We start from the raw sequence: 72,089 nt of genomic DNA, 5'->3' as shown, positions 1-72,089 counted from the left end.
TTGACAAACCATTAGCATGGCTAACAAAAAAAAGAAGAGAGAAGACTCAAATAACAAAAATTAGAAATGAAAAAGGCGATATTACAACTGATTCATCTGAAATACAAGGAATCATTCGAGACTACTACAAACAACTATACGCCAAGAAATTTGAAAATCTGGAGGAAATGGATAAATTTCTGGACACACACAAGCTCCCAAAACTGAACCGTGAAGACGTAGAAAATTTGAACAGACCAATAACAATAAAGGAGATTGAAGCTGTTATCAGAAGGCTCCCAACAAAGAAAAGCCCAGGACCAGATGGATTCACAGCAGAATTTTACCAAACATTCAAAGAGGAATTGACACCGATTCTTTACAAACTATTCCAAAAGATTGAAACGGATGCAAATCTCCCAAACTCATTCTATGAAGCAAACATCATCCTGATACCAAAACCAGGTAAAGATATAACCAAAAAAGAAAACTACAGGCCGATATCCTTGATGAATATAGATGCAAAAATCCTCACTAAAATACTAGCAAACAGAATACAGCAACACATACGAAAAATTATTCATCACGATCAAGTGGGATTCATCCCAGGGATGCAAGGTTGGTTCAACATATGCAAATCAATAAATGTGATACACCATATTAATAAACTCAAACACAAGGACCATATGATCATCTCTATAGATGCTGAAAAAGCATTTGATAAAGTTCAGCACTCATTCATGACAAAGACCCTCTATAAGTTAGGTATAGAGGGAAAGTATCTCAACATAATTAAAGCCATATATGACAAACCCACTGCCAATATCATCCTGAATGGGGAAAAGCTGAAAGCTTTTCCTTTAAGAACAGGAACTAGACAAGGATGCCCACTCTCACCACTCCTATTCAACATAGTGTTGGAAGTACTAGCCAGAGCAATCAGAGAAGAGAAGGAAATAAAGGGCATCCAGATTGGAAAAGATGAAGTCAAACTGTCCCTGTTTGCAGATGACATGATCCTATATATCGAACAGCCTAAAACCTCTACAAAAAAACTGTTGGAATTGATAAATGATTTCAGCACAGTAGCAGGATACAAAATCAACACACAAAAATCAGTAGCATTTCTTTTCTCCAATAGTGAACATGCAGAACGAGAAATCAAGAAAGCCTGCCCATTTACAATAGCCACCAAAAAAATAAAATACTTAGGAATTGAGTTAACCAAGGAGGTGAAAAATCTCTATAATGAGAACTACAAACCACTGCTGAGAGAAATTAGAGAGGATACAAGAAGATGGAAAGATATCCCATGCTCTTGGATTGGAAGAATCAACATAGTGAAAATGTCCATACTACCCAAAGTGATATACAAATTCAATGCAATCCCCATCAAAATTCCAAAGACATTTTTCTCAGAAATGGAAAAAACTATCCAGACATTTATATGGAACAATAAAAGACCACGAATAGCCAAAGCAATGCTCAGCAAAAAAAATAAAGCTGGAGGCATAACACTACCTGACTTTAAGCTATACTACAAAGCTATAATAACCAAAACAGTATGGTACTGGCATAAAAACAGACACACTGACCAATGGAATAGAATAGAGAATCCAGAAATCAACCCACACACTTACTGCCATCTGATCTTTGACAAAGGCACCAAGCCTATTCACTGGGGAAGGGACTGCCTCTTCAGCAAGTGGTGCTGGGATAACTGGATATCGATATGCAGGAGAATGAAACTAGATCCATACCTCTCACCGTATACTAAAATCAACTCAAAATGGATGAAGGATTTAAATATACACCCTGAAACAATAAAACTTCTTAAAGAAAACATAGGAGAAACACTTCAGGAAATAGGACTGGGCACAGACTTCATGAATACGACGCCAAAAGCACGGGCAACCAAAGGAAAAATAAACAATTGGGATTATATCAAACTAAAAAGCTTCTGCACAGCAAAAGAAACAATTAAAAGAGTTAAAAGACAACCAACAGAGTGGGAGAAAATATTTGCAAAATATACATCTGACAAAGGATTAATATCCAGAATATATAAGGAACTCAAACAACTTTACAAGAAGAAAACAAGCAACCCAATTAAAAAATGGGCAAAAGAGCTAAGTAGGCATTTCTCTAAGGAAGATATACAAATGGCCAACAGACATATGAAAAAATGCTCAACATCACTCAGCATCCGGGAAATGCAAATCAAAACCACATTGAGATACCATCTAACCCCAGTTAGGATGGCTAAAATCCAAAAGACTATGAACGATAAATGCTGGCGAGGCTGCGGAGAAAAAGGAACTCTCATACATTGTTGGTGGGACTGCAAAATGGTGCAGCCTCTATGGAAAATGGTATGGAGGTTCCTTAAACAATTGCAAATAGATCTACCATACGACCCAGCCATCCCACTGTTGGGAATATACCCAGAGGAATGGAAATCATCAAGTCGAAGGTATACCTGTTCCCCAATGTTCATCGCAGCACTCTTTACAATAGCCAAGAGTTGGAACCAGCCCAAATGCCCATCATCAGATGAGTGGATATGGAAAATGTGGTACATCTACACAATGGAATACTACTCAGCTATAAAAACGAATGAAATACTGCCATTTGCAACAACATGGATGGACCTTGAGAGAATTATATTAAGTGAAACAAGTCAGGCACAGAAAGAGAAATACCACATGTTCTCACTTATTGGAGGGAGCTAAAAATTAATATATAAATTCACACACACACACACACACACACACACACACACACACACACAAACCGGGGGGGGGGGGAGAAGATATAACAACCACGATTATTTGAAGTTGATACAACAAGCAAACAGAAAGGACATTGTTGGGGGGGAGGGGGGGAGGGAGAAGGGAGGGAGGTTTTGGTGATGGGGAGCAATAATCAGCTACAATGTATATCGACAAAATAAAATTAAAAAAAAAAAAAAAAACAAAGAAGACCCTCAAAAAAAAAAATATATATATATATACATATTGAGCTTCTCTCAAAATTACTTGAAAGCTACATAGCCAGGTGAGATGGTGAATTTTATGTGACAACTTGACTGGGCCAGCGTAGCATCATATTTATTCAAACATTACTCTACATGTTTCTGTGAAGGTATTTTTTAGATGAGATGAACATTTACATCAGTGGACACTGAGTAAAGCAGATTATCCTCCACAGTGTGATTGGCCCTTTTCTAATCAGTTGAAGGCCTAATAGAAAAAGACACTCTTCATGCAGGAGGGATTCTGCCAGCAGCCTGGCCTTAGACTCAAACCACACACCAACTCTTCCATAGGTCTCCAGCCTGCTGATCTACCCTGAAGATTTTTGATCTGCCAAGCCTCCAAATCACATGCACCATTTCCTTAGCATTTAAAATACCTCTCTCTCTCCCTGTCTCTCTCTTTCTCTCTCCATATGTATAACCTCATATATATTCTGTTGGTTCTGTTTCTCTGGAGAACTAATAACCCAGGCTTAGAAGACCACTCATTTGCTAACAGTGCCAGAAATCATACTTCAGAACCAGTAGCGAGGACACTAATTCTGCTGCCACTTGCAGTTCTGATGTAGCTGTCATGGACACTGGGTGCTACCACCAGTGCTTCTGTCATCTACTCCAGAGACCATTTGACTGCAATTCCTGCCAATGCTTAAGAAAGTTCCTCCTGGGCTTCCCTTCTCTGTGTGATAGTCTGGGCAGGTGCATCTGATGGGCAGAGCCTGTCACATGCTCTCATTTTAGGTGACAGTCAGGCTCACAGGCAGGCATCTGGCGTACTGAATTCTATAGTGGAAGCTGGTCTCTTCCCAACAGAAGCCTAAAAGTAGGAAATCCCACCAATCTTAGAAGTGGGCTCAGATGCTGGGAAGCCAAAAGTTGAACAAATGTCTGCTAGAGTCGTTATCTGGCTGGCAACACGATCATGCACACCTTTCCCCAAAATTTACCCTCCTGGAAAAGTTAGGCTGTGTCCTGACATAGCGCAAGTATCCCTCACACAGCTGAAAGCCCCAAGCACCCATTCTCCACAAAGGGACACTTCAAAATCTCCTGTCACTCCTGAAGGTCCCAGTCAAGAGTCTCCCCTACTCTCATCCTGATCCTGGCTTTACATTCTACACTCTCTGACCAGAACCTTAAAGTCATCTGCCACCAACACGTCCCATGTTAGACAGAGCACAGGAAGGAAGAAAAGGAGATGAAAACTCGTGAATAGGTAAATATACACATGGCATAGTGAGGACAAAAATGTGGTAAGATAGACAAAAACAAGGAGAAAAACAAATAAAATAATGTCCAGTTGTAATGAGAGCCTTACCTACTCCGCTGCTGTCTTAGGGAGCGAACTTCTGCCTGTCCCCTTCCATTCAGTAATGTGGTGCTGCCTCTCCATCCCCATCCAGTGCCTGGTGCTGAGTGTGTGATGCCAACAACATCCTCTCTGCAGGGTCTTCCCTTGGAGCTTCCTCTAGAGTGGAGATGAGCATGGAGGGGCTTTCTTGGGGACAGCTGTGGGAGCGACACCTGTGGGAGAAAAGGGAAGAGAAGGAAGCAGCAGTGAACGGGGGAAGAGGTGGCATCAGTGTCTCTGCTCACCCACAGAGAGCTCTGGAATGAAGAAGGAACTTCAGACATGCTCGGCCGAGGCAGGGGAGCAGGCAGTTAAACCCCTGCATTGACGGGTCACTGGGTGGGGGCTTCCTGGGAAGAGGCTGTGACCTTGGATTGACCGAGGCAGCATTCAGACAAGCAGGGAAGCTGAGAGCCTTGTGGCAGCAACAGTCCCAGCAGCTGGGGAATGAGTCTTTCATTCCTGAGAAGGGATCGTGGTGGCACATCAGAGTCCACTATGTTACCATTTTCCAGGGAACGTGGGCAGCATCAATCGAGGGGTAATCTGCTCTTCTGGGGATAGATGCAGAAGGGGAGTAAAGGACTTGAGCTGAGTCTGAAACACGAATAGGTGATTTCCAGAAAAGGGAGATGAGAGCGGGGAAGATCGTGTGTGAGGCTATTCTAGGCAGAGGGGAGAGGCTGAGCCCATAAAATGGTCTCGCCTCTTTGGGAAGAAGCAGCCAGGCAGGTCTGGAATTAGGGTGGAAAGTGTAGAACAAGGACAGCAAAGGGCACCATATCACAGCAGCCTCATGGACAGGGGCTCATGTTCTGATTTGCCCAGAACAGTCCTGGTTTACATCTGTCATCCTGGTGTAATTTTAATAACTCCCTTTTTTTCTCAAATGTATACTTTTTGGAATGGTAAATTATATGGGCTCTCAACTCTTAGTCATATTGAGAAGTTTGGATTTTTTTGTTGGACCAATAGAAGTTACCTCAAGAATTATAGTGAGAGGAGTGAGATGAACTGATATTCATTTTATCCAAAGGTCATTGTGACTGTGGTGTGGAGGGTGAAATTGCAAAAGGAAACTCTATGATCGGGGAGGCTTTCCAGGAGTGTTACAAGAATTCAGCCAAAAAAAAAAAAAAAATTAAGCCCTAACCTAAGGCAAACATGGTCATGATGGTGACAGAGAAGGTTTGGGAGCGGTGCTGAGGAGGTGGCGTGTAGAGCACTTAGAGGTACAGGAATGGGAGGATCTACAGCGACGCTCACATTTTGTCCCTGAGGGACTGCATGGTGGCATTTATTGAGAGAAGGATGAAAGTAGGAGAAAAGCTGTGTGTGTGTGTGTGTGTGTGTGTGTGTGTGTGTGTTTGTGGCTCAGAGGCAGGGATGGCTCAGAGATGATCAGTCGCATTTGGACAAGTTGTGTTTGAAGCTCTGTAGGACATCAGGGGTGCTGTGGATTGATTGAACTGTGTCCCCAAAGTTTATATATCAGAACCATAATTCCCACTATAACTGTTAAGGGTGGGAAATCCTATTCTGATAATTGAAAGGTGGGGCCTTGAAGAAGTGATTAGATTGTAGGACCGTGCCCTAGTGAGTGGACTAACAGTGGTGGTCAGGGGTGTGGTTCTGAGGACTTTAAAAGAAGAGCACATAAGAGGCTAGTCAGCTCTCTCTGCTCTTTCATTTTCTGCCATGTGAGACCCCTGCATTGCTCTAAAGCCACCACCAAAGACCCCCCTCCAGATTACTTCACTGGACCTTGGACTTCCATGCTCCTGAAACTGTAAGCAATAAATTTCATTTTCTAGTAAATTACCCAGTTCTGAGTATTTTTTTATAACCAGCAGACATGAATTAATACATGGGGGTAGGGTCCAGAAGTCAGATGTTTTGGACCTGGGGCTCAGGAAAGGCTCTGGCTGCACATCGATTCAGAAGTCACCAGCACATTGGTTTATTAGGAGCTAGGAGAGTGGATGGGATTGTCTACAAAGAGAGCAGAGAGTGAGAAGGAAAAGATCCCAGAATAAAGCCCATAAGGACGAGAACATATAATGGAGTGAAGATAACAGGCCAGCAAATGTGATCTATAAACACGGGAGCCAGGACACAATTAGAGAACATGAAGAAAGCAGGGTCTCAGAAGCCAGGACCTGGGTTTCACAAAAACTGTATCAATAATGTATCACCATAGTAACAGTACATAATGTATCACCATAGCAACAGTACCTAGTGTATCAGCATAGTAACAGTGTATAAAAGTAGACAACTAAGCTCCTCAAACACAGGAACTTAGAAAAGCAATAACTTCGCTCTTTTCAGACTGTGGGTCACCTGGGCTTGGTCCCAGGCTGTGGGCTGGGTTCATGTCCACAGTTCTTGTGTTCTACTGGGTTCTCCAGCCTGGAGAGCACGTTCTCCTGGGGGAGCAGCAGAAGGCAGCAGGGAAACAAGCTGCACAAGCCCATTGGAAGCCAACTTTGGTAAAACTATATTCATGGTGCATAACTGCAGGAATCTTTGAGCAGCAGGATATAGATTATTTTAATTTTCTTCTTAATGATTTTTGGTGTTCCATAGTGTATGGATACTACCTTTTAGATGATAAAAATGATGTGTTTTAAATGGGGGGAATTTAGAAAACTCCTTCTAAAGTAAGAATGTCCAAATTAAAAATTAAGGCAATATTCTTTCATTTTTTTTTCTTTCAATTAAACTTGATTGTCATCTTTGGTCTAGAGCAGTGGCAGACACTGGAGACACGAAGAGAGTAGTAGATTTAGGTAGGGAGGGTCTCAGTGCATGGAAAGCCCTTGCAGAGAGGGGAGAATAAACAAACAAACAAACAAAACAGAGCTGTGAAAACAGAAGACGGAGTCAGGAGGCTTCCTGGAGGAGGAGTTAGCATTTGACTTGGTTCTTGAAGGTGTGGGATGGGAGTCGCTAGTCGGAGAAGAAAGCAGGGCCAGACAGTGGGTCTGGGCAGAGGCTAGAGCAGGTGCTGACCAGTTTCCCTCATACTAAAGACGTCACCCCAGCCAGGCCCGCCCCCTACGGTCAGGCCGCCAATCAGGGTGCTCCTGAGTGTTCCCACGCTTCCCTGTGGCTCCCTCTGGATGCACCAGGACACCTGTTACCAGCTTCGCCTGAGTTTCATTGGAAATGCTATTACTCACTGCAGACCTCATATTTCACTCTGTTGTTCTTTTGTCAAAGTCTCAAATCTCATTTTGTGACCAAGCCTTCACGACCTACTCCTGAGGACACATACAGGAGGACAAGGTAGAGCAGTGATTCTCCACCATGACTGCACTTCAGAATCACCCGAGATGGGAGGAGATGGTGGGGACTAATGAGGAATTGGTCAATGGACACAAAGAATGATTGTGTATTGTAATGATGAATAATATAACTGTAATGATCTAAACACCACACATTGTACACAATTATTGAAAAATCAGCATTATACCCCACATGTATGTATAATAATATAAATTTTAAAAAAAGAATCACCTGAGATTTTATTTCAAAGTTTCAGTGTTGGGTCCTGGACATCACCTAAACAGATTCTGATTTATGTGCTCAGTATAGGGGATCGGATATCAGTGGATTGTAGAAGCTTTCCAGGTGATTCCAATATTCAAGGACACGTGTTGCATGTATACTCCTAACAAATCACTTAAAAGAAAGAACTTGACTTGGGTGTAAAATAATTTAAAATTTATTCATTACCTTCAGTGGAACCGTGCTGCGCATCATCAGTCCTCAGGCATGGCAGACTTAAGCCCTGCCACACGGGGTGACAGCCACTGGCTGGTGATTAGGACACAGCAGCCCAGCTCAGTTGTCAAAGTGTTGTCAAAACCAATACTTGTAATGGAAGGAATTTCTGCCCGAAAGATCCACGATGGACAAAATATTGGAATCAAGCACATTCCTGCAACCCGGTGTGGTGTTTGGGTTGGAACCAGAACTGGAGGTCATTTTGCTTCACCAATTACCAAGTCCACCAAACAAGGAGTGTCTCTACATTCAGGTAGCTGCTCCACATCAGAGAATAGAGTTGACATTTGATGAACATTATTACATAGAACCTTCCTTTCAATGTCGGCTTGATCACTTGGAAGTTTGAGATGAGACATTTTGTTTCTCTCCTCTTATGGAATGTTATGGTGACATAAAAAGCCCTCCAGTAATTTGATCAACAGGGAGATTCATTTGGAATTTTTAGTTTTCATGAAGAACTTGAACTGGAGTTTTGAGCAAAAAACTCATTTACTCCAGATGAGGAATGTCATCTCTTCAGTGGCTGGGTATCTCACTCTGATTCTAGAATACTATGGTTAGAAGAGAGATAATTTGTCAAGTTAATTAAATGAAGACTTTAAAGACATAAGCAAGGCTAAGGGGAAATCCATGAATGAATAAATAAAAAGAATAAAAAATGGAAATAAAACTGTATCACTTGACTTTTGAAGCATATCATAGATCATTACACATTTTTTCTTAGATTTCTTGATGTTTTATTACATATACAGAAGGACAACAGCATCAAAATAAAAGTTTTTAAAAAAATAAAACACAACAAAAAAATGTAGTCACAAAAGAGGCCGCATTACTCAATAGATATAAGAGAGTTACAGGTGAATCAGTGTCCACTAACAAACAATGGTGACCGTTTGTGAGCCCCTCTCAAAGACATCAATGTATTTGTGTCCAGACCGTCTTTGATGAACCACTGCTGCATTATGCTCAATTGGTGAAAAGTAGATTTGCTTGGGAATGAGATTCAGTCTTGATTCTCTCATCAGACAGAAAATGTCTTCCTGCCAAACACTTTTCTTAGAGCCCCTTTCAAGTCCCTGTTCCTCAGGCTGTAGATGAAGGGGTTTAGCATGGGGGTCACCACTGTATACATCACAGTAGTCACGGGGTCTTCCTCAGCTGAGTGTGAGGAGGAAGGGTTGAAATACAGAGCAATGATGGTGCCATAGAAGAGGGAAACCACGGCCAGGTGGGAGCCACAGGTGGAGAAGGCTTTCCACCTTCCCCTTGTGGATGGGACCCTCAGGACAGCACAGGTGATGTGCACATAGGAAGCCAGGATGCAAACAAATGGGGTGATCATGATCAGAGCACCCTCAGAAAGAATCATGAGCTCATTGAGCTGTGTGTCTGAGCAGGAGAGTTTCAGGAGGGCATACACATCACAGAAGAAGTGGGGGATCACGTTGTCTGCACAGAAGGAGAGTCGAGCCATCAGCAGGGTGTGCAACAGACCATTCAGGTGGGAAATGACCCATGATCCAGTGACCAGCAGGAAACAGAGCTGACAGGTCATCTTTGCTCTGTAATGTAAGGGGCGGCATATGGCGACAAAGCGGTCATAGGCCATCACAGCCAGGAGGAAACTGTCCATGTCAGCAAACACAAACACAAAATACATCTGCGTGAGACACCCAGAGATGGAGATGCTCTGACTCCCGAGTATGTAATTGGCCAGCATCTTGGGGACGGTGGTTGAGGAGAAGCAGATGTCCACGAAGGACAGGTTGCTGAGGAAGAAGTACATGGGGGTGTGCAGGTGGGAGTCGGTGCTGATGGCCAGGATGATGAGCAGATTTCCCAGGACTGTGACCAGGTACATGCTCAGGAAGAGCATGAAGAGGAGCTGCTGCTGCTGGGGCTGCCTGGAGAGTCCCAGGAAGAGGAACTCAGAGACGCTCGACTGGTTTGTCCTTCTCATGCTCTGAGCCCAGGTGAATGGAGAGCAGCACATTCAGAAACCTAGACAGGGTTAAGCTTGCTCAGGCTGCAGGCAGGACCACATGTGCAAATCAATTTATAGAGTTGCTAAAACAGGATGTGGCTACCCCACCTGCACTTCCAATTTCCAGTGCTCAGTTCTATTGATTTCCTTGCTGGACTCATTCATTCTTATTTTCTATATTTAACATTGCACAACACGCAGATGTATACACAACCTACATGACTCTACCATGTGTGTCTCTGCTTACATTTCTCAGTCCCCACCCCACACCTCCACATCCAACTCCTTCATACCTTATAAGGAGAAAGGAGAGACAGTAGGTTATTACTAGAATCATCTCAGGTGGCCACTGGTACATTCAGGGCTCTTGCTATACCTTCCTGTATCTGGAAGATGTAGGAAAGGAGCTTCCTAAAAAAACTTCCCGTCTTAATAGACAAGTATCGATGTCTCCGTGACTGCACCTCACCTGGAGGAGGTTGGTGCTCCTGCTGTCAGGTGTTCTCACTCCTGCACAACTTCCCAGTGCTTCTCTTTATAGCAGGGATTGGACTGTCCCAGAAATATAGGCAGGCCCTGGGTGAGGGATCAGCTGGGGTTCACAGTTTACACATGTGTGGTTAGTTGGGGCAATCACAGAGACAGTGTTTACGGGAGCCTCCTTGACCATAGGGACCAGATTCCCTAAGAGCCTCATTAGAGTCAAAAAGAGAATAATTGTCTCACCCACTTTTTGTCCCTTTGGACCAAGCAGTGATGACATAGAGTAGTATCTAAGGTTTAGATGTAACTCTTGGGTCAAAAGATTAAAATGTTAGAAATGAAGCCACCTGGATGGAGATTAATTCTAAAAAAAATTCCCTGAAACTCAAAGCCTCATCACCTTGGTGATCTGGCCTTTGTCCATAGAGGCTGAAATTAAATTTTCAATCCTTTTTCTCCTCACTTCCTTTGTTCAGACCTGGGGCTATTCCTGCATTTTCTATAACTCTTGCTTTCTTATGTCTGGTTATGCTCAGAGAAGATTAGTGATGCCTCATCTTCTCCATTATAGATGGAGAATGTTAACAGCATATTACTGAGATGGGATCAACCTATGGACATGTTTTGGGTAAAGGGTACCTTGATTCAAAGGGACATTGTCTCTGGGAAAGCCCAGCATTCTGTGATTTACAAGCGCCAGTCCCTTAGTGTAAACACCTGTTGGTACACCTCTTCAACTGACATGGTTTACTCTTTTTTTGGAATTTAACTCCATAATCCACATAGGCACAGTATGGCTGGGCTGGAGGATTCACGTTTATACCACATCCCTTCCCCTTTACCATGGCTGCTTGGACCAGAGTGTTTGGAACTGGAATTGAGGATCCGCCAGTCCATGTCACCACATGGGTTGGCTGGAATGCATCAGTCCATCCATCATCTGCTGCCTTCCCAATTCATATCCCATGGACTGAGAGAGGAGCCAAAGAAACAAATACACAGAGAGGAGAAAATACTAGCTGGAGAAAACCCTAATGGTGCTCCATTCTGGGTTCATTTATTTCCTGGTGATGGGCTATATTATGGCATGTTTCACTCAGGGTTCTTAGTTGCAAATAACAGAAACCAATTACGGCTAATTTTACACAAAGGGGCTTCATTCAAACAACATTGAGTCCCTCAGTGAGTGGGTGGATAAACAATTTGTACATACACATAGAGGAATTTTATTGAGTCACAAAAAGGATTAAAGTCCTGATTCCTGCTACAACTTGGATAAATTTCAAAACCATTATGTTAAGTGAGAGAAGCCAGACACAAATGATCACATATTGTATGATTCTTTTTATATGAAGTACACATAACAGGTGAATCTGTAGAGATGGGCAGAATATTGGTAATTGCTAAAGACTGGAGAAGGCTGAAATGGGGGTGAATGCTACTGGGTATGGGGTTTCTTCTGGGGTGATGAAAATGTTCTGATATAGTCACAGTTGGTGATTGCACAACACTGTGAATGTACTAAATGTCACAGACTTGTTCACTTTAAAATGGTTCATTCTACATTATGTAAATTTCACTTCAATAAAATTAACAAAAAATAGGGCTGGCCAGTTTGCTCAGTTGACTTAATGTGATGTTGCTAAAACCAATATCCTGGGATCAATCCCTGCATCAACTGCTGCCAAAATATATATACATAGGGAGCATCTCTCCAAATCACTAGAAAGCTAGATAGCCAGGTGTGATAGGGAATTTTATATGCCAACTTGACAGGGTACAACTTATTTGGTCAAACATTACTCTATGGGTTTCTGCGAAGGTAGTTTTTAGATAAGATGAACATTTACATCAATGGACACTGGATAAAGCAGATTACCCTCCACAGCATGTGTAAGTCTTTTCTAATCAGTTGAAGGTCTTAAAAGAAAAAGACACTCCTCATGCAAGAGAGATTCTGCCAGCAAACTGGCTTTAGTCTCAAACCACAATATCAACTCTCCAGCCTGCTGGTCTACCCTGAAGATTTTTGGACTCACCAAGCCTCCAAAATCACATGTGCCAATTCCTTAAAATTTAAAATTACATGTGTGCTCTCTCTCTCTCTCTGTTTATATATATATAAGTTCATATATATTGCATTGTTTCTATTTCTCTGGAGAACTAATGAACCAGGCTTAGAAGACCACTCATCTGGTAACAGTACCAGAAATCAAGCCTTGGCACCAGTAGCCATGACACTAATGCTGCTGCCACTTGCAGTTCTGATGCAGCTGTCACAGACTCTGGTTGCTACCACCTGCGCTTCTGTTCCCTACTCCAGTGACCATCTCACTGCAATTGCCAAAAAAGAAACTTCCTCCTGGGTTCCCCTTCTCTGTGTCAAAGGTTGGGCAGGTGCAACTGATGCGCAGAGCCTGTCACTTGCCCTCATTCTAGCTGACAGGGAGACTCACCAGCAGGCATCTGGTGTACTGACTTCTATAAGTGGGAGGTGGTCTCTTCCAAAGAGAAGCCAAAAAGTAGTAAATTCCACAAACCTTAGAAGTGCGCTCAGATGCTGGGAAGCCAAAATGTTGAACAAATCTCCACTAGAGTCATCCTCTGGCTGGGAACATGAACATGCTCACATTTCCCCAAATTTTACCCTCCTGAAAAAGTCAGGCTGTGTCCTAATGTAGTGCAAGTATCCTTCACACAGCTGAAAGCCCCACTCACCTGTCCTCCACAGAGGGACACTTCAAAATCTCCTCAGCCACTCCTCCAGGTCCCAGTCGAGAGTCTGCCCTACTCTCATCCCAATCCTGGTTTTACATTCTACACTCTCTGACTAGAACCTTAAAGTCATCTGCCACCAACACGTCCCATGTTAGAGCAGAGGAAGGAAGAAAAGGAGATGAAAATTAGTGAATAGGTAAATATGCACATGGCATAGCAAGGACAAAACTGTGGCAAGATAGACAAAAAACAAGGAGAAAAACAAACAAAATAATCTCCAATTGTAATGAGAGCCTTACCTACTCCCCTGCTGTCTTAGGGAATGAACTTCTGCCTGTCCCCTTCCATTCAGTAACATGGTGCCTCTCTGTCCCCATCCAGTGCCTGGTGCTGAGTGTATGACACCAACAGCATCCTCTCTGCAGGGGGCTTCCCTTGTAGGGTCCTCTGGAGTGGAGATGAGCATGGAGGGGCTTTCTCGGGGACAGCTGTGGGAGCAACACCTGTGGGAGAAAGGGGAAGAGAAGGAAGCAGCAGTGAACGGGGGAAGAGGTGGCGTCAGTGTCTCCGCTCACCCACAGAGAGCTCTGGAATGAAGAAGGAACTTCAGACATGCTCGGCCGGGGCAGGGGAGCAGGCAGTTAAACCCCTGCATTGATGGGTCATTGGGTACAGGCTTCCTGGGTCAGGCATGTGACCTTGGAGTGACCGAGGCCATATTCAGACAAGCAGGGAAACTGAGAGCCTTGTGGCAGCAACAGTCCCAGAGCTGGGGAATGAGTCATTCCTGAGAAGAGATCGTGGTGGCACATCAGAGTCCACTATGTTACTGTTTTCCAGGGCATGGTGGCAGCATCAATTGAAAGGTAATCTGCTCCACTGGGGATAGATGCAGAAGGGTAATAATAGACTTGAGCTGAGTCTGAAACACGAATAGGTGATTTCCACAAAAGGGAGATGGGGGGGTCGTGTTTGAGGGTGTTCTAGGCAGAGGGGAGGGGCTGAGCCTACAAAATAGTCTGGACTCTTTGGGAAGAAGTAGCCAGGCAGGTCTGGATTTAGGGTGGAAAGTATAGAACAAGGACAGCAAAGGGCACCAGATCACAGCAGCCTCATGGACAGGGTGACCTCACGTTCTTTTTAGCCCAGAACAGTCCTGGTTTACATCTGTATTCCTGTTGTAATTTTAACAACTCCCTCTTTTACTCTCAAAAGTGTGCTTGTTGGAGTGGTAAAGTATATGGGCTCTCTACTCAGTCATATTGAGAAGTTTGGATATTTTTCCTGGACCAGTGGAAGTTGCCTTCAAAAATTATAGTGAGAGGAGTGAGATGAACTGATATTAATTTTACAGAAGTCATTGTGTCTGTGGTGTGGAAATTGAAATTGCTAAAGGAAACTCTATGATCAGGGAGACTTATTAGGAGTGTTGCGAGAATTTAGCCAAAAAAGATAAAAACTCTGAGCTAAGGCAAACACAGTCAGGATGGTGAGAGGGAAGATTTGGGAGCGGTGCTGAGGAGGTGGCGTGTAGAGCACTTAGTGGTGCAGGAATGGGAGGATCTACAGCGACGCTCACATTCTGTCCCTGAGGGACCGCATGGTGGCATTTACTGAGAGAAGGACGAAAGTAGGAGAGAAGTTGTGTGTGTGAGTGTGTGTGTGTGTTTCTGGCTCAGAGGCAGGGATGGTTCAGAGATGATCAGTCCCATTTGGACATGTTGTGTTTGAAGCCCTGTAGGACATCAGGGGTGCTGTGGATTGATTGAATTGTGTCCCCAAAGTTTATATATTAGAACCCCAATTCCCATTGTAAGTGTTGAGGTGGAAAATCCTATTCTGGTAATTGAAAGGTGGGGCCTTGAAGAGGTGATTAGATTGTACGACCGTGCCCTAGTGAACGGACTAACAATGGTGGTCGGGGACATGGTTCTGAGGACTTTCACTTGTCTCCATGCCTTGAGCCCTCCACTGAGTTGGCCCAACCTTCTCTTGGTCAGAGCCAGGTATGGGACTGGTCCATGGACAGGGGCATCTCAGGCCCCAGTTTGCCTTTATTCTGCCTGCTTAGGACCCAAGTGGCTGTCACCGTGGACACATGCCCTCTCTGCTCTGCTGTCTTCTGCCATGTGAGGCCCCTGCATTGCTGTAAAGCCACCACCAAAGACCCTCCCCATATTTTTTCCCTGGACTTCTTAACCTCTGAAACTGTAAGCAATAAATTTCATTTTCTTACAAATTACCCACTTCCACATATTTTGTTATAAGCAACAGAAATGAACTAATACATGGGGGAAGGGCCTAGTTGTCAAATGTTTTGTGTCTGAGGCTCATGAAAGGGTCTGGCTGCACATGGATTCAGAAGTCACCAACACATTGTCTTATTAGGAGTTATGAGAGTGGATGGGATATTCTACAAAGAGGGTGAACTCTGAGAAGGAAAAGATCCAAGAATAAACCCCATGAGGATGAGAACATATAAAGTTGTGAAGAAGACAGACCAGCAAATGTGATCTGTAAACATGGGAGGAAGGACAAAATTAGAGAACATGAAGAAAGCGAGTTCTCAGAAGCCAGAACCTTAGTTTCACAAACACTGTATCAATAGTGTATTACCATAATGACATTATCTAATGTATTGCCATAGTAACAGTACCTAATGTATCACCATAGTAACAGTATCTAATGTATCAGCATAGTAACAGTACCTATTCTATGACCATAGTAACAGTTTATCAAAGTACCGTATTAGTCTGTTTTGTGTTGCTGTAACAGAAATACCTGAGACTGGGTAATTTATAAAGAACAGAGTTTCATTTGGTTTATGATTCTGGGACAGCTGCATCAGGCACAAGCCTCAGGCTGCTTCTACTCATGGCAGAAAGCAGCAGGCAGCTGGTGGGTACAAGCAGATCACATAGTGAGAGGAAGCAAAAGAGAGAGAGAGAGAGAGAGAGGAGGTGCCAGGGTCTTTTTAAACAACCAGCTCTTGCAGGAACTAATAGAGTGAGAACTCACTACCCCTCCTCCCCCAGGGAGAGCATTAATCCATTTATGAGGGATCTGCCCCCACAACTCAAACAGCTTCCAGCACTGCCACATTGGGGATCAGATATCCACATGATTTTGGAGGGGACAACACATCCAAACTCTATCATTCCAACCCTGGCCCCCCAAAACTCATGTCACTCTCACATACAAAACACAATCATTTCATCCCAACAGTCCCAAAAGTCTTAGCTTGTTCCAGCACCAACTTTAAAGTCCAAAGTCCAAAGTCTCATCTGATACCAAAAGCAAAAGTCCTTCCAGCTGTGAACCTATAAAAATCAAAACCAAACTTATCTACTGCCAAGATACAATGGTGGAACAGACATTGGTTACATATTCCCATTCCAAAAGGGAGGAATAGGCCAGAAGAAAGGAGAAACAGGCCCCAAACAAGTCCAAAACCCAACAGGGCAGACATTATGTCTTAAAGCTCCAAGATAATCTTCTTTGATTCTAAGTCCTGCATCCTGGGCAGAATGGGGCATCTGGGCCCCCAATATCTCAGGCAGCCTCACTCCCACAGCTCTGCCAGTCACAGACCAGTGGGCAGCACTGGTGCATGTGGCTTTTCCAGGCCAGCGTTCCACTCTGGTAGCTCCATAGGTCTGGGGTCTCCATGGTGGTCCTGCTGCCTTGGCTCTTCTTTATATTTCTCTGGTGGGGGCTCTGTGAGGGGGCTCTGACCCCACATTTCTGCTCAGAATTGCTCTAGTAGATGGCCTCTGTGGTGGCTCTGCCCCCTTGGCAGGTCTCTGCCTCGGCCCCCAGGCTTTTCCATACATCCTCTGGAATCTGGGTAGAGGCTGCCACGCCTCCAGTGCTCTCATGTCCTGCTGGCCTGCAGACAACAGAGTGTATGCCACCAAAGTTTCAGACTTCTACTCTCCAGAGCTGCTGCACAAACCACACTTGGGGCCATTTCAGGCAGGGCTGCTCCAGCTGGAGCAGCTGGAGTGCAGGGAGCAGGTTCCCAAGGACAGCTGTGCCCCAGGTCTGTCATCTGGGAAAACTCAGTCCTTATAGGCCTCAGGAAATGTGATGGGTGGTGCACCCTTCCAAACTTCTCAAATGCCTTTACGGCTTTTTTCCCATTCTCCTGGTTATAAGCATCTGTCTGCCTCACCACCAAGATAATGTCTTTAGCAACCATTTTATCACCCTTGTGTTTTTCTCCTGTTCTCTGCTTCTCTACCACACGGCCAGGCTGCAAATTTTCCAAATGTTTATGCTCTGCTCCCCTTTTAAATTACATCATGCCTTTGCCACTATAACTCAGAGTAGGCTGTTAAAAGCAACCATGCAGCTTCCTTAATGCTTTGCTGCTTGGAAATTTCTTCTCCTGGACATTCTGGCTCACAGCTCTTAAGTCCCACCTTCCACAAAGTCCAAGGGCATGGATACAATGCAGCCAAATTCTTTGCTATGGTGTAGCAAGGGTTATCTTTTGTCCAATTCCCAATAAGTTCCTCATTTCTATCAGAGACCTCATCATCCACATGGTCTTTAGTGTCCGCATTTCTGTCAGTATTCTGGTCACAACCATTTAACCAATCTCTAAAATCTTCCAAGCTTTCCCTCATCGTTTTGTCTTCTTCTAAGTCCTCCAAACTCCTCCAACCTTTACCCATTACCCAGTTCCAAAGCTGCACCCACATTTTCAGGTATTGGTATAGCAACACCCCACTTCTGGTACCAATTTCCTGTATTAGTCTTTTTCGTGTTGATATAACAGAAATATCTGAGACTGGGTAATTTATAAAGAACAGAGTTTCATTTGGCTTATGATTGTAGGACAGCTGCATCTGGCACAAGCCTCACGCTGCTTCTATTCATGGCAGAAAGCAGCAGGCAGCTGGTGGGTACAAACAGATCACATGGTGAGAGGAAGCAAGAGAGAGAGAGAGAGGAGGTGCCAGGGTCTTTTCAAACAACCAGCTCTTGCAGGAACTAATAGAATGAGAACTCGCTCACTACCCCTCCCCTTCCCAGGAAAAGCATTAATCCATTCATGAGGGATCTGCCCCCATGACTCAAACAGCTTCCAGTACTGCCACATTGGAGATCAGATATCCACATGTATTTTGGAGGGGACAACACATCCAAACCCTATCAAGTACATAACAAAGCTCCCTAATAAAAGTAACTTAGAAGAGCAATAACTTCTCTCTTTTCAGACTGTGGGTCACCTGGGCTTGGCCCCAGGCTGTGGGCTGAGCTCATATAGGCAGTTCCTGTGTTCTACCAGGTTCTCAGGCTGGAGGGACAGCTGCCTGGAGAGCATGTTCTCCTGGGGGAGCACCAGAGGGCAGGAGGGCAAACCCAGCTGCACAAGCCCATTGGAAGCCAACTTTGGTAAATCCATATTCACAGTGCATAACTGCAGTTGTCTTTGAGTGGCAGGATATGGGTTATTTTAATTTTCTTCTTAATGATTTTTGGTGTTCCATAGTGTGTGTTCCATAGTGTGTGGATACTAACTTTCAAATAACTAAAATGATATTAATTTTAATTTTAATTTTTTAGATTTATTTATTTACATCCTTAGATATTGCACAGCAGTTGGGGTGAGGGGGAGAGTGGAAGGGGGAGTGTGATAGGGTGGGAGGAGAAGGAAGGGGGGACATGATTGAGGACTGTGGCAACTCCCCTCATTCCAGGAGGGAACACTGGGGTGCTTCTGGTGGCAACTCTATCATGGCTGGTCTGGATGCAGACATCAAGTGGGCATGGCTGAGGCCCTCAGCCCCCTCCACTGACCCAGCTTGGGAACCAGGAGGGCTTCCAGTCCCTCTAGGTTTATAAGTGTTCTTTGATGGTGTTAGACCTTTACTGGTTAATATCAGAACTTTGTCTCTGATCCATGGGTTTTTTGTGTTTTCTCTCAGTTCTTTGTTAAATTATCAGCTATGCTCACCACTTAAACTCTGCACTGCAACTAACTGGTTGTCCTTTGCTTACTTCTAAAATGGGGGAACTGGGAGGTGGGGGCAATGGCCTTGGCCATGCCCCCCACCCACCTGCAGCCAGTCCAGCAATGATCACCGAGCCACCACAGGAAGTGCCCTGGGCTCTCCCAAGTTTGGGTGGTGGGGGGCTGAGGGTCTTGGTCAACCTCCCCAACACAAGCAACTAGCCCAGCAACAACCACTGAGCCACCACAGGAAGCATCCCAGGCTCTCCCAAGCCAGGGTGGTGGGGGGCCAAGGGCCTTGTCCATGCCCCCCCATGACACATGCAACCAGCCCAGCAATGACCACCAAGTGGCATCAAGAAGGGCCCCAGGTTCCTGAGCTGGGGTGGTGGGGCTGAGGGCTTCAGCCACACACCCCTGCGATCTGCACCAATCCCAGCAATGACTAAGCCACTGCTGGAAGTCCCCAGATCTTCTCTGTGGGAATGTGGGGTGTACCACAGGTCTCTACCTTGCCCCTCCTCCTTCTTCCTTCTTCCATCATATTCCCTCCCCCTTTCCCCTCTCATTCTCCCTCCCAACTGCTCTGCAACAACATCACAGAATGTGAAAAAATAGTATTAATAAAATAAAATAAATAACAAAAACGAAATGGGGGAACTTCCTGTGGGGACCAACACTTGAGCCCTCTGGTTGAGCTAAATTGCTGCTTTCCTGCTGATCCTCTGGGGAAGGCTTTTTGTGCAGCTCAGGTTTTAATTTTGACCTTTTAAGTACTTCTGGGTCTTGTGAGATCCAGTACACCTGGGTTTTGTGGAAACCCTTTTCTGGGCCTAAGTCTTTTCAGTGAACTGCACCCCCTAAAGATCTATACTGTCTCCAGTCTACAGGAGTGTGCCTGTGCTGATTGGAGGGCAGATCAGCTGTCCATGCTGTACCTCAGTGTTCCCCAGGTGGGTTTGTCTCTCCTATGACCCACACTCCAAACACTTCCCATGGGACGGGCTGTGTGCTTGTCCCTTGCAATGACTCACTGGCCTCTGAGTGGCTCCTTTTTTCTGTTGTCTGTGGCCCCTTCTTCCTATATGATTACACGGAAACCCTGCAAGTGGTTTTGATGACCTGGGGACCACCAAGGCCCTATTCTCCCCAGCAGCTTCCAAGCAACTTCATACAAATGGCATAGCTACAGCTTTTGCCAGCTCTTGCTCTGTGTGCTCACCAGGGCCAGGCTTGAAGCAGCTGGGATTTGAAATTGTAGGAACAATCCTATCTTTCTCTCATTGTGGCTTCTCCTGCCTTCATGGACTCCACAGGTCTCTCTTCCTCTTCCCCTGAGCTCTAGCAGCCCCAGCTTGGCTGTCATTGCTTTTTAATAGTTCTGAAATAGTTGATTTGTGGGAGAGAGTGACGTTGGGGACCATCTATTCTGCCATCTTGAAGTCTTTAAAATGATATTTTTTAATGGGAAGAATTTAAATACTCCTTCTAAAATAAGAATGCCCAAATTACAAGTTGAGGCAATATTCACTTACTCGCTTTGTTTTCTTTCCTCTACAGTTGATTGTCGCCTTTGGTCTAGGAGCAATGCCACCCACTGGGACACAAAGTGAGTAGTATATTTGAGTTGGGAGGTGTAGTGGATTGAATTATGTCCCCCCAAAACTCCCTGAAGCTTGAATTGTGTCCCCCAACTTTTATGTGTTAAAAACTTTTATGTATTAGAAACTGACTGTTAAGAGGGAGGGAAATCCTGTTATGATAATTGAAAGGTGGAGCCTTGAAGACGTGATTGGATTGTAGGACCATGCAGTAGTGACTGGATTAATAATGGTGGTCAGGGGCATAGTTCTGAGGGCTTTAAAAGAAGAGGAAAGTCTCTCTCTGCTTCCACCATCTTGTAATGTGAGACCCCTGGGTCACAGTTGCCATCTCCAGATGGACTTTGAACTTCCCAGCCTCAGAAACTGTAAGCAATAAAATTCATTTTTCTTTATAAATCACCCAGTTTTGTGTATTCTGTTATAGCAACATGAAACAGGCTAATACAAAAAAAAATTGATACTGGAGAAGTGGGGTGTTGCTTATAACAGATACTTGAAAATGTGGAAACAGCTTTGGAACTGGGTGTTAGGTAAAGGTTGCAGGAGTTTGGAGGATTCAGAACAAGACAAAAAGACCAGGGAAAGTTTGAAATGTCTTAGAGACTGATTACGTGGTGGTGAGCAGAATGCTGATAGAAATATGGACTGTGAAGACCATTCTAAGGAGATCTCAGATAGAAATAAGGCATTTATTGGAAACTGGGGCAAAGATCACCTTTGCTGTGAACTGGCAAAGAGCTTGGCTGCATTGTGTCTGTGCCCTAGGACTTTGTGGAAGTGGGAATTTAGGAGTTGTGAACCAGAGCATTTGGCCAAAGAAACTCCTAAGCAGCAAAGCATTAAGGAAGCTGCATGGCTACTTGTAACAACCTACACTTAGTTATGGTGGCAAAGGCATGACACAAAGCCAGAATTTAAGAGGGAAGCAGAGTGTAAAAATTTAGAAAATTTGCAGCCTGGCCATGTGGCAGGAAGCAGAGAGCATACAATGGTGCAGCCCCACAAACATTAGCTAAGAAGATTAGTACAAAGAAAGGGGATTATCAAGAAAAGGGGGAAAGGGCCCTGAAGACATTAGAAGCCTCTGGAGCCAATTCTTCCATTTCAGGCTCAGACACCTAGGGAGACAGAATGGTCTTGGGGAAGAGGCCTGAGGCACTGCACAGGACCACTTTGGGAAGCTGCTTCCAGCACCAGCACCCCAGCTGCTTTGGATACTCCAGCTGTGGCTAAATTGGCCACAGGTGTGGCTGGACCCACAGCTTTGGAAAATATAAGCTGGAAGCCTTGGCCACATCCACATGGTGTTAGGTCTGCAGGCTTGCAGAATCCCAGAGCTGTGGAGGCTTGGGAGCCTCCAACCAGATTTTGAACGATGTATGGAAAAGTCTGGGGACCCAGCAAGAGATCTGTCACAGGGGCAGAGTCACCACAGACAACCTTCACTAGAGCAAAGCTGAGCAGAAATGTGGGGTCAGAGTTGCAGCAGAGAAACCCCATCAGTGCCATGTCTAGTGGAGCCATGAGAGTGGGACCACCATGGAGACCCCAGACCTCTGGAGTTACCAGGGTGCGACACCAGTCTGTGAGAGCTAAAGCATCACTTGAGACCAGGAAAGTCACAGAAGTGGAGCTGCTTAAGGACTTGGGGACCCAACCCCCACACCAGTGTGCAGAGGACGTTGAACATGGAGTCAAGTTACAAGATTCACCAGCTTTAAGATTCAGTGCATGTCCTGCTGGGTTTCAGACTTGTTTGGGACTTGTTACTACTTTCTTTTGGCCAATTTCTCACTTTTGGAATGGGAATATGTAACCTATGTTTGTCCCACCATTGTATCTTGAAAGTAGGTAACTTGTATTCATTTCACAGATGGGACTTTGACCTTTGGACCCTTGAGTTGAAACAAGTTAAGACTTTGGGGATGAAATGAATGCATTTACATGCGAAAAGCACATGAGTTTTGGGGGCCAGGGGCAGAATGTAGTGGGTTGAATTATGTCCCCCCAAAACTCCCTGAAGCTTGAATTGTGTCCCCCAACTTTTATGAATTAGAAACTTAGCTTGTGCCCCCAAGTTTTTTGTATTAGAAACTGTGACTGTTAAGAGGGAGGGAAATCCCTTTATGGTAATTGAAAGGTGGAGCCTTGAAGACGTGATTGGATTGTAGGACCATGCAGTAGTGAATAATAATTAATTATGGTGGTTAGGGGCGTGGTTCTGAGGGGTTTAAAAGAGGAGAGTCTCTCTCTGCTCTCTCTCTGCTCTCATGCTTCCACCATCTTGTAATGTGAGACCCATGGGGCACTGTTACTACCACCAGATGGACATTGGACTTCCCAGCCTCAGAAACTGTAAACAATAAATTTTGTTTTCTTTATAAATTACCCAGTCTCAGGTATTTCTGTTATAGCATCACGAATGGACTAATACAGGATAGAAAGCCCTTGTGGAGAGGGAAGAATAAACCAAAGAAAAATAGAGCTGTGAGAACTGGATGATGGAGTCAAGAGGCTTCCTGGAGGAGGAGGTGTCATTTCACTTGGTTCTTCAAGGTGTGGGCAGGGACTTGCTAGTCAGAGGAGAAAGCAGAGCCAGGTAGTTAGGCTGGGCAGCTGTCATAGCAAATGTTGACTAGTTTCCCTGATATCAAAGACTTGACCCTGGCTGGACCTGCCCCCTAAAGTCAGGCAGCCAATCACGATGCTCCTGAGTGTTCCCACACTTCCGTGTGGCTTCCTCTGGATACACTGGGCCAAACTGTCGCCAGCTCTTCTTGAGTCTCATTGGAAATGCTATTACTCACTGCAGGCCTCATATTTCATTCTGCTGTTCTTTTGTCTGAGTCTCAAAACTCATTTTGTGACCCAGCTATCATGACTGACCACTCTGGAGGACATATACAGGAGAACCAGTGATTCTCCACACTGACTGCACATTAGAATCTCCCAAGATGTGTCACCTCTCCCCCAGGGTGACAGAGACACAAAGGATTACTCAAAGCCCATTTCTCCTGAGCAAAAGGGTTAATTCCAGACAAACCTTTCAAGGGAGAAGAATTCTTGGAAAATAACCTCAAATCAGGGTTTTCTCTCAGTATTTATTGTCCAGGCAAGAAAGTTACAGAAAAGGAATGTAGGTGGTCACAAAAACAACAGTAAGATAATTTTCACAGCAACAATCATTAGGTTTAGCTGCACCAAAGACATCTGCCCTTAGAGCCAGCATTTTTGCTGTATTATAATTCTTTATCTACAACAGAGACTTTAGCCCAGGGAAGATTTTCTGTCTTTCACAAGCTTAACATTTCTATGTGTAATTCTAAAAAGTTAGGCCCTGTGAAATACATGTGCTTCCCTCCACAGAGATGTCTTTTCAAAGCTTTGGTGTTGGGGCCTGGAACTCACCTGCAGAGATTCTCATTAATGTGCTCAGTATTGTGACCTGGACATCAGGGCATCATGAAGGCTTCCCAGGTGATTCCAAAATTCCCATACATGTGTTGGAAGTATACTCCTGATCAATCACATAAAAAGAAGAGCTTGACTCGAGTGTGAAATAATTCAAAATTTAGTCTTTAACTTCAGTGGAGCTCATGCCGCATATTAGCACTCTTTGAGAAGGGCAGGCCAGAACCCTGCCCTGTGGGGTGGCATCCAGTGGCCAATGACAGGGACAGAGCAGCCAGGCTCAGTCACCAAAGTGTTGTCAGTACCAATACTTGTAGTGAAAGGAATTGCTGTGGCCCAAAAGCCACAAAATATTGGAATCAAGCACATTCCTGCAAACCAGTGTGAGCATTTGGGTTGGAACCGGCAATGGAGGTCATTTTGCTTCACCAAATTGCCCCAACTCACATCCACCAAACAAGGAGTGTGTCTCCATTTGGGAAGCTGCTCCACATCAGAGAATAGACTTGACCTCTGATGAACATTATTATATAGAACCAGCTATTGAATGTCAGCTTCATCACTTGGAAGTTCAAAAAGGGACATTTGGTTCTCTCTTCTTACAGATCGAGATCATGGTGTAAAAAGCTCTTCATTTATTAGAGCAACAGGCAGATTCATGTGGAATAAGTTTAGTTCTCATGAAGTACTTGAAGGACTGGGATTTTGAGCAAAATATACATTTATTCCAGATAGAGAATGTCATCTTCTCAGTGGTTGTGTATTTCACTCTGATTTTAGAGTCTTAAGGTTAAAAGAGAGATAATTTGTCAAGTTAATAAAATCAAGACTTTAAAGACATTAGGGAGGTCAAATGGAAATCCATTAATGAATAAATAAAAACTTAATAAAAATTGGAGCTAGAACTATGTCACTTGACATTTCAAGCATAGCATAGGTGGTATCACATTTTTTCTTAGATTTCTTTATGTTTTACACCATACACTCAAGGCCAACAATATCAAAATAAAACACTTAAAATTATAAAAACAAAACAAATTTAGTCATAAAAAACAGGTCTCATTACTTGATGCATGCAACTGGATTACAAGTGAATCAGAGTGCACTAATAAATAATGACCACCTTCTGTGTGACCCTCTCAGAGTTATCAATGTGTTTGTCTCCAGACCATCTTGGATGAACAACGACTGCATTATGCTCAATTGGTGAGAAACTGATTTGCTTGCGAATGAGATTCAGTCTTGATTCTCTCATTAGACAGAAAATGTCTTCCAGCCAAACACTTTTCCTAGAGCCCCTTTCAAGTCCCTGTTCATCAGGCTGTAGATGAAGGGGTTTAGCATGGGGGTCACCACTGTATACATCACAGTAGCCGTGATGTCTTCCTCAATTGAGTGTGAGGATGAGGGGTTGAAATAGACAGCAATGATGGTGCCATAGAAGAGGGAAACCACAGCCAGGTGGGAGCCACAGGTAGAGAAGGCTTTCCACCTTCCCCTTGTGGATGGGACCCTCAGGACAGCACAGGTGATGTGCACATAGGAAGCCAGGATGCAAACAAATGGGGTGACTGTGATCAAGGCACTCTCGGTAAGAATCATGAGCTCATTGAGCTGTGTGTCTGAGAAGGAGAGTTTCAGGAGGGCATTCACATCACAGAAGAAGTGGGGGATCACGTTGTCTGCACAGAATGAGAGTCGAGCCATCAGCAGGGTGTGCAACAGACTGTTCAGGTGGGCAATGGCCGATGATCCAATGACCAGCAGGACACAGAGCTGACAGGTCATCTTTGCTCTGTAATGTAAGGGGTGGCATATGGCAATGAAGCGGTCATAGGCCATCACAGCCAGAAGGAAATTGTCCATATCAGTGAACATAAACACAAAATACATCTGTGTGAGACACCCAGAGATGGAGATGCTGTGACTGCCAAGTATGTAATTGGCCAGCATCTTGGGGATGGTGGTTGAGGAGAAGCAGATGTCCACGAAGGACAGGTTGCTGAGGAAGAAGTACATGGGGGTGTGCAGGCGGGAGTCAGTACTGATGGCCAGGATGATGAGCAGGTTTCCCAGGACCGTGACCAGGTACATGTTCAGGAAGAGCACGAAGAGGAGCTGCTGCTGCTGCTGGGGCTGCCTGGAGAGTCCCAGGAGGAGGAACTCGTAGATACTCGACTGGTTTGTCCCTCTCATGTCTCTGAGCCCAGGTGAATGGACGGCAGCAAATTCAGAAACCTAGACATGGACAGTTAAGGTGTCATCAGGCTCCAGGCAGCCCCACACGTGCAATTCACTTTACAGAGTTGCTAAAGCAGAATGTGCCCACCCCACCTGCACTTCCAGTTCCCAATGCTCAGTTCTAATGCTTTTCTTGCTGGACTCATTGATTCTTATTTCCTATATTTAACGTTGAAAAATTCACAGACATATACACAGCCTGGCTTTACCATTTGTGTCTCTGCTTATATTTCTCAGTTTGCCCTCCACCCACCCAACTCCCTAGTAGCTTATAAAGAGATAAGAAAAACTATAGATTATTACTGGGATCATCTCAGGTGACCACTGATACTTTCAGAACTCTTGCTATAGCTTCTGGTATCTGGAAGATGCGGCAAAGGAGGTTCCTAAAAGAACTTCCCATCTTAATAGACAAGTATTGATGTCTCTGTGGCTGCACCTCACCTGGAGGAGGTTTGTGCTCCTGCTGTCAGGTGTTCTCACCTCTGCACAACTGCCCAGTGCTTCTCTTTATAGCAAGGATTGGACTGTCCTGGAAACATAGGCAGGTCCTGGGTGAGGAGGAGCAGGGGCTCACGGTTTACACATGAGTGATTCATTGGAGCAATCACAGACCGAGTGTTTACAGGAGCCTCCTTGCCCACGGCGACCAGATTCCCTCACAGCCTCATTAGAGACAAAAAGAGAATAATTGTCTCACCCACTTTTTTGTCCCTTTGTACCAAACAGTGATGACATAGAGTATTATCTAAAGTTCAGATGTAACTATTGGTTCAAAACTTACACATGTTAGAAATGAAACACCTGAATGGAAACTAATTCCAGATAAAATTCCATGTAAATCAAGTCTCATCACCTTTGTGATCTGGCCTGTGCCCATTGATGTGGAAATTCGATCATTATATCCTTTTTCTTTTCACTGTCCTTGTTCAGACCTGAGGCTATTCTTGTATTTTCTCTAACCCCTGCTTTCTTATGTCTGGTTATCCTCAAAGATGTTTGGTTGTGGGGAAAATAGAATAATTTGGTCAGGCTCCCTTCACTCAGGTCCAGTTGGGGGTCATGCAGCATATTTCTTGTAAACAAGTTGTGTGTGGGTGGAGTTAGTGCGCATGTGCACTCGTGTATCTTTTCAGTTTTGTTGCTCTTGTGTGTTCTTGAGTTTGTGAAGCAGAAGCTGGCTGGCAGAGAGCTCGTGTCTAAAAATAGAACATGTTTACTCTGCTGGCAGTGGTTCAGTTTTTCTTTGGATTGTGCCAGTAGCAGTTGAGCTTTTGGAGTTTCTCTCTGTACTGCCTAGCTCTCAGACATGTGTGTGCTGAATAAAGACTATTCCTACTTCAACCAAGGCTCCAAGGACCTTTTTGCTGGCTACTTAGCTCATAGACATGTGTGTAGGGTTTGTGAATGGGCTTAAGGGGTCTGTGAGCTCCAGACCCAGCCCTAGCTCTACATTAGTGATGCTACATCTTCTCCACTTACAGATAGGAATGTTAACAGCATGTTACTGAGATGTGCCCAACCAATGGACATGTTTGGGGTAAAGAGTAGCCTGACTCAAAGGGACATTGTCTCCAAGACAGTACAGCATGCTATGATTTAGAAGCTCCAGGACCTTTGCATAGAATCCTTCTGGGAAGTCACTTCAACTCAAACGGTTTACACTTTTCTTGGAACAGAACTCCTGTTGGGCCCATTTTTAGGAGCAAACATTATCTGTGAGCCACATAGTGCCTATGGGTGGAGGATGAAGATGGCATCCACGGGAAGTAGGGGAGGCGTAACCCAAGATAGCTCCAAAAGGTTTTTATTGGTCCTTCAGTGTTTCCGCACCCGTGAACCCTGCGTGGTCGCTATGCTCAACATGTTAGTACAAAATGCATACCCGCGTGATCCTTTAATTGATTGGTTAGTTCATGGAAAGCCCCTACTTGCTTGCTTATATAAATTGCAGTGTAACAGCAATAAAGTGGAGCTGCCCTGACAGAACCCCTGCCGCATCTGAGAGTCTCTTTCACGGGGCTGGGTTGGCGAGCAGTAGGCTCACTTTTCCCCGAGATCCCTGGGTCCCAACACCGGGGTAATCCTGTCGGCTCCTTCTCCTTCTGGATCTGCAGGAGGACCCCAGGTGCACCCCCACAAACTCCCTAATCCACATAGTCACAGTGTGGCAGGGCCCCAGGATTCATGTTTATGAAACATCCATAACGCTTCACATGGCTGCTTGGATCAGAGTATTTTGAACTGGGATTGAGGTTGGACAGTCCATGTCACCACCTGGTTTAGCCGAATGCATCAGTCCATCATCTCCTCCTGTCAGATTCTCATCCCATGGGCCGAGAGAGGAGCTAAAGAAGGAAATACACAGAGAGGAGAAGATACTAGCTGGAGAAAACCCTTACAGTTTTCCATTCTGGGCTGTGTTTTTTCCTAGTGATGGGCTATGTTCCAGCATGATTTGCTCGGAGTTTTTAGTTGCAAAATAACAGAAACAAAGTCTGGCTAATTTTAGCAGAAAGGGATTTCGTTCAAAGAACACTGAGTCCCTCAGTGAATGGGTAGATAAACAAGTTGTACATACATACAGTGGAATGTTATTGGGCCATAAAAAGGATTAAAATTCTGATTCATGCTACACTGTGGCTAAACCTCAAAACCATTATGTTAAGTAAGGGAAGCCAGACACAAATGATTATACATTGTATGATTCCTTTATATGAAATATGCATAACAGGTGAATCTATAGAGATGGGCAGAGTATTGGTCACTGCAGGAGACTGGGGGAAGGGGAAACAGGGAGTGACTGCAACTTTCGGCGTAATGCAAATGTGTTGGAACTGGATAGAGGTGGTGACTGCACAATCTTGTGAATGTACTAAATGCCACAGAATTGTTCACTTTAAGGTGGTTCATTCTATGTTATGTAAAGTTCACTCCAATAAAATTTAAAACCAAGAAATAAGGCTCGCCAGATAGCTCACTTGGTTGGAGAGTGATGGTACTAACACCAACATCCAGGCTTTGATCCCTGCATCAGCTGCTGCCAAAAAATACATATACATAGTGATCATCTCTCAAATCACTAGATAGCCAGGGGAGGTGGTGAATTTTATGTAACAACTTGACTGGGCCAGTGTAACAACATATTTCATCAAACATTACTCTAGATGTTTCTGTGAAGGCATTTTTTTAGAAGAGATGAACACTTATATCAGTACACACTCAGTAAAGCAGATTACCCTCCACACTGAGAGGGCCTTTTTTAATCAGTTGAAGGCCTTAATAGAAAGACACTTCTTCATGCAAGAGGGATTCTGCCAGCAGCCTGGCTTTAGACTCAAACCACAACACCAGATCTTCCATAGGCCTCCAGCCTGCTGGTCTATCCTGAAGACTTTTGACCTGCCAAACCTCCAGAATACATGAGCTAACTCCTTAGAATTTAAAATACCTCTTTCTCTCCCTGTCTCTCTCCTTCTCTCTCCATGTACATAACCTTATATATATTCTGTTGGTTCTGTTTCTTTGGAGAACTAATAAACCAGGCTTAGAAGACCACTCATCTGGTAACAGTGCCAAAAATCATGCTTCAGAACCAGTAGGGAGGACACTGATGCTGCCGCCACCAAGCACTATGTTGTGCCACTAGCAGTTCTGATTGCAGCTGTCACGGACACTGCTTGCTACCAAGTACACTTCTGTCCCCTACTCCAGGGACCATCTCACTTCAATTGCCACCACGGCTAAAGAAAGTTCCTCCTGGGCTCCCCTTCTCTGTGTCATAGTCTGGGTAGGTGCATCTGATGTACAGAGCCTGTCACATGCCCACATTCTAGCTGACAGGGAGGCTCACAAGCAGATATCTGGTGTATTGACTTCCATAGTGGAAGGAGATCTCTTCAAAAAAGATCCACAAATTAGGAAATTCCACCAACCTTAGAAGTGGGCTCAGTTGCTGGGAGGCCAAAAAGTCAGACAAATATCTGCCAGAGTCATTGTCTGGCTGGCAACATGAACATGCACACCTTTCCCCCAAATTTACCATCCTGAAAAAGTTAGGCTGTGTCCTAATGTGGTGCAAGTATCCCTCACACATCTGAAAGCCCCACTCACCCGTCCTCAACAGAGGGACACTTCAAAATCACCTGTCACTCCTGCAGGTCCCAGTCCAGAATTTCCCCTGCTCTCATCCCAATCCTGGCTTTACATTCTACACTCTCTGAACAGAACCTTAAAGTCATCTGCCACCAACACATCCCACGTTAGACAGAGCAGAGGAAGGAAGAAAAGGAGATGAAAACTAGTGAATAGGTAAATATGCACATGGCATAGCAAGCACAAAAATGTAACAAGATAGATAAGAGAGAGAGAGAGAAATAATGTCCAGTTGTAATGAAAGGCTTACCTACTCCAGTGCTGTCCTAGGCAGTGAACTTCTGCCTGTCCCCTTCCATTCAGTAATGTGGTGCTGCCTCTCCATCCCCACCAGTGCCTGGTGCTGAGTGTGTGACACCAACAGTGTCCTCTCTGCAGGAGGCTTCTCTTGAAGGTGTCTCTGGGGTGGAGATGAACATGTAGGAGATTTCTTGGGGACAGCTGTGGAAGCAACACCTGTGGGAGAAAAGGGAAGAGAAGGAAGCAGGAGTGGGCAGACGGAGGAGGTGGCGTCAGTGTCTCCGCTCACCCACAGGGAGCGCTGGAATGAAGGAGAAACTTCAGACATGCTCAGCCAGGGCAGGGGAGCAGGCAGTTAAATCCCTGCATTGATGGGTCATTGGGTGGGGGCTTCCTGGGAAAAGGCTGTGACCTTGGATTGACTGAGGCAGTATTCAGACAAGTGAGGAAGCTGAGAGCCTTGTGGCAGCAACAGTCCCAGCAGCTGGGGAATGAGGCTTTCATTCCTGAGAAGTGATCATAGTGGCACATCAGAGTCTGCTGTTACTGTTTTCCAGGGTACGGTGGCAGCATCAATCAAGGGGTAATCTGCTCTTCTGGGGATAGATGCAGAAGGGGAATAAAGGACTTGAGCTGAGTCTGAAACATGAATAGGTGATTTCCACAAAAGGGGAAGGAGAGTGGGAAGGATCGTGTGTGAGGCTATTCTAGGCAGAGGGGAGAGGCTGAGTCCATGAAATAGTCTGGTCTCTTTGGGAAGAAGTAGCCAGGCAGGTCTGGAATTAAGGTGGCAAGTGTAGAACAGGGAAAGCAAACGGCACCATATCACAGCAGCCTCATGGACAGGGTGACCTCACGTTCTTTTTTGTCCAGAACAGTCCTTGTTTACATCTGTTGTGCTGATGTAATTTCAATAACTCCCTCTCTTACTCTCGGAAGTGCTTGTTGGAGTTATAAATTATAGGGGCTTTCTACGCTAAGTCATATTGAGCAGTTCAGAGATTTTTCCTGGACCAGTGGAAGTTACCTTCAAAAATGTTAATGATGGGAGTGACAGGAACTGTTGTTCTTTTTATGAAGGTCATTGCATCTGTGGTGTGGATAGTAAAACTGACTAAAGAAACTCTATGATCAGGGAGGTTTATTAGGAGTGTTGCAAGAATTAGGCCAAAAAATTAATAATAATAAAGTCGAAACCTGAACTAAGACAAACACTTTCAGGATGGTGAGAGGGAAGATTTGGGAGCAGTGCTGAGGAGGTGGCATGTAGAGCACTTAGTGTTGCAGGAATGGGAAGTTCTACAGCGATGCTCGCATTTTGTCCCTGAGGGTCTGCATGGTGCCATTTATTGAGAGAAGGATGAAAGTAGGAGAGAAGTCGTGTGTGTCTGTGTGTGTGTGTGTGTGTGTGAGAGAGAGAGAGAGAGAAAGAGAGAGAGAGAGAGAGACGGAGGGAGGGAGGGAGAGAGAGAAAGAGTGTATGTGCCTGGCTTAGAAGCAGGGGTGGCTCAGAGATGATAAGTCCCATTTGGACGAATTGTGTTTGAAGCCCTGAAGGACATCTGGGAGTGGGGCCCAGGAGCCGGGTGCTTTGGGCCTGGGGCTCAGGGAAGGCTCTGGCTGCACATGGATTCAGAAGTCACCAGCACCTTGGTTTATTAGGAGCTATGAGAGTGGATGGGATTGTCTAGAAAGAGAGTGAAGACTGTGAAGGGCAAGGTCCAACAATAAAGCTCATGAGGATGAGAACATATAATGTAGTGAAGAAGACAGGCCAGCAAATGTGATCTATAAACATGGGAGCCAGGACACAATTAGAGAGCATGAAGAAAGTGGGGTCTCACAAGCCAGGACCTGAGTTTTACAAACACTGTATTGATAATATATTACCATAGTAACAATACATAATGTATTACCATGGTAACAGTATCTAATGTATCACCATAGTAACAGCGTATAAAAGTACTTGGTAAAGCTCCCCAACCACAGTAACTTAGAAAAGCAATGACTTTTCTCTTTTCAGACTGTGGGTCACCAGGAACTGGCACCAGGCAATGGGCTGGGCTCATGTCCACAGTTCTTGTGTTCTACCAGATTCTCAGGCTGGAGGGACAGCAGCCTGGAGAGCACGTTCTCCTGGGGGAGCAGCAGAGGGCAGGAGGATGAACCCAGCTGCACAAGCCCATTGGAAGCGAATTTTCATAAAACCACATTTATGGTGCATAACTGCAGTTATCTTTGAGCAGAAGGATAGGGTTTTTTCAAAAATTTTCTTCTTTATGATGTTTGGTATTCCATAGTGTGTAGATACTAGCTTTCAGATAATTAAAATGATGTGTTTTAAATGGGAGTAATTTAAAAACTCCTTTTAAAGTAAGAATATCCAACACATGGATCAATGGAATAGAATAGAGAACACAGAAATCAACCCATACACCTACAACCATCTGATCTTCAACAAAGGCACTAAGTCTACACACTGGGGAAGAGACTGCCTCTTCAGCAAGTGATGCTGGGAAAAGTGGATATCCATATGCAGGAGAATGAAACTAGACCCATATCTCTCACCCTATACCAAAATCAACTCAAAATGGATTAAACAATTAAATATACACCATGAAACAATAAAACTCCTTAAACAAAACATAGGGGAAACACTCCAGGAAGTAGGATTGGGCACAGACTTCATGAATATGACCCCAAAAGCATGGGCAACCAAAGGAAAAATTAACAAATGGGATTATATCAAACTAAAAGGTTTCTGCACAGCAAAAGAAACAATTAACAGAATGAAAAGATAACCAACAGAGCGGGAGAAAATATTTGCAAAATATACATCTGACAAAGGATTAATATCCAAAATATATAAGGAACTCAAACAACTTTACAGCAAAAAAATAAAAATAAAAATAACCCAATTAAAAACTGAGTAAGGGAGCTGAATAGGCATTTCTCAAAGGAAGATATACAAATGGCCAACAGACACATGAAAAAATGCTAGACATCACTTAGCATTCGGGAAATGCAAATCAAAACCACATTGAGATACCATCTCACCCCAGTTAGGATGGCTAATATCCAAAAGACTGTAAATGATAAACGCTGGCGAGGTTGTGGAGAAAAAGGAACTCTCATACACTGTTGATGGGACTGCAAAATGGTGCAAACTTTATGGAAAATGGTTTGGAGTTTCCTCAGACAATTACAGATAGATCTACCATATGACCCAGCTATCCCACTGCTGGGACTATATCCAGAGGAATGGAAGTCATCATGTCGAAGGGATACCTGTACTCCAATGTTCATTGCAGCACTATTTACAATAGCCAAGAGTTGGAACCAGCCCAAATGTCCATCATCAGATGAGTGGATAAGAAAACTGTGGTACATCTACACAATGGAATACTACTCCACTATAAAAAAGAATGAAATACTGCCATTAGCAGCAACATGGACGGTCTTAGAAAAAATTATATTGAGTGAAATATGTCAGGCACAGAAAGAGAAATACCACGTTCTCACTTATTTTGGGGAGCTAAAAATAAATAAAAAATATACAAATAAACGTGGGAGAGCGGGAAAGAAAACACAACAACCACAATTCCTTGAACTTAAGACAAGCGAACAGATATGATGTTGATGAGCAGGAAGGGGAGAGGAAGGGAGGAGGGAGGATTCGGTAAAGGGACATGAAAATGAACTACATTGTATACTGATAAAATAAAGTTTAAAAAAAAGTGAGAATGTCCAAATTAAAAGTTGAGGCAATATTCATTTGCCTTTTTTCTTTCAACTAAAATTGATTGTCGCCTTTGGTCTAGGAGCAATGCCAGACACTGGGACACAAAGTGAGTACTGTATCTGGGTCTCTAGGGTCTCACAGTCTGTGGAAAGCCCTTGAGGAGGGGAAGAATAAACCAAAAAATATACATGTATACACAGAGCTGTGAGAAACGGAAGACGGAGTCAGGAGGCTTCCTGGAGGAGGAGGCAGCATTTGACTTGGTTCTTGAAGGAGTGGGATGGGAGTCGCTAGTCGGAGAAGAAAGCAGGGCCAGACAGTGGGTCTGGGCAGAGGCTACAGCAGGTGCTGACCAGTTTCCCTCATACTAAAGACGTCACCCCAGCCAGACCCGCCCCCAAAGTTCAGGCAGCCAATCAGGATGCTCCTGAGTGTTCCCACGCTTCCCTGTGGCTCCTTCTGGATGCACCAGGACACCTGTCACTGGCTCCTCTTGAATCTCATTGGAAATACTGTCACTCACTGCAGGCCTCGTATTTCACTCTGCTATTCTTTTGTCTGAGTCTCAAAACTCATTTTGTCACCTAACTTTCATGACTCACCACTCCAGAGGACGTGCACAGGAGGACGAGGTAGAGCAGTGATTCTCCACCCTGACTGCACGTTAGAATCTCCCGAGATGTCTTTTCAAAATCTCAGTGTTGGGGCCTGGACCTCACCTGCAGAGACTCTGGTTTACATGCTCAGTATTGGGGCCTGGACATCAGAAGATTGTGAAAGCTTCCCAGGTGATTCCAATATTCAAGTACACGTGTTGCATGTATACTTCTGACAAATCACGTAAAAGGAAGAACTGGACTTGAATAATTCAAAATTTACTCATTAACTTCAGGGGAGCCCGCACGGTACGTCGGTATTCCTCGAGCATGGTGGACCTGAGCCCTGCCCCGTGGGGTGGACAGCCTGGTGGCCGGCGACAGGGATGGAACAGGACAGCTGCCACACCGAGCCACGAGCACCCTGCTGAGGTGATCGGGAACACCACCCTGGAGCAGCCCAGTCTGGTCCTTAAAGGGTCGTGGATAACAATACTTGTAGTGGAAGGAATTGCTGAGGCCCGAAAGACCCACGACGGACAAAATGTTGGAATCAAGCACATTCCTGCAACCCAGTGTGGCGTTTGGGTTGGAACCAGCACCGGAGGTCATTTTGCTTCACCAAATTATCCCAACTCACATCCACCAAACAAGGAGTGTGTCTACATTAGGAAGCTGCTCCACATCAGAGAATAGAGTTGACCTTTGATGGACATTATATATAGAACTGTAGCGGGAAAGTTAGATAGGGACAAGAGCCAGAAGAGGAAACCTGGTTGTTTGCCAGTAGGACAGCGGGTATGGCGCGTTCCCTGAGGCCGCGGGCGTGCCCAGCCACAGGAAATACAGACAGACAAGGAGCTCCGCCCCCACGAAGGGCATCACTCGGTCGGACCAATGCGCTCCCAACAGCTAAGGTGCCAATCAACAGAGACTACCAGGGCTCAACCGATGACCAAACGACATGAATCCCCCTGGGAGGACTTAAACCCCTGGGAATGTAACTGTGCTCTAGAGTCACACTCTCTCCAGCCCGCTCCATACTCTCTGGAGTGTCCTTTCTCTCTTCCTAATTAAACTGCACTTTGCTTTCCGCCTCTGGCATGTCCTGCCCAATTCTTTGTTCAAGACACCAAGAACCCAGACTTAGCTGGCAGGATCTGCAGTTTCCTGTTTCCCCTAACAGAACCATCCTTTGAACGTCGGCTGATCACTTGGACGTTTGAGATAGGCCATTCAGTTCTCTCCTCTTACAGATGGAGACTGTGGCATAGAAAGCCCTGCATTTATTAGATCAACAGGGAGATCCATGTGGGTTAAGCTTAGTCCTGATGAAGAGCTTGAAAGACAGGGATTTTGAGCAAAATATTCATTTATTCCAGGTAAAGAATGCTATTTTCAGTGGCTGGGTATCTTACTCTGATCTTAGAATCTTAAGGTTAGAAAAGAGATAAGTTGGTGAAGTTAATCAAATCAAGACTTTAAAGAAAATAGGAAGTCAAAGGGAAGTCAGTTCGTGTTAGAAATAATACCGTATCGCTTGAATTTTCAAGCATATCATAGATGATATCACTTTCTTTCTTAGATTTCTTTATGTTTTGTAGCATTTACTCAAGGCCAGCAACATCCAAATAAAACATTTTAAAAAATAAAACATTTTTAAAACAAAATTTACTATTACAAAGAGGTCTCATTACTCAATAGATGCAACAAGGTTACAGGTGAATCACAGTCCACTAACAAATGATGATCGCCTGCTTTGTGCCCCTCTCAGAGTTATCAATGTGTTTGTCTCCAGACCATCTTTGATGAACACCTGCTGCATTATGCTCAATTGGTGAGAAACTGATTTCCTTGGAAATGAGATTCAATCTTGATTCTTGCATCAGACAGAAAAAGTCTTCCAGCCAAACACTTTTCTTAGAGCACCTTTCAAGTCCCTGTTCCTCAGGCTGTAAATGAAGGGGTTTAGCATGGGGGTCACCACTGTAAACATCACAGTAGCCACGATGTCTTCCTCAGCTGAGTGTGACAATGAAGGGTTGAAATAGACAGCAGTGATGGTGTCATAGAAGAGGGAAACCACAGCCAGGTGGGAGCCACAGGTGGAGAAGGCTTTCCACCTTCCCCTTGTGGATGAGACCCTCAGGACAGCACAGGTGATGTGCACATAGGAAGCCAGGATGCAAACCAACGGGGTAATCATGATCAGGGCACCCTCTGTAAGAATCATCAGCTCATTGAGTTGTGTGTCCCAGCAGGAGAGTTTCAGGAGGGCATTCACATCCCAGAAGAAGTGGGGGATCACGTTTCCTGCACAGAATGAGAGTCGAGCCATCAGCAGGGTGTGCAATAGGACATTCAGGTTGGCAGTGACCCACGATCCAGTGACCAGCAGGACACAGCTGATGGGTTATCTTTGTTACGTGATGTAAGGGGTGGCATAGGTCACAGGCCATCACAGCCAGGAGGAAACTGTCTATGTCCACAAAGACAAACACAAAATACATCTGCGTGAGACACCCAGAGAAGGAGATGCTGTGACTCCCAAGTATGTGGTTGGTCAGCATCTTGGGGACGGTGGTGGAGGAGAAGCAGACGTCCATGAAGGACAGGTTGCTGAGGAGGAAGTACATGGGCATGTGCAGGTGGGAGTCGATGCTGATGGCCAGGACGATGAGCAAGTTTCCCAGGACCATGGCCAGGTACATGCTCAGGAAGAGCACGAAGAGGAGCTGCTGCTGCTGGGGCTGCCTGGAAAGTCCCCGGAGGAGGAATTCGGAGACGCTCGACTGGTTTGTCCCTCTCCTGGTCCTGGGAGCCTGGGCTCACAAGCAGGCAAATTCAGAAAGGCCTGGAAAATAATGGTTAAGATGATTAAGAGTTAAGAACATTATAAAGAGAAAGGACATTTGTCATTGGTAAGGCATTCGAATTTTGCTCCTTGTGTGTTTTGGCCAGTGACTGGACTCCTCGGGGTCTCAATTCCTTTATTACCAAAATTAGATAATTTGCTTGTGCATGTGTGCATGGCATCTGTGGTATGACACTCGGGTGATTGTGACAGTGGTTTCACCCTTCAATCCTTTGTACTGTTTGAACTTTCCATCATTGTCATGTATTTTTTAAAAGTAAGTGCTATAAAACACTACAGATATAAGAATATTAATAGAGATTTTAATATTTATAATGAGGACTGGAGAACAAGTGTAATACCACTGTCATAGAGACTGATATGTAAAAAGCATTTAATATAGAGTATTAACGTCACCAATACCATTAGTGATATTGCCTTAGAGAAAATGTTTCAGTTTCTTTATCTCTAATCTGGACATGTTACACATTCCTAACACATTTGTTCTGAGGATTGTATCAGCAACCAATCAATAACTGCTCCCAGGGTGGAAAGATAATATTGCTGCTGCTGCTGCTTGCAGTGCTCACATTTACAGAGCACTTTACAGAGGTCAGAGCCAAGCTTTCTTGGCTAAGTTCACTGAGTTCCCTGGATCTAATTTGCAAAATTAAAATGGAAACAACTCAGAGGTATGAGCAGATACTCAGCCCACTTGTGTTCCTGACAGGTTAGGATCTCATAAACAGACAAGGCAAGTGCTGGTCATGACCATGTGTCTGCAAAGAACTGCTGGTGATCTCAGGACAGTTTCTATTTCTCCTTCTGACAAGCACATACTGATTAAGTCCCACTGACTAACTCTTACCCAGAAACAGTGGCAGTTCTCACTATCACCAGGAGTGCTGGGCTGCCTCACTTTTTCAGACCTGGCCAGAGGTTGTTTGTTGAGTATACATAAAGCAAATGTATTTCACAGGGCCTGGTTTTCCAAAGCCTTCCAGTTTCAAATGTTAACCTTGCAAAAGATAGGAAATTTTCCCCAGACTATAGTCTCCTTTGTAAGGTAAAGAATTGTTTTATTTTATTTTATTTTATTTTATTTTTTTGAAAGATGACTGGTAAGGGGATCTAAACCCTTGACTTGGTGTTGTCAGCACCACGCTCACCAAGCGAGCAACCGGCCATCCCTATACGGGATCTGAACCTGGGGCCTTGGTGTTATCAGCACCACACTCTCCCGAGTGAGCCACGGGCCAGCCCTAAGGTAAAGAATTGTAACACAGCAAGGTTGCTGGCTCAAAGACAGACAGGTTACCGATTGATATGTAAAGATGCTGGGAAATTGCTGTAAGAAGAGAATGTTTGCTAAAATCAAGCTTTTGTTTGTGGATCAACTTAACTTCTTGCAAATTGCATTATGGAAGGTCACCTTGCTTGTCTTACTGAATGTTACCAGCTTCTATTGTTAAACTTGTTAAACTATACTTAGCAAAAACCCATGTTCTCTTCCCGATACTTCCTGGTCTGGAGAATAAATGCTGGAAGAGAGCCCCAATTCGTGGTTAATTTCACAAATGGAAGGAAAGCCTCTCTCTTGAGGGTTCTGGGGGATTAACCCCTTTTGGGGGCTTCTCACTGCTCAGAAGAGATGGGTTTTGAGTAATGTTTGGCAGCTCCATCACCCAGGGGAAAAGGGGTGACAAATCTGTGGTAGGCAAAGCAAAAAATGGTGACTCCAATGTGACGAATTCTGGGTCCACAAATCAGAGACTGACCTGCCAAGCCTTGGAAAGGAAAGTAAAAGTACATCCGCCACTCATCCTGACAAAAGGGAGGTGCCAACAAAAGGGGGGGAAAGAAAAATGATGTCTGTTACTCATCATGTAAAAAGGGAAGTCCCAGTAAAAAGGGAAAAAAAGAAGAGGACATCTACTCATCCCATCAAAAGGGAAATCCCAGTAAGGGGGACTCATCCCAGTAAAGGAGATCACAGAGGTGGCTTTCGATTAAGTGATTGCATGCCTGCTGCAGTGTCTAGCTAGGGCTTTGCCTGGAAATTTTGCTTTCTTACTCCCTCAATTTTCTATCTATTCTTGTGATTATGAGTAGTTTACTGTCTATGAGGAAAGTTCAACATAGTTCACTACTTCTATGTCTCCTTAAGGCAGTAGGTTATAAAGTAACTAACTGTCATCTAACTAAATTATTATTGATTATAGTGGTTTGGAAATTATGTCAAATTGCTTTAAAAATTATTCAGAACCTTAGCAAAAGGCAAAAACGTGTTTATACCATTAAAGAGGATGAAAAACAATCCTTGCCTCCTCCTCCTCCTCTCCCCCCACCTCCACCTTTGGAAGCAAACAATTCATTTGTTCCCTTGATGGAGTCCTGTCTTAAAGAAGGACATAACATGGGAGTTGATGCTCATCATGTCTTTCCCATTGTAAGAACTGGGACTCAGTTGAGACATGAAAACCTCCCATTCTCCTTGTCTGAAAGATTTAAAAAGAGCATCACAGAAAATGGCTTACATAGTACTTTTACTAAGGAATACTTAGAATCAATTGCTAATGGGCATAATATGACCCCTTGGGATTGGAAAACACTTGGAAAAACAGTTTTAACTCTTGCTCAAGATACTATATGGCTACAAGAATATCAGGAAGCCTTACATGCTATTTCGCTTGAAAATTTACAAAATGAGGTTCAGATTAGCATGGACATGTTACTTGACCAAACAACTAGAGCAGCCGTAAAGGCTTGGGACAAAATTCCTGAAACAAAATCTAAACTTCAACCTCTTGCTTCCCCTGATGCATTTTAGATACAAAGAGTAGATAAGACTCAGCCTCTGTTGACATTGTTGAACAAAAATTAATTACAGAGTTGGGGGCTGATGTTACCATAATTGCTAAAAAGGATTGGACTCCATTATGGAAAGTAACTTCTTCACCAGTTACACTTACTGGATTAGGCAGGTCCAAAATCCCTAATCAAAGTAAAAATCCTTTGTTGTGTACTGGCCCCGAGGGACAAACTGACCCCATTATGCCTTATGTTCCAGATCTCCCTCAAACCCTGTGGGGCCGAGACCTCCCTGCTCAATGGGATGTTTATATTGGGGCATCTCCTTCAAAATCTATCATGATGGCCACGGCCACAGTCCCACCATTCAAACTACAATGGACCCCTGGTCCTCCGGTTTGGGTGGAACAGTGGCCCCTTAAAGGGGAGAAATTAAATCAAGCTACTTTACTTGTTAAACAACAGTTACAAATGGGGCATTTAGAGCCATCACATAGTCCCTGGAATACTCCCGCTAAATCTTTTGCTGCTGTTAGACAGGGACCCACTGAGCCTTATATAGATTTTATGAATCGTCTTCAAGATGCTATAACTAGGGCCGGCCCGTGGCTCACTCGGGAGAGTGCGGTGCTGATAACACCAAGGCCCCGGGTTCGGATCTCATATAGGAATGGCCGGTTAGCTCACTGGATGAGCGTGGTTCTGACAACACCAAGTCAAGGGTTAAGATCCCCATACCGGTCATCTTTAAAAAAAAAAAAAAGATGCTATAACTAGACAAATTGACAATGCTCATGACAATCCAGAACTGCTATCACAAGTTTATCTACATTTAATCAAACAAGTTGATAATGTTGGTTTACAAGTAGCTCCAGATAAAATTCAAAAAAGGGAACCTTGGAAATACCTTGGTTTTTAAATCACTCAGAGAATTATACAGCCACAAGAAGTATACAAAATACATCTTTCCATATTCAGGAGGCTTTTACTCTAAATGACTTACAAAAATTACTTGGCCATATCAACTGGCTCCACCCTTCTATGGGTGTTCCAACTTATCAATTACAACATTTGTTTAATACTCTAAAGGGAGACCCTGATCTGTCCTTCCCTTGTTACTTATCTGAAAAAGCAAAATTAGAATTAAAACAGATTGAATCCTTTTTACATTCCAGACAATTAACACATATTGTTAAATCTCAAGTCATTAATTTCATTGCTTTAAACACCCCACATAGTCCCACAGGTTTGCTTTGCCAATTTCTTCCTCAAATAGGAGTCATTGAATGGATTTTCTTACCCCATCAACAAAAAAGGAAATTATATACTAAATTAGAACAATGTATTCAGCTACTCACTAGGGGAAGACACTGTTGTCAAGTACTTACTGGGTATGATCCTGATATTATTAATCCTGGTCTTCCTGGCTGATGGAGTTTGGTTGTGTTGTCCCCTCCAAAACTCATGTGGAAATTTGATCCCCAATGTGGCAGTGTTGGAAACTGATTGAGTCATGGGGGCGGATCCCTCATGAATGGATTAATGCTCTCCCTGGGGGAGGGGCGATTAATGAGTGAGTTCTCGCTCTATTAGTTCCCGCGAGAGCTCGTTGCTTAAAAAGACCCTGGCACCATCTCTCTCTCTCTTCCTTCCTCTCTCTTGCTTCCTCTTGCCATGTGATCTGCTTGTACCCGCTGGCTGCCTGCCACTTTCCACCATGAGTAGAAGCAGCCTGAGGCCCATGCCAGATGCAGCTGTCCCAGAATAGTAAGCCAAATAAACCTCTCTTTGAAAGGACGAGTGGACACCAGTTGACGATCCACCGGAGAGAGCTCGTTTATTAGGCGGCACACACACATATATATAGGGCTTTTAGGGAAGGCTGATTGGCTTAAAATACAATCCCTACTTAGCATACCACATGGGGCTTGGGGTGAGCTGATTGGTGTGCCATTCGCACCGGCGGGAAGGAGAGTACGAAGAGAAGGGCAACCAACGCCATGATGGGGTGTGGCCGAGAAGGACTTATGTGATCAGAGTGTGATCCCTTGGGGCATTTGGGTTCTTACATTCCTTGGTGTGATCCTTGGAGCATTTGGGTTCTTACATTCCTCCGTGTGATCCCTTGGGGCATTTGGGTTCTTACACTCTTCTTTATAAATCACTCAGTTTCAGGTATTCTGTTATAGCAACACAAAACAGACTAAAACACTGGCCCATTATCAATTGGAAATGATATGGTTAATCACTTTATTATGTATAATAATGTTTTACAAAAAGCTATTGATTCTCATCAGTTTTTTCATCAGGATGCATGAGCTTTGGCTAACATGCATCAGATCTCTTACAGGCAAGCTCAAGATATTGTTCGTGTTTGTCCTGATTATCAGAGGTTTTCTAAACCTAATTTTCCTGGAGGAGTTAATCCTTGAGGAATAAAAGGTAATGAAATTTGGCAAATGAAAGTCACTCATTATTCCACTTTTGGACGTCTTAAATATTTACATGTTACTATTGATACTTACTCTGGTCTTATTCATGCCACTGCCGAAACAGGAGAAACTGCTAAACATGTTAAAAAACATTGTCTTTCTGCCTTTGCCACCATGGGGATTCCAAATCAAATTAAAACAGATAATGCACAAGCATACACCTCCAAAATCTTTCAAGTATTCTGTGACAACTGGACCATTAAATATGTCACAGGAATCCCATTTAACCCCAATGGCCAGGCAATTGTTGAAAGAGCTAATGGCCTTCTTAAATCTCAAATAAGTAAACAAAGGAGGGGTAATATAGATATAGCACTGGCCCCTCATGAACAGGTCTTTAAGGCTTTGTTTACACTAAATATTTTAAACTGTAATTTGTAAAAATTAACGGCCATAGAATGACACTTTATACCTCCTAAAAAGTGACCTAGACCCTTGGTTTTATTCCACCACTGCCAACAGGACCACAATGGTTGAGATCTGTTGAATTGTTAACATGGGGGAGAGAGTATGCATCTGTTCTTTCACCCACAGGCCCATTATGGATTCCTGCTAAGGCTGTCAAACCTTATGTGGAACCCCAAACCAGATGAGGAATTGAATCTGGTCCCCAAATCTCAACATCTCGCCATCACACCTCAATCCATCTCACAGGGGATGGTACACATCAGACCACAAGTAATGAAAATAATGACAACAGCTCCAAATTGACCCAGAGTAAATTTAAAAACTTCAACAGTCAAATAGCTTTCAATAGCTCAGCCCTTAAGCTCAGTAACTCATTTGAGAAACAAAAACTAAACTAAAATCTACCTATTTAACTAGATGGTCTCAAATTTTCTGGCATCCATCTGGTTATCTTAAACAGGCTTCTAAATTCTCTTCTAAGCTCATCTATGTATTTCTTCACAAAATCCTGTGGTAGAATTCTATGTTATTTTCTTAAAAGGAAAAAAATCTTCTCTGCATCTTCTTGAAAAGGCTTGCATACTTTGCTTTATAATGTAAATTTGTTATCTTGCTTTCTCTAAAACAGAATGCCTCACCACTAAGTCTTTTTAAAAAAAAAAAAACACAATCTAGGGGCCGAGCCCGTGGCGCACTTGGGAGAGTGCTGCGCTGGGAGCGCGGCGACTCTCCCGCCGCGGGTTCGGATCCCATATAGGAATGGCCGGTGCACTCACTGGCTGAGTGCCGGTCATGAAAAAGACCAAAAAGAAAAAAAATAAAAAATAAAAAAATAAATAAAATAAATAAAACACAATCTAAACCTGACTGTCCTTTTTACTAGTGAGTTTTTTATTACATTTTGAACAAAACCTACAAGATTCTTATTTGTTCTTGTTGTTTATGTCTGCTTATATGTGTATGTAAGCTGTATGTTTTGTCTACATGTTCATGTCTGTGTGTGTATTTATACTGTCTACATGATACCACATTGGCTTATAATTAATGCATGCTCATTAAATAAATAAGTATACTTTTCAAGTTCACATGACTTAAATTTTCTAAAGTTTTGACAAAATAAATACATTTTCAAAATTTGACTTAAACCTTTTACCTAAATCTGTCACTAAGTCAATATGTCTCCTTGCTATCTCAGCTCTGCCTCCTGGCCATGCAGGGAGAAACAGTATCTTTTAGACATTATTTTTGTGAATACTGCCCTCTGTCTTAAGTGCCACATGGCCCTAAATGCCACATGGAAACTTGGGACCAAGGATGGTTAGTGAAAGGAGACCTATGCCCAATATTGCATAGGCCTTAGTTAACATTAACTGATAGGGGTATAAATTCAATACACCAAGTTTTGGGCTGGAAAACCATAAATATGTATTTGGTAAAAATAGCTAAAACTCAAACTGGGCTTTGTGTAATTTGCTCTGACAAATGAACTCCTATTTACTAACTTGAATGTATAAAAGTGTTCTTATCAGCACACATCACTGCCTGGGTTTACTAATCAAACAGGATTACATTTTTCTTTTCTAGAGGTCTTTTAAGTTGTGCATGATAAGTTCTTGTGCTCTCTGCCTTTGAAACCCTTTGTCACTTTGGTTTTATTTTTTGTAGTAATTTGTGATCTTATTCAACTAAACATTTTAAGCCTTTTGTTATTTGACAGGACTTTCCAAAACTAAATTCTGAAAGCTCAACCTTTTGAATTAAATTAACTTTGAGGAGTTCCAAAGACCCTGGAGTTTCTCAAAGGATGTATAAAAAATGTATCAAAATTAACTGGCTTATTTGATAAATTAAGACTATATGGGATAGCATTGTCAGCATTAAAATGTTATGAATATGTGTTCCAAAATCTTGTAAGGTTTTGAAAATCTGGGTCTTGATATAAATGCTACCAGTCATAATCTTGGTTCAATTATAATTTTATTTTATTATTTATTTATTTATTTATTTGTCTTTTTTGTGACCGGTACTCAGCCAGTGAGTGCACTGGCCATTCCTATATAGGATCCAAACCTGCGGCGGGAGCGTCGCCACGCTCCCAGCGCCGCACTCCCGAGTGCGCCATGGGCTCGGCCCATAATTTTAAATGTTATGTTAGGTACAGCTTCCTGACAAACCTTGAGTTCATACCTTTAAACTAAATATCCAAAATTCTAATAAAGAAACTGATGGGTTTGTGAAATTGTTCACAAAGGTCAACACAACAAAAGTTAATTAGTGAACTAATTAAAAAGAATTATGGGTTTTTACAATTTCCTTATTTTGAAACTGTACTGGTTCTCTTAACGTTTTGTTTTCCAAATCTAAAAAAAACTCCCTCTTAAGCTATCTATAACTGACAACAGTTTGGTGAAATGTCATTTAAAACAGAAGTAAAAGCATTTGTTTTCTCCTTATTTGATCTCCCCCAAACTTAATAACGTTAAGTATCCTTACGATTATTATGGCAATGTGGCTATTTTTATAAGTTCAATGATAATTAACTCTCTCTCTCTTTATAACAGGATATAATTTAAAACTTTGGTTATAAGATAGCATGTCTCTTCTAAGCTGCTGACCCTCTTTCATGTTGCCCTAACTTGGCCTACTGCTGTTTCATCCTCCTGTTCATCTTTTCCCCTGATGTGGGACAAGACCACCTGGGAAAGAGCCTTTCCAGCACTGAGGGATTTATACAAAGAAAAGTAAGACCTTTTCAATCAAAATATTGATCATCCATGCTTTTATGAGGAATGCTTTGATCATAAAGGGGGGAATAACATCTTCTCTACAAAAGCAGTTCTCTAAATTTTCCTGGCCTTAAAGAGGGTGTTTGTAACTTGGATGAGACACCCTGTTCTTAAACAAAAGATTTATAATTGATCAAAAAATTTTACAAAGACTAGATGCTTTGAAAGCAGTGATGTCCTGGACAGTTTAGCATCAACAAACTCTCTGGACTCAAAATCAACTACTATATGGAGAGAATCCCATTCCGGAGTTTCCACGACTGGTAATTAAACCCAGTTCACAGCATCTGGAATGATGCTGATGCAGCCACTCTGAGAGATGATGACATCAGTTCTCACCAGAAGTAAATTAAAAGGACTTGCCATGCTAAATGATACTAACTTTGCTTTAAATGCTTTTGTCTTAACTGTGAAAACCTGATCTATAGCTTTTGCTTTTGCTTTTAAATAAATAAAATGGGGGGGATGTGGAGTATACATAAAGCAAATGTATTTCACAGGGCCCAGTTTTCCAAAGCCTTCTAGTTTCAAATGTTAACCTTGCAAAAGATAGGAAAATTTCCCCAGGCTATATAGTCTCCATTGTAAGATAAAGAATTGTAACACAGCAAGGTTGCTGGCTCAAAGACAGACAGGTTACTGATTGATATGTAAAGGTACTGGGAAATTGCTGTAAAAAGAGAATGTTTGCTAAAATCAAGCTTTTGTTGGTGGATCAACTTAACTTCTTGCAAATTGTATTATGGAATGTCACCTTGCTTGTCTTACTGAATGTTACCAGCTTCTATTGTTCAACTTGTTAAACTGTATTTAGTAAAAACCCCACCCATGTTCTCTTCCTGAAACTTCCTGGTCTGGAGAATAAAAGTGGGAAGAGAACCCCAATTTATGGTTAATTTCCCAAATGGAAGGAATGCCTCTCTCTTGAGGATTCCATGAGATTAACCCCTTTTAGGGACTTCTCACTGCTCAGAGGAGATGGGCTTTGAGTAATGTTTGGCAGCTCCATCACCCAGGGTGAAAGGGGTGACAAATCCATGGGAGGCAAAGCAACAGTTGTTGGTCTGAGAGGGAAAGACTGGTTATTGGGGTTTTCAGGCTGAGTCTGCATGAACAAGGAGCTGCAGTGCATGGACTCAGGCCTTGGTGCAGGAAGGATGTTTGGGAGAATCACAGGGCAAGCTCTTTACAGGAATCTTCATGACCATGAGGGCCACATTCCCTGAGAGACTCATTAGAGACAAGGAGACAGTAATTGTCCCTTCTCCTTGGGATCTTTTGAGTCATCCGAGTTATGTAATTCCTACTTTGAGACTTGGCAACACTGAAAATGATGCAATATTGGGGTAACCATTAGCAAAAACATTCCTGCTATTTTATCCTTTACCCAAGCTGGGATTTTCCTTTTTGGGACATACCATACATGAAGCTGTAGTGGGATTAAGAGAATAACCTTTAGGCTTTCACATCTCAATTCTCAGATCCACCATTACCAGTTGTATGACCTTGGGAAAGCTTCCAGCCTCCACTGAATCACAAAATTTCACCATCTGACCTTTGTTTTATAACACTTGCTCTAACCAACTGAGCTAACTGGCCAGCCCAACAAAATTTCACCACCTATAGAGTGGAGAAATAATATTCACCTTGTAGAGTTGTGTTGACTAAATGAGGTAATTTATATTGAACATCTCATGACTTCTAACCTCATCAATGCTCTGAGACAGGACCATATCCACTAGGAGGAGGCTAAAAGTATTAAATCACATTTACATCATTAGCTCTCTGCTCAACCATCTGGACTCTGGACAAATATCATTTGGAAATAGTGTCACATGCTTATCTTCATATTCAATAGTCATTTTTATAAGGGGTAAATGAGATAGAAATAGGGACCATTGCTGAGTCCATATATAAATTGGTAGAACATGAACTCCAGTGAAGAAAAGAGAATTCCTGAATGCAATAGGTACCACTCTTCAAAAATTTTCCTCTGTAGTAGTTCTGAAGGCAAAATCTGGCTTTAAGGTACCCATAAATCATTTGATCTCATGCACTGTAAAGTTTACTTTCCTGAGTTTATAACATCAAAGAGTTATTCATAAAAACCATACACCCTGTGCCTGGGTTGAATTGTGTCCCCCAAAGATTCATGTATTAATCCCCACTGTAACAGTATAGACAGTGGGAAATCTTATTACAGTAGTTGAAAGGTCAGTCCTTTAAGAGGTGATTAGCGTGAGGACCATGCCCTAGTGAGTAGATCGATCCATTCACGGATTGATAAATTAATGGTCTAAGGGATGGTAATGGGTGTGGTTCTGATGGCTTTATAAGGAGAGTGAGTGAGCAGATCTCTTGCTCAAGTCATTCACCATATGACACCCCGCATCACTGCAGAAAGTCATCACCAACAAGAAGACCCTCACCAGATGTGTTCCCTGGACTTTGGACTTCCCAGCCTCTGAACTGTAAGAAATAAATTATATTTCTTTATAAATTACCCAGTTTCAAGTATTCTGTTAAAAGCAACCGAAACAGACTAACACACCTCGAGTCAGAGGTGGCAGTCAAATCTCTGAAAAAAAATGTCCTCTGGAAACCAGAATGTTTCTCTAAGTAATCTTCCACTATGAGTTATTTATAAGCTGTGTTCCTCATTCTGACTGTGGTATTTTTTTTTTTTTGTCTTTTTCGTGACCAGCACTCAGCCAGTGAGCGCACTGGTCATTCCTATATGGGATCCGAACCCGCGGCGGGAGAGTCGCCGCGCTCCCAGCGCAGCACTCTACCAAGTGCGCCACGGGCTCGGCCCCTGACTGTGGTATTTTAATAAATAGCATTTACCTACTTCTGGTAACTCAAGACAAAAACCTCAGGGTTATGATGAGCCCTCATGACTCTATCAGATACATGCTATTAGACAGGAAGTTGTGTCCATTCTATCCCCCCAAATAGCCAAAAAACATCAAAACCAACCAAACCAAAACAACCCATAAAATTAATATGAAGGACCTGAGCAGGAGGGGAGAATAGCTACTGAATTAGTAAAGACATTGTTTGCAAGTGGTAGAAAGCCAGTTCACATCAGCCTCAGGAGAAATGGAACCTATTGGTTGATGTTGAAAAGTCCAAAGTGGGGCCGAGCCCGTGGCGCACTCAGGAGAGTGCGGTGCTGGGAGCGCGGCAACGCTCCCACCGCGGGTTCGGATCCTATATAGGAGTGACCGGTGCACTCACTGGCTGAGTGCTGGTCACAAAAAAAAGACAAAAAAAAAAAAAAAAAAAGAAAAGTCCAAAGTGTCTTCTTGCAAAGTCTGTGTGTTTCAGGCAGAGCTAAATTCAGGGACCCAAACAATGACTTGGGGACACATATTTTTCTGTCTTTCTGTACTGTTTGCTTCTATTCAACTTCACTCTGCAGACTGTCTCTCCTCTTGTGGTAGAAAGTTGTCCACCAGTAGTTCCAAACTCACATCCTCCCTGACTAGAAATCACAGGGCACATAGAACTTCTCTCCACCAGTGTTTATTTATTAACTCCGGGTGAGGCTGTGATCTTCCTTTCTTGGGTCATGTGCCCAAACCTGAACCAACCATTCTGGATGGGAGAGTGGGGAATTCTGGTCATCCTGGGTCATAAACCCTAACCATCCCATGCAGGAATCCAGTGATACGCATTATCACTGGGACTAAATGGAGAAAGAGCAGTTCCCTGAACAAGTCTGAATAATGGAAATGGAAGGGAATGCCCATAAACAAAAATTTAGTTACCATAATCCAATAGAGACACTCCATCAGCAGAGTTGAGCAAAGGATTGGAGAAGGAACATGTGAGGTACAGAGATAAATTAACAAGCTGTAACCAATGACAACCTAGTATCAATGAACACCCTTAGCACCCAGATCTTGGTTTCAAAATACTATTTCCTACTAAAAGGAAATAGCATTCCTTGCGGAAATCACTGATTCCAGGTCTGGGTAGGGAAAAGGACAAGGTGAGTCTAGGACATGATGTGTGTACCAGGAAATAAGGAAATGCTCAAAGTATTTTTTCTATTACAAATACAAAAAAATTTAAGGTAATTTGTAATAATTGGATGTGAAAAAAATAATTAAAAGGAAAGAATTTAGTGTTCACCCTGTCCTTTACAAAGGATCCGAAGTTTGTCACTGGTTCATGGAAAAAGCTCTTCTTTACAGAATGCCAATTAAGAAATATATAAAAATGACAGAAATAGGAAATCATCATTTTATAATTCCCAATGAAATAATTGATTGATGCCATGATTATAAAGGTGCATTAAAAGAAATTGGTGAAATGTTGTTGGGAAGAGAATATTCACATAGTATCAAATTAAATTATTCTACAGGTTACTTGTTCATTGCAAGTAGGAAAATATACTATTACAAGAACTACTTTTATAAAGTCACTACAACAAACCACCAACCGTCTTTACCAGTCGCATAACCTTTACCAAGTTTTCAAATGGCATTACTAATAGTTTGACAACCTTACAGTGTGTGCCTCCTAATATGACACAATATGAAATATATATCACCTATGAAGATTTTATTATCAAAAAAGTCTAATCTGAATCTAATAAGACTTTTGGATCTGAATTCTAGTTTATAGTAAATACAGGATGGAGGATTATGTTAAACAACACCATAAGGAAACAACCAAATTCAGAATGTGGGACAATCTATAAAACAATGGGTCAGATCTCTTCAAGAAGTCAATCTCATTAAAAAAAAAAAAAAAAAAAAGAGGTACCACAGTTAGATACCACCTTACACCTATTAGGATGGCTACAATTTAAAAAAAAAAATAAATAAAAATAAAAATAACAACTGTTGAGAGAATGTGGAGAAATTGGAATTCTGTACATTGCTGGTGGGAATGTAAAATGGTGAAACTGTATGGAAAGCAGTTTGATGGCTCCTCAAAAAGCTAAACAGAATTATCATACAACCCAGCAATTCCATTTCTAGGTTTACACCCCGAAGAATTGAAAACAGGGACTCAAACATTTATTTTTACAATAATGCTCATTGCAACATTATTCACAATAGTCAAAATGTGGAAACAACCCAAGTGTTCATTAACAGATGAATGGACAAACAAAATGTAGATCCTTACAGTGGAATAGTATTGAGCCATAAAAAAGAATGAAGCACTGACACATGCTACAACATGGATGAACCTGGAAAACATTAGGCTCAGTGATAGAAGCCAGACACAAAAGGATAAATAATATATCATTTCACTTATATGTAGTATCTAGAATAGGCAAATCCACAGAAACAAAAAGTAGATTAGAGGTTATTAGGGACTGGGGGTGGGGAATAGTTATTGCTTAATAGTTACAGAGTTTCTGTTTTGGGTGATGAAAATGTTTTGGAAACAGATAGTGGTGATGGTTGCAAACAGTGTTAATGTAATTAATGCCATGAATTTTACACTTTGAAATTGGTAAATTGGCATATTTTATATATGTATATTATCACAATAAAAAACAAGGTTTGATATGAAAAAAATTAAAAAGGAGGGTGACTATTCTAGGTTTTAAAAAAACTAATGAAGAGACTGTAACAACCAGAAGTAATGCTTGAAACTTGATTGGATTCTGGTTCAAGATAAATAGCTATAAAAGACGTTTGGGGAGATTTTAATGTGAACTGTAAATTAGATGACATTAAAGAATTGTTCATTTTGGGGGTGTGTTAAAGATATTTTGCTTATGCTGGGTACTGTCCTTAGTCTTAGGAAATACAGGCTGAGGGGGACATAAGTCTGTTGTGTCACGAAGCCTTCAACTTTTCAAATGGTTCAACAACAGAATCATAAAAGCAAAAATGGCAAACCTATCACAAAAAGTCTAGGTGAATCTAGGTGGTGGATATATGGCTGTTCATTGGATTGGCCTCTCAACATTTTTTGCATATATTAAATTCCTAAAAATGCAATTCTGTACCCCATAGATATGTACAACCAATTTTGTTACAATAAAAATAAATTAATTAATAAAAATAAAAATATGGTGAAAAAAAGTGGTGTTAAGCTCTCTTTACATTATTTAGTCCCCCAAACTTGAGGGGTATATAAAATTTCTAGGTGTCCAAAGAAAACCATTAAAAATGACTTAAGATATTGGAGACATTTAAGAGTCTGGCTTGAAGAAGAAAATAAGAAATGGATGCATAAATATTCTTGAGCTTATAAATTGTGAGTAAAAATATGTCCAGTGAGGAGTGAGGAAGGCTGGTCCCTCTTACTATGACAGCAGCTCCCTGCCTATGGCCAGCACTGTGGAGTTTTTCTTGACCAAATACAAATGCATAAAGAAAATATAAAACTCGACCTACTGGAATATATAGGGAGAGAAGGGTATGAGAGCACTAAAAATATTTTTCTTGACATTGCAGACAATTGTATCAACTAGAAGTATGAGAGAACATGGTGCATGTACAAGCCACCCACGCTTTGACCCAGAAATTTAAAAGATAGAGGCTGAACGACTACTATTTGGTAGTAATAACTAACATTCGTGGAGTTCCAAGTGCTGGGCACACACTCCTTCATTTAATTCTAACAAAAACAACACACTGTGGTAGGCACTATTATCATCCCTGTTTTGCAGGTGAAGAAACCAAGATTCAGAGAGGTTAGTTCATTTTCTCAAGGATACACAGTGGGCAAGTGGTGAAGTCATGATCTTAACCCAGGTTTTCTGGTTTCAGATCTTGCATGCTTACGCGCTATTCCCTACAGCAAAGTTCCATCAAATGTGATCTGTGAACCACCTGTGATGTGTGAATTACCAGAGTGCTTGTTCAAATGCAGACCCTCGGGCTCCACTCCAGAACCACATAATCAGATGTCTGGGGTAGAGCCCAGAATTTTCATTCTCAAACTAGTGCCTGATACTTATGCACTGTGAAGCTTGAAAATCACTGCTCTACCACAACATTATGGAGACACATCTGACCACAAGGGGGAAGGGGTTTTGAATGGCATGGGAAGAGCTCTGACACATTTCAATAATCCAGTGAAGACAGCAAATGATTTAAGAGACTGGAGAAATAAAGTGATAAAGATGACTGTGTGAGCTACCAACAGGTTCATGAAAATACTGGTTAGCTCAAGGACCACAAAACCCATTGAACAGTGGCTTAAACAAAAAGAGCTTATTTTCTGAGAAACGTGGGGCTGGCGGTTGCTGGCACTGGTGCAATGTCAGTGTTGTTGCTTCTGTGGTTCTCTTGGACAAGCCCTCGTGGTCTCAGGATGGCTTCTCCATCTGTCCTTGTCTGGACTGTTAGAAAGGAGAGAGGGGAAGGGTGTCATATGCCACCACCAGCTGCAAGGGAGCCTGAAATTCCTCATGTTTAGATTGTAAAGCCTCTGTCACAGAGGCAGAGAAGGAAGAAAGGGTTTAGATTGGATGTTGATAGTCTGACACCTACAGTCTGCCAATGATAGTGTGGCAAAACATGTTGTTGAAATTGTCATGGCAAGTCTATAAACCAATGTCACAAGAGAGGAAATAAGATAATATCTTCAAGCTGAAAAAAAGGGCTGGTCAGCTATCTCAGTTGGTTAGAGCTTGGTGTTGTAACACCAAGGTCAAGGGTTTGGATCTTTGTACCCACCAGCCACCAAAAAAATAAACACCTTGGGAAAAAAATGTACCCAAAAGAAGAAGCCAAGGGAATCAAGAGTTGATAACATTGATTTTTTTGCTTGAATGTATGTGACTAAACTATAACAGCAAAAAATGTACCAGGGTTTATTAATAACTGTGTTTAAAAGTAATTTGCAGGTTGTGAGGCAGGATAGAACAGGGGCTTGCCCCAGGGAGGCGCTCAAACTAGCACCTGCTAGCAGCAGCTAAACCACCCTACTGATCAGCTTGCCCTTTTTCAGAATCCTGTGGTTTTCTGAGCAGAAAACAAAATCACAACCATCAAAAACCCCCTTTGTCCTAGAATTGAGCCTACACTTGTGAGAACACCTAAAACTCCCTTTTGTCCCACTTTTTCTTGACTATTCCTTCCCTTAGTGAAGATAAACATCCCCATCGCAGAACAACATATAAACCCTTCCCTAAGAGTTCAAGGGGAGTTCCTCACTTGCAAGGATGCCCACGCACCCTTCTGCATGCACTTTTGCTTTTCAATAAACTTTCAGTGTGAGTGTGACTCTGCCATGTGAGCTTGGAGTTACTGTAGGTTCCCCATAGGATTCTTCCCTTAGGAAATCCAAGAACCTTCATCTCCAGCATCATTTAGACTCTAAAGAGATTTGGGTCCCAGTACAAGTGATGAATTCTCAGTGATAACAAACATAGGACTCTTGGAACTAGAACTTTCATGTGAACGCTACTTCTGAAAATTTCTTAGTGAGTTCATGTTTTTCCAAATTGTATACGAGTAGAAAGTCAGGAAAAACAGGAGAATTATTACAACTCTTCTGTGAGAATTAATGTTTAATAGTCTATATGGAGATGTTACTGATTCAAAGAAATCCAGGTATCAAGTCGAAAGCAGAGCAGGAAGTGCCGATAGGTGGAGTTAAAGGTTAAGGTAGACATTTCTGGGAACTGGAACAGGAGCAGGTAGGAGAGAATCAGTCATGACTCAGTCTTGCTTGTAGCTGTTGCTATATTACAATGTGTGTTCCTGGCCCTGCCTTCTGCTAATGGTGATTATTTCTGCAAATAAAATAAAATTAATGCACTTATATACATAGTATACTTTCTACTAATCCTATGAGTTGTAGTACAAGAAATATCTAGTTTTGAAAACAAAACAAGTCCTTGTGTTGGCAATTTTAATATATGATTCTCTAAAGCATGCTGTTAATTTTGCCAAGAGATCCGACCACTATTTTATTCAAATACTGTCAAATAATGTTTGTGAGCATTTTTTCCCCATGTTTGTATACTTCCTATAGGCTACAATTCTTTGTAAACACATTAGCATTAGCAGAAGAAATGTATTTTATGTAAAAATAAATGTTTGTCTGGAATACTCTGACAAATCAGAAACTGATCTAAAGTGTGATTTGCCAAAAGCAATATCAATTTTAATAGCAAAACCAAAAATCAGAGCAAGCAGACAAAATATTGCCATTGTTAAAAAAAGAACTGGGTTTATGCAAAGCAATTCAGTGTACAATTTGACTATCAAGTTCAAAGACTATCAAATATGGCAAGTAATGCTTTGGAAAAGTAATTTCACTTTTTTATTGTGGTAAAATATATATAACATAAGAATTGCTATTTTAAGCATTTTAAAGCATATAATTGCATGGAATTAATTACATTCACAATGCTGTGGGATGACCACCCCTATTTATTTCTGAAACTTTTTCATCATCTTAAACATAAATTCTGTACCCACTAATCCTTCCCCCAGTTTCTGGTAACCTCTAGTCTACTTCTGCCTCTGTAATTTTTTTCTCTTTAATTTTTTTTTTCTTCTTAATTGACCCATGTATAATTTCGTTTTAAGAATGGCAGCTTTTAAATATTATGTATTTGTGGTTTACCTTTTGATTTTTAAATGATTTTATTTTATATTTGTTTTATGTTAATGTTACCCTCTTTTACTGTTTTCCATTATCAAATATCTGTGTCACAAAGGGAAAAATTTTTTTTATTTTTGTAATGTCTATGTCAAGTAGAGATCATTTTTATCTTATTTTTTCTATTTTGGGAGGATCATTTTTACATGTTATTGAAATATGTAATCTTCTTGTCACAGTACATTAGTTCAAATAATAAAACATGAATTTATTATTATGTCTCTTTTTACAGAAAACTCTGCAATTTTTAGTTTCACCCTGTCACAGAAAGATGATTCATTATTATTATTATTATTATTATGGTCAGTTATTATTTTAAAACTGTAAATAAACTATTACGAGAAATATAGAATAACATAATTTGGAATTTCTGAGAATTTCTGGGAATTCCATTTCTTATTTGTGAATCATGAAGATTTATTTCTTTTATTAGGACAGAACTATTTATGTGCATTGTTGGAAAATGAGAAAATAACACATAAAATGAATAAAAGAAAATTATTTATTTACAAAATACCACTAGAGTTTACTTAAGGGTAAAGCTCAAAGGACCAGAATAGCTTATGGTTTTTAATAGGCAGGGCTGAACAGCTACCCCTTAATCTAGATTTTTTTTAGTCTCCTGCCAACTGCCACCAGCAACTCCAACCTAGGCCCGCCCCCTACAAGAGCCTGCCTCTCTGTCCTGTTTCAACCTGCGGTCAGTCTGTGCAGAACTGTGTTTTCCCCCCAAAACACCCACGTTCATCACGCGATTCCCCTGCTTAAGGGGCTAATGTGTCTTTTCTCAGAATGCGTCTCTCAATGCACCATCCCCACCACCAACAGGGGGTGTGCTTTAGCCAACTGGGACCTGGCTTTTTCCTTCCTTCCGAATCCAGCTGAAACATCATGGGCTCTTCTTGGCCTTCCAGTTTGCCAACTTGCCTGGCAGACATTGGCACTTACCAGCCTCCATAATCACGTGAGCCAATTCCTTACAATAAATCTCCCTCTTCGAAAAGCAATGGAAAAATAGAATTAAAGGATACTACAAATCTTGCCATGAAATTTTGATGTGCCCTCATATTTATGTGCACATCATATTTGATGTGCCCTCTAGATCTATTATTATCTACATTTTTCAGATTGAGAAACGGTAGAACTGGCAGGATAGCTCCAGATGCCTATACACAGTACTGCCCCCTGTAAACCGGTTAGTATGAGACACTATTGCAAAACACCATTTTTTATTTAAAAGGCTGTTTCTTCTTTTTCCCCTTCCCTTTTATATCATAAAAATTTCCAAGCATATTCAAAAGTAGGTTTGTCCTGGAAGGTTTCCTGCACTCTGGAGTTTGCTTATCACACCTTTGTGCTGTGGTTTACCATTCTCTTCCAATCCCTTGTATTACTTGTAAGCTGGTAGTCACATCTAGGCCTGTGCTGTCCAAGGCAGTGGCCAACAGCCACAGGTGGCTCTGGAGCACTTGACATGTGGACAGTCTGAATTGGGATATGCTGTAATGGCAAAACACTCCAGATTTCGAAGGATTAGAATTTTAAAACATGAATGTAACATATCTCGTTAATGATTTCTATATTCGTTACATGTAAAATGATAATACATTCATTCAAATAGAATATATTAAACTAATTTTACTTAAATTTTAATGTGGCTACTAGAAAAATTGTAATTATGTGTGCGATACTCACCGCCTCTAACAACCCCCTCTGGAGCGGAGAGTTTGCCCCTCTCTCTTTCAATTGCCCTAGTGATATGGATCTCATCTAAGTCTTGCTAAACTTACAGACTCACTTGAAAATATCTACAGGGCGTGTACTTAATTAAGAGTCTTGGATGTCTCACTCATTTGTGCAGCCTAGGGCATGAGAGAAAAGCAAACTTCCGCCCGACGTGGGGCTCGAACCCACGACCCTGAGATTAAGGGTCTCATGCTCTACCGACTGAGCTAGCCGGGCGCTTAGAAGTTTCCTCTCTGCCCAGAAAGAAATGTACGCCTGACCGCCAGCATGAAGCGGGGAGTGCCACCAACCGCCGGCCGGATCCCGCCCTCCGAGGAGAATCGACGTCAGCTTTTGACCCAAGCGTCCTAGTCAGCAGGTGGCACAGGGACTCCACAGGCCTGGGAGCCCCAGGCAGGGGCTCAGTGACGATGCCCACCGGGCGAGGCTGTGCCCCCAGGATGGAGGTGCATCCCCCACTAAGCGCTTGGTTCCAAGCAGCGCCCCGAGACCCCATCACCTAATAAAGTCACACATTCTCTCACTTATTGAGCGACTTCTGTATGTCAGTCACTGGGGATACAGCAGTTAACAAAACGGATTTTTAGACAAGAAAGGGGGTCGCACCCGATCCGAGGCAGTTGCTGCTTTCCATTTCCATCTCCTTGGTCTCCGGGCTGACCGCGCGGTGAACCCAGCGCAACCTTTAGGACGCTCAGGAACCGCGGTAGCCGTCCTTTTAGGGACGATTCTCTCTCACCTGTTCCAGTAGCCGCCCTGCCGTCTTTAGAGGAAGGAAGGGAGGGACAGAGGGAGGGAGGAAGGCCCGGAGGCGGCCGGTCTGAGATGTGGTCCTGGACCCCGCGCGCTCTGGCCGAGAAGCGCACGCCTGGACCCCCCAGGTCCCCTTCCTAGAGCCCGGCTGGCCTCTGTTCCCAAGGACCGGGCCCTCCCGCCACCAGAGCGCTCACTGAGTCACACGATAATCGGGACAGACCCCAAATCCTGGACCAACGCCAAGACTCCGCCGAGGAGGCCCTTTGCGCCCTAGAGGAACTATAAAAAGTCACTGTATTGGAATAGAAATCCAAGCAGAAAATCACCATCATGAACCAACTCAAATCCACATTAGCATTTGCCCACGTCCCTTCCAATTCCGCAGGCGCCCGTTCAATTCTGACATATTCACACATCAAGGGACCAGCGTCTGTTTTCTGCATTTTCGGTTTCCACTTGTCCTTCATACTTTCCTATTATTCTAGTCTCTCTTTTCTGACCTCCGCTCCTCTGGCCCTGAGTGTTAAGAGCCTCTCACCCATCAACGCAAACATCTGGGCGCGGGAGGTGCCGCTGGTTTTACGAAAACCTTTATCATACATCTCTCCCGTGGTGGGTCTTCCAAGACACTAGGGTCGATTAAAGGTTCTTTTCTGAGGCTGAACAACATTAACGAGACCAAATGTGTTCAATTCTTCCCCTACTGATGGCCATCTTCCCCTACCCCTTTTTATTATACCAAACTGCTACAATAAAGCATCCTCTACTGCTACAATAAAGCATCCTCGTACGTACACCGGCACTTTTACTTCTAGAACACGGATTCACAGGGGGTGGAACTGGCGGATCAAAGAGGTGTGTATGCAAGGACTGCCTTCCCGAGAGCCAACGGGCCTCCCGCATTTTCCCATTGAGATATGAGAGTTTCTTCTTCCCTTCTCCTGTTGGGAGAGAAAGAGACGTAAACCTTTCACTTTTCCCTTATCCTGGAGGGATTGGGCATCTTTGACAAGTTTCCATTTCAAATATGGGGGGGGGGGGATTCGAAGTTTAGCTGAGCTAACCTGGTCCTGTCTATCTATCATTCTCATCTACCACTAATATAATATTATCCTGTCTGTTTCTCTGCATACACATTTCTACATCCTTTGTTATCCAAAAGAGGGCTACACATTTACAGCCATCACATTACCCCAGGTGGGACTTGAACCCACAATCCCTGGCTTAGGAGGCTAGTTTCTTATCCACTAGGCCACTGGGGCAGCTGGATTCCATTCACCCCAAGAGTATTAAAAGGAGGAATAACTCATCACTGATGTCTAGAAAGTGATCAACGGATCGGTTTGGGTATTTATTCTAGGGAACTTGGCCGAGATCCCGCAGTGCACCAGCCTCTGCTCACGTCGCGGGGTCGCAGCAGTGAACAAGAGGCAAACTCTCGTCCCCGCGGAGCTCCCCTGCAGGCCGCAGTCTCCTCTCCCTGAGTTGGTTTCCGCTCCTCCAGCCCTAGTGGGGCCCGCGGAGACTGGCTCATCTGCTTCCCCCAAAAGGGGTCCCAGGCTCCCAAACGCGCTGGATCCTCCTCCTGACGAACGGAGTCAGAGAGCGACGGGGGGCTCTGGCTGGATCGGTCGGCGGAGCTGTGGACCTTAACATAAAGCTGCCCTCCTGTGTGTTCCATAAACGTTCAGTCCTCCCGGGACGCAGAGCTTGACCCAACACCCAGTGCTGGGGAGGAAGACTGTGCCGGACAGACACCGCCTGAAACAGGCAGACGACCCACAGGACACTCTGAGGCTCAACCTCAGGCCAAAGTCAGAGCCTCCTCAGCACCTTCCTGCGCCACAGCCCCCCAAGAAAGAGCTTCTGAGACCTGGAGACTCCCCCACCCGACACCCCCAAATTACCATTTGTCATTCGTGCACCAAGATGATCTAACAAACAGTCCATACTCGAACTACCCCCAGTAACATCCTTTACGGTTTTTAAAAAAATACCCAGGACCGAATGAAGGGCCACACTTTGTACTTAGTATCTCATCTGGGGCTGGGCCGCCTCCCTGACCCCGTGGAGGAACCAGCCTGGAGGTTTAGAACAAAGGCGCTGGGAGGGAGGGGTGGCCCCTGGGAGGCACTAGGCTCTGCAGACGCGGCTCCTGGTTCTCGGGATGCGTTTCGCCCTTCGACGCGCGAGGTGTGCACGGGAGCTCTCCGCTTCCTTGAAATCTTTTGCATTTTAGCGGAAGGCAGAGAACGAGGGGGGCCCGGGCTTCTGCGGGTACAAGAAGACCCCTGTCTGGTGCGGGGTCACAGCCCCTCTTTCCCCTGTTCCATACCTGAGGCCCTGGAAGATGCCAGAGGAATGAAACAGGCGACAAACGAACCGGAGGAGGAAACGAGCTTCACATGGCCCAGGACTGGTTTTGCGAGTCATGCTGGGACATAAGAACAGGCGACTGACAGCTGGAGGCCCGTGACCTGGAGCCAGACCCGCCCTTAAAGACTGTGGACAAACTGATATTTATAGAGACCAGACCACCAGTTGTCTTGTAGAACTTCTCACAATCTGGATTTTTTCTAATTGCTTTTTGGGTTGTTTTGTTTTGTTGGTGGCTGGTGAGGTTGTGACCCCCCTCTCCCATGGCACCTGTCAGGAGGCACATGTCAGTTAATCCGCTATTGGTGGATTAACCTAAGCCCAGCTGAATGATCACTTGGTTAAGATACACTAGGGTACTTCAAAAAGATCGTGGAAAAAATAGAATTAAAAGATAATGCGCAAAAACGAAGAAAATTTCAAAAGAAGGAGATAAGAATATTTTCAGTCATCCTGATGACATTTTAGCATTACCCGGAGTAACGTTCTGGATCAACGTTTGTTAGGTGTATTAGTAGCAACTGGACCATCTCCAACTCTGCTCCTTGGGTCTTTCCTTGAACCCACTGTTCGAGGGTTTTGTTGTTTTATTTTGCTTTTTTTTTTTTTTAATTCCTTACGAACCCCGTGATCTTGCTGTTATCAGGCTGTAGTCTAACCAACTGAGCTAACCGGCCAGCCAACAGTTTGGGGGTTTTGACCAGTGGAGTGGAGGTGGGAGTGGGAGATGTAATTTTGTTCTGCATAAACCCTGAAGGAATAGATACCTGAGGGTCCCAACGTCTTAAGACACCCGCATTCCCCAGCTCCCAGGCGAGACACTTTCCAGGAGCAGCTGACGGCCAGACGGAGGCGGAAAGAGTGTATTTCTGTGCATATTCATCTTTTAGGGTCACACATTTGGGGGATCCCGACCACCTGGAGCAGGCCCTGGGCTCTCCTTCGAGCAGTCACGTTCGCGGGGACTGGCCAATGCTCTCGAGGGACCGCAGATTCAGGGCTCCACGTACCTGCTCTGGGTTCCAATGTCCGTTCATATGTGGCCTGGAATTTCTCTACTCTTGTGAATTTTCTTTGCCGCTTTTAAAACTTTGGTTTTTGTTTGCTTTTTTCCCTCATATCCAGAATTTTTCGTTGTTTTTAGCGAGAGGGTTGGTGCCGGTCACCCCACCTGTTTGTGTTGATGGAAAACGCGACCCTCTCCCAGAGCGTTTTTCTTTGTAATTTCCTTAAAGTGTTAACATGTTTTTAAACCAATAAACAAAAATTTTTTAAAAACTAACTTTACAACGGAAATGGTTACCCCCGGGAAATCCAGCTCGACAGTCCGCGCCGGGGGCCTGCGGTGGGCTCTGGAAGAAAGAGCAGACCCGGCCTGAGCCGCCACCCCGGCCCACAGGTGCCCAGAAAGCGGCTCTCGGGACTGGAACTCAGAGCCTCCCTTAAGGGCCAAAGTCAATCCCCGCCTGGACTCGCAACCGCCGAGAAAGGGGCCTCCGCACAGCCCGACGTCCCGACGCCGTGGACCGCAGGACTCGGACCCCAGCCCGGCTTCGGGCACCTGCCCCCGATCTGGGAAGGCGGGCCCAGAGCGCACCTGGGAGCGCCCCAGTTAGGGGTGACAAGGAGATGGAGGGAGGAGGAGGAAGAAAGAAGAAGGAGGTGTAGAGGTGCCCCAGCCTCCAGGGTCAGTAGTCAAGGCTTGTGGAAGCTGCTGGGCGCTTAGCTGGGTTGAGTCTCACCGGAGTAGTCGCTGCACTCGACCCCTTGAAAGTGCGTGAGCGTGGGAAAGCGTTGGCTCCTGCAGACTCCCCGCCCCTTCCGGCCTGAACCTAGGCCCAATCAAAGTCCCGGGCAGACCGAACCCCTCTGGACCCCCAAGGACTCCACGTCAGGAACCAGTTTGAGCCTTTGAAAGACTTAAAAAAAAAAAAAATTCCCTTCTGCGGTGTCGTGCTTCGACTCCCAGGAATGAAGTCTTGAGGCGGTTTTCAAACGGGTCACTGGGACACTTTACTTTGAAAGGTTGCAACCCCATTATGTGGCATCCAATAATTGTTCCAAGGTCCGAACCGAAAAAGCTCACCGCCCAACGTGGGGCTCGAACCCACGACCCTGAGATTAAGAGTCTCATGCTCTACCGACTGAGCTAGCCGGGCATCTTCAGAGGAGTCTCTGCCGTGTCTACAAATTGGTAGAGGCCTGAAAGTGATAGACACTAGCTGGGGTAATAAGTCAATCTTGGGCAGGCTATTATCAAAAAGAGAATAACAAATGCTGGCGAGGATGCGGAGACAGGGGAGCCCTCCTACACTTTTGGTGGGACTGTGAATTAGTACGGCCAGTATGGAGAACAGTGTGGAGGTTTCTCAAACGACTACAGATAGATCTTCCATACGATCCAACAACCCACTGCTGGGTATATACCCAAAGGAATGGAAATCATCATGGCGAAGGGATACCTGCACTCCCATGTTTATCGCAGCTCTATTTACAATAGCCGAGATATGGAGCCAAATTAAATGTCCTTCAATGGGTGACTGGATAAGGAAAATATGGTATACGTACTCAGCGGAATACTACTCAGCCACAAAGAGAATGAAATTCTGCCATTCGCAGCAACATGGATGAGCCTGGAGAAAATTGTTAAGTGAAACAACCCAGGCACAGAAAGAGAAATACTGCATGTCCTCAATCATAAGTGGGAGCTGAATTCATAAACAAACAGAGAGAGAGAGAGAGAGAGAGAGAGAGAGAGAGAGAGAGAGAGAGAGAGAGAGAACAATCACAGCGGCGCTTTGAACTTTTAAAAGGAGAAAACAGCACAGAGGTTACCAGAGGTGGAAAGCGGGAGGGGGAGGGGAGAGTTTAACGAGAAATGAGTGAGAAATTGGTTAACAGAAACAAAGAGTGATTCCGTATTGTGATGATGAATAAGCTAAACTGTTCGGATTTGACCATGACACATTGTACACAACTATTAATAGTCGACCTTGTACCCCACAAGTATGTATAACCAATTGTGCTTCAATAAAAAACAGATTGGAAAGAAAATCAGTCCTGGGGACCAGGCCCAGGTCAGTGACCAGGTCTTCTGGGCCCGCAGCAGGTCCCCCTCACGCACACACAGGAGCTTTCCCTCGCCCCTCCGCGGCCTCCAACCCGACGCCGCCGAGCCAGAGCCCCCCCCCCCCAGGTCTCCCACAAGCTGGAAGAGCCCGGCCGCAGTCCTGCCCCTGTGGCCCGCGCACGGAGGAGCCGCTCCGGCAGCGAGGGGAGCGGCGCAGGGCGAAATCGAGAGTCCGGGAGGCTCAGCGCCTGTCGCTCAGGCCCACGCAGGGCTCTCCCTGGGGACGAAGTCACTGAGGACGCGTCAGAGAGAAGGCTTGCGGGCTGGCGGGCCCCTGTCCTCTCCTTCCCCCTGCGCCGCCGGGTCCGTCTCTCGGCGGCGCGGGGCGTCTCTCCCTCCACCCCCGCCTTCTAACCGCGCAAGACAAGCCGCCCAGAGCCCGGCATGGACTCCGCTCACACTCCTGCAATCTACAGAGCCCGCCCGTGGGGACAGAACCCCACCCTGCCCGGGCGTCGGAGGCCCGCAGTCGAATCTGGGACCGCACTTGTCTCGGGTCTTGGTCACCGCTGTGCCCGCCAGGGGACAGGCACACAGCAGGTGCTTATGAGACGTCTGCCAAGACGCAGGTTTCTCCGTGTTCCTGAGACCAGTTTCCCCAAAACTAGGTCTGAAAAAGAACGACGCCCCACGTGGGGATGGGAATCCGATCCCGACCTGAGGAGGCTTATGCTCCCCGACTGAGCCGGCCCCCGTGCTACGGGCCGGGAGGTTGATGGGTACAGGGCGGCCCTGGGGGAAAGCGGGTCAGAGAACTGGTCCCGAACTGGGGCTCCCGGTATGGGTCAGCAGTGCCCTCGCCCCAACCCAGATGTCCGAACTCGAGGCTCAGACATGGCCTGGGGCAACAATCCGAGCCAGCCCACGCCCCAAACTCCCGCTGTCCCCAGTACTTGGACTCCAGGGCCTCCGCTCCACACCCGCACTCCAGGCCTCGTCTCCGTGGTCCTGTTTCACCAGATGGAGACCCAGAAGGCCTGGTCCGGTCCAGACCAGAGTTCTCGGCAACAGCCACGGGAACGAGGTCACCAGGCAGCATCCCCGCACCCAGGTGAGGTTCCAAGAGGCCGAAATTACAGTCTCGGGGGCTCATCACAGCCGTCGTTCTGTCTGCTCGCGTCTCCGAGCGTGTCTCTTTCCCTGAGCCTCTCCCCTCCGATCTGTTCTGCACCCTCCGATGCTCCTCCTCTACTCCAGGAGCTTGACACATGTTTTGTCTGTCTCCCACCAGTCAAGACGTCTGGGCCTGGAGAGGAGGGAAGATGCCCCGGGGTGACCCACCAGAGCCTCTGTCGGGACTGCGCCAGCGTAAATCCGTGTTCTCCATCTTCCGCTGAAATGCCTACGTTTCAGAAAGAGAAAAACGGTGCCCAGACTTTGTGCACCTAAAGAGAGAATGACAACCTCTTTTTTGAGGCCACCGGAGTTACAAGGACAGGAGATTTAGTTGTGCTGGATATTAGCAAAATTAACCCATCCTAGGAACTCCAGCCAGAATGCCCAGAACTTATTGGGAGCTCAAGCTGCCTATCACAGCACTGATGGCCCCTGCTTTGAGCAACAAAAACCCACCTGGGAATTTGAGATGGAAAAGAGCTAGTCTCCATGCTAGACTAAAAAGATGGCTCCGAAAAGATGTCCACGTCCTAATCTATCCCAGAACCTGTGGATAAATTAGGCTATGTGCCAAAGGGGAATTGGGCTGCAAATGGAATTAAGGTTGCTCACCAAACGACCTTGAGAGGGGGAGATTATCCTGGATTATCTGGTGGGACCACTGTGACCAGAAGAGTCCTTAAATGTGGAAGAGGGAAGCAGAAGAGAACCAGAGAGATGACAGGATGATAAGGATTCTTTTGTCCTTGAAGACTTTGAAGATGGAGGAAGGGACCCTGGGCAAAGGAATGTAGGCAGACTCTAGAAGCTGGAAAAGGGAAGAAAGTGGATTCTCGCCTAGAGTCTCAAAGAGGAATGCAGTCCTGCCAACACCTTGATTTAGCCCAGTGAGACCCAGTTCACACTTCTGTAAGAAATAATTTTGTGTTGGTTTAAGTCACTAAATTTGTGGTAATTTGTTACAGCAGCAAATAATACAGCCTCCCTTCCCAGGTTAGCAACAGGAAAGGGAAAATCGCAGCTGTCCTGCCCAGGATGCCATGGACTCAGCCACTGGTGGGTGGCAAGGGATCTTGTCCACCAACCTAGAACAGCTCTTGTGCTCCTTTATTCTATAGCAGCTGTCCAGCACCCAGCAAAGAGCTGCTGGGAGATTTAATCCCCCTGGGCCATCTCCTTGTCTCAAATTTTCACCCCTTGGGAAGATCTACGTTCCTCAACGTCCAGGGTCTTAGGACAGAATCTGAGTTCTGGGGTGTCTTGCTAGAGGGGTGCTATTTTTCATACAGAGGTCAGAAGCTGCTGATGGGGTATCAATGTGGGAGTCAGAATTGTGGATATGAGATTACAGTGTTTATTTTATTTCACAATTTGTTGTTGGCAAAATGTCAATTTTTATGATTGTTGTTAAATTTAGGAAAATCTGTACTAAATTTCTTATATGAATTGTAGGATTTCAGAGCAGTATTTGAAGTATTTTCCTTTAAATCTTCTTCCTCCTCTTCCTCCTCCTCTTCCTCTTCTTCTTTGGCAGCTGGACATTACAGGGATCAGAACCCTTCATCTTTGTGTTATCAGCATCACACTCTAAGTGACCAACCAGCCAGCCCAATTAATCTTTAATGTTCTTTGAATTGATGGCACTCATTAACCCATTTGTCATAGGTCCTCGTTTTCGTGTGTTAATATGAGTTTTATGCAATCATCACCAATGTCAATGTTTTATGTTAAATCAACAAGAAATGTAATATTTTCCCAATACGCTCATGGGATTTTGTTCTCCTTGTTAACTGGATTATCAAACAATCCAAATGCCTATCTATTCTATTCAAAATTCATCTATTCCTCTTAATAACTTGCCTTTTTTGGTATTTGAAAATTTTGTTACGAATTGCTTCCCAATTTCAAAATAATTTCTACTGATTTCACAGCTTGCCATTATCATTTTTGTTTCATAAACCAGTAACTTTAAATCAATTTTCTGTTTTTTTAATACATAAATTTAAAGGTGACAAAAGAAGAAAATATATTCTTGATACCTGTCCAAATCAGAAATCTGTTAAATTTCACTTGCATTATTGAAATTTTCAGAGACTTTCCAAAATGCAGTTTAGAATGAATGCAAGTTGTATAAGCTTTTTGAATAAATTGTTTGCATTTTGAAAAGAAAAAAAGGGGATGTAGGGGGACATCTAGACACATGGAATAGCAAGGGTAAAGATCCTGGGATAACAGCATTCCTCTATGGCTGCAACTGAATGCAGAGAGGAAGAGCAATATCCCAGATGATGGTGGGGTCTTGTAACCAAGGGAAGAAATTTGATTGTTTTTGTTTGTTTGTTTGTTTGTTTTTTAGGAAGCCATTGTAGGGTTTGAGGGTTTGAGTAGAATAAAAACATTATCTGACTTATGTTGACAAAAAACAAAAAACAAACAAACAAACAAAAAACAAAAAACAACCTCTCAATCTTCTGTGTGGACAATTGAACCTAGGAGCATCTGCCGTAGCAGAGGACCATTGAGGCTATGACAATAATCCAGGTGATAGGAAGTGATTCTCAATACACTTGGAAGATAAAGCCAAAAGGATTTGTTGATAGATTAGACGTAGGATGTTGGCAAAAGAGAGGAGTCGAGGATGACTCCAGGCTTTTTGGCCCGGGTAACTGAAAGAATGAGGTTTTCCTTTTCCAGTGGAGGAGATGGAAATTTGAAGGGAAGATCAAAATTTTACTTTTGAATACTTTGAACACATATTAAGTCTGCAAAATCGGTTAGACACCAATGGTGACTGCGACTAGGACCATTTCCTCTCCCATCTCCTCTTCTTTCCCTCCTTCTGGGACCAGATAACACCACCAGCCAACCACATCTTTCCCCACTCACTAATGCCAACTGCCTCCCTTTCTGAGCTGCCCACCAGGGCCACCCCTGGCCGAGAGAGTTAGGGCCAGGGTCCCACAGTCTAAGTCTCAGCAAGCAGTCAGGTTAGTCCTATGGGGCTTCTTGATCGCGTGATGTTTCCTGCTTTGGAGGATAGTGTTCAAACGGTGGACAAAGTTCCTGCTTTGCTTCCCCTGTGCCCACGTCAAAGATGATGAGCTTTGGTCTCTGAGTCAGGAGCAGCAAAGAGCTGAAGCTCAGATTCTCTCCCCTTCATTGAAATTACCTTAAAATATGAATCAATTTGGGATGGAACTGACATAAAGAGGGCAGTGCCTAGGGACGTCAGCTACAAACACCAGTCGCCCATAGCCTCTGCTCCCGGCTCCAGGATCCCGGCTCCCTCGACAGGCTCTGGCATCCTGAGCCAGGGACAGTGGATGGGTGTCCCAGGCTCTAAGTTTTAAAGGCATCTGACTGTGAAGAAGATTCGACCCTTCATGTGTAGAGGAAAGACTTCTCTTTTCTTCGGTTCCTCGACATCATACCGACAGAAGTAGCTTGTCAGGCCATCTAGTGACAGGGCTTCTATTAAATTTTTGAAAGCAGCAGTGATGAGACCTTTTCAAAAACTGCCTTCCAAGAAGTTGGGCTTCGATGTCCATGGCTGGGATCTCAGGACCCAGCCTAGATCTCTGACCCTCATCTGGAGGAGAAAAAGACAGTACGCGATCGTTTGGGATAAAAAGGCGGGCTCGTCCGGGATTTGAACCCGGGACCTCTCGCACCCTAAGCGAGAATCATACCCCTAGACCAACGAGCCACACGAGCTGTGGACTCTAGCTCCTTTATGTGGCTGTCTTGGCGTCCATGGGGCGGACCCGGCGGAGCTGGGAGGAGACTCGGTTTTCAGACCCTCCGGGAGGGGGCAAGTTCGAGGGCGGGCTGTGCGGAGGGAGCCCAGCGCCCGCCCCTCCCCGCGCCGCACAGGGGCGCAGCCTCTGAGCCCCCGATGATTCCGCGGTCCTGGAACGCCACCCCCACTCCGCGCCAGGCTGGCGATCCGCGCGTCCCCGCGCCACCCTTCCGTCCCGTCAAGGTCACTCCTCACGGCGAGGAGCCACAAGTCGGGCGGGACAGCGGCTGCGTGGAGGGTCCCCGAGCGCGCTCCCCGGGACGCCCGCCTTGGAGTCGCTGCCCAACTGCGCGGCACCAGGGGGCGCTCAGCCGTCGCTCCCGCGCGGCTCCCGGCTCCGCTCGCGTCCCGCCCCTAGCGAGGCCGAAACCCCGGAAAGGGGCCGCCGAAGGGGCGCCTGGAACTCAGAGGCTGACGCTGACGTCCCTTTGCCCCACCGACTGACCCAGCCGCGTCGGTACGGCCTCAGCTGCCCGAGGGTGGCCGGACGCTGGAAGGGGGTGGCCCCCGGAGAGAGAGGCGCCAGGCCACCAACCAGACTCCCCACCTGGGCAGGTCGGGATGCGTCCCCTCCCCCTCACTGCGGGGAGGAGGCGGGTCCTCCGGTTCCCAGGATTTGGGGAGGACGAAGGACCAGGCTCTCGGGGGTCTTGTTCTTGGGAACTCTTTGCTGTCGCTCTGTCCTTCCTCGTGTCCAAGCTTGACACGATCCCCGAGAATTCGGCAGATCTGGGCTGAACGGGTCTCCCCCACTGTTGAGAAAATATAAGAAAATGGTCAGGGCCTCTCAGATTTTCAGAATCTTGCCGAGCATCTAATGTAAATATGCGCGTGCGCCCAGCGTTTCCTTGTTTGTCTAATGTAACTGCGCGTGTGCACCCAGGTGTCCTGGGTTACGGACGTGAGCATAAAGGACTAACGGCTCTGATAAGCGGTGCTTCTCAGGACGCTCCGAGAAGCCACTGGGGCGGCTGCTCCTGTTGTGAGGCACGATCCCGCAAGAATGTACTTACACGCCACTCCAGCTGGCCAGCGACCGTCTCTCAAGGAGCAACCAAGGGAGAGCGGCGTCAGGCCTTGGTCTTGTGGGGTTTTTAAAGGCAAAAACCACATCCCGTTGGCACACGGGTTTGTCCAGGTGCACAAAGCAAGCTAGGTAGCCAGGTTACAGTAGCCAAAAATGAGCCGTTCGAGCAATCAAGCATACAAGTTTTCATTGTGTATGGTTCCCGTTCTCATGTAATAATTCACTGTGTATGGCTCCTGTTTCTCTGCAATTTTGTTTCTATGAGAAGCTCAGCGTTTTCTCATGCAGAAGCGGGGGTAGTCTGCAGGTCAGACGGGGGGTAAAATGGAGTTACTTAGGGTAAGCAAGCAATTTTACAGAAGCAGCATCCGTTATGAGGGGGGAGGGAGCTCTATTCCATTCCTAGCTCTGAATAAAGCCTATTAATTTTTCACCCATGGCTCCCAGGACCTTTTCCTATTACCTAGCTCGTAGACCTGCATGTGGAGGGTTTGTGACCCAGTCTGTGCAATGGGCTCGAGGGGTCTGTGAGCCCAAGCCCTAGCTTTACACCTACCCCAACCCCTCCGGATCCAAGCCGCGCATTTCCTCGCTATTCCGTTTGGGAATGCCCCGGAGCCTGGTCGTGGGGGGCGGGAGTCGAGACCCCGACCCAGCTGGGCCCCCTGCAGCGCTGCCCGCAGAAGCCTGGGCCTGCTCCTCTCCCCCTCCCCCAATAATAAGTGGGAGCCGGGCTCAGCCAGGACTTGAGCCGTTATCCTCTCGAACCCTGCGAAAGATTTATGCCCCTGTAGCAACCAGTGAGCCTCATGCATTTTTCCTTACTCTAAATAATCTCCTGCGTGCCAGAGTCGTACGTCTCCTTTAGCCGCGGTTACCGCAGGTGGTAGCGCTGGGTCCCACTTCAGGGTGACGGGACTGATCACTGGGGCGAGTGATTTAGTCCCGCCTCCCCAAGGTCCCCACCCACACTGTACCTGCAGGAGCCTCCACCCTCTCAGTCTCCTGTTCTTGCTGAAAACGAGGCAAGGAAAGGGAAAAATAGATACAGGGCTCGTCCGACATTTGAACCCAGGACCTCTCACACCCAAAGCGAGAATCACACCCTAGACCAACCAACAAATCACCTGCTTCCTTTTGGGGGAGCTAGAGGAGACACGTCCTTCTACAGCTGACGCACAGCGACACTTTCTCAAATCCCTAATAGCTCGGTTGGTAGCGTCTGTGAGTCTCACGATGTAGATTCGCGGGTTCGCAGCCGCCACCAGATTTCCTGGGCGAGCGTGAGTTCTGCTGAGTAAACCATCAAGGTTACCCGCTGAGGTTCTGAGTTGGTAATTTTTCCACTCTCCAAATGTCTTACTGGTATAAAATATAGATGCATTTATGTATTATTAAAGTGCAAGACTTTCCAGGCATGATAATGATGTTAGAAACCACGAAGAAACGTACAGATTTTACACACCAGAGACTTGCTCTATCTGGTTGAGCTAACCGGGCAACCGTACACAACTTTTTTTACATGGCAAATGGCAACCCAAACAAAATACAATGTAAATGACAAACCATGGGCTTATAACTTGGCTACATAGATATAAAGTCCTTAAAATATATATATATATATACAGGTATATGTTTTAAAAGACATTTCAAAAAAGTAATTGAAGACTTATGACCAATTGCTAGTAAATCCTAGTGCTGATAACGCTAAGGTCCAGGGTTTCATTTCTGTTCTGGCCAACTACAGAAAGAAAGAAAGAAGAAAGAAAAGAAAGAGAGAAGAAAGAAAGAAAGAAGGAAGGAAGGAAGGAAGGAAGGAAGGAAGGAAGAAAGGAAAGAAAGAAAGAAAGAAAGAAAGAAAGAAAGAAAGAAAGAAAGAAAGAAAGAAAGAAAGAAAGAAAG

At 44.4% G+C, this 72,089-nt stretch overlaps 2 protein-coding genes, 3 non-coding genes and 1 pseudogene across 5 annotated transcripts; all 6 read right to left on the bottom strand.

Moving 5' to 3' along the window:
• Positions 1-9,180: 9,180 nt before the first annotated feature.
• Positions 9,181-10,131, bottom strand: LOC134379778 (olfactory receptor 1F1-like). Its single transcript, XM_063098927.1, has one exon. The coding sequence runs from the start codon at positions 10,117-10,119 to the stop codon at positions 9,181-9,183; it is 939 nt and encodes a 312-aa protein (XP_062954997.1). The 5' UTR covers positions 10,120-10,131.
• A 15,444-nt stretch (positions 10,132-25,575) lies between these two features.
• LOC134379773 (olfactory receptor 1F1-like) lies at positions 25,576-26,517 on the bottom strand. Its single transcript, XM_063098923.1, has one exon. The coding sequence runs from the start codon at positions 26,515-26,517 to the stop codon at positions 25,576-25,578; it is 942 nt and encodes a 313-aa protein (XP_062954993.1).
• Positions 26,518-37,180: 10,663 nt separating this feature from the next.
• LOC134380987 (olfactory receptor 1F1-like) lies at positions 37,181-61,172 on the bottom strand (annotated as a pseudogene).
• Positions 58,127-58,199, bottom strand: TRNAK-CUU (transfer RNA lysine (anticodon CUU)). The gene has a single exon. It is a non-coding gene; the product is annotated as a tRNA-Lys (tRNA).
• Positions 61,173-63,201: 2,029 nt separating the features above from the next.
• On the bottom strand, positions 63,202-63,274 carry TRNAK-CUU (transfer RNA lysine (anticodon CUU)). Its single transcript has one exon. It is a non-coding gene; the product is annotated as a tRNA-Lys (tRNA).
• Positions 63,275-68,995: 5,721 nt separating this feature from the next.
• Positions 68,996-69,067, bottom strand: TRNAP-AGG (transfer RNA proline (anticodon AGG)). The gene has a single exon. It is a non-coding gene; the product is annotated as a tRNA-Pro (tRNA).
• Between the last annotated feature and the right edge of the window lie 3,022 nt (positions 69,068-72,089).

This window comes from Cynocephalus volans, chromosome 6 (genome assembly GCF_027409185.1).
Source record: "Cynocephalus volans isolate mCynVol1 chromosome 6, mCynVol1.pri, whole genome shotgun sequence".
Taxonomy (NCBI): Eukaryota; Metazoa; Chordata; class Mammalia; order Dermoptera; family Cynocephalidae; genus Cynocephalus; species Cynocephalus volans.
The sequence above is the reverse complement of the archived record's forward strand: the minus strand, read 5'-3'. Positions and strand labels throughout refer to the sequence as shown.

What these genes read in the sequence shown, in the direction of transcription:
- LOC134379778 (XM_063098927.1), bottom strand. Translation starts at nt 10,119, where the DNA reads ATGAGAAGGACAAACCAGTCGAGCGTCTCTGAGTTCCTCTTCCTGGGA.
- LOC134379773 (XM_063098923.1), bottom strand. Translation starts at nt 26,517, where the DNA reads ATGAGAGGGACAAACCAGTCGAGTATCTACGAGTTCCTCCTCCTGGGA.